The following is a 59,213-nucleotide window of genomic DNA, read 5'->3' on the forward strand; positions in this document are numbered from 1 at the left end:
AGAACATCAAATTGTTAAATTGAGGCTGAGACTGAGGCTATGAAAGACAGTGACCATGTGGCACCAGAACTTGAAAAACCCAGATACCGTTTATGCATCTACTACCAAAAAGATAAGACTTCTATTAAACTTTTTATCTCTCAATGACCTCTTGAATTAAAATATACACTTTTGAACAAGCAAAGAAATCAAACATACCTCCTAGTGCAGATGCAAGTATTTATGAGAACACAAAACTCTGGTGGGAAAGATGATTCCCAGGGAAGTCAGTGGGAATTTTAGTTGCAGTTCCTAGAAGAGCAGAATTAAATCAGTGTTAACTACTTTGGAACACTTGTGTATACATAGATCAGACAAATATTTTACCAAAACAAAACTGAACAGAAATTTCCAAATAAAACAACTACAGCAAGAACTCTTGATGTAAAATTACAGGATCACTGTAAAATGATTTACATAAAATGGCGAGCTACAATTAACTTTATAGATGCTATTCTGTCATTTTTTTCCTCCCCGTAAGACTTGTGCTTTGCCTCAAGTTGGATATTAAACAACACTAACAGTATAATCTTAGATTTACAGTCCCCATCTGCCTCTGTCGAATTATACATTGTCAACAGATGATGGCGCTAGAATTCAATCTGAAATCAACTATCTGATTTATTCAATAACTGACCTTTCTTCAAACAAATACCTGCAAACAAATCTACCAAAATTTAGCTACCAAAATTTAAACTGTATATTAAAAAAGGCATAAATTAACTAAAGCTTTGGATATGTCTTTTAAAGTAATCCATCATCTTTCCCACCTCTTCTTTCATGTCTCAGGCCTCAACCCTTAACCACGGAACAAAAAATTTGCCTTTCAAAGCGTGCACAACTAAATGAGACATTTTCAGCAAGAGATTCATTTTTGATGAATGCTATGGATCCATATTCACATTACCAGAGTCAGCATGCTTCCAGCTATTGGAAGCTGATCTTATGCTATGTACAGAAATGAGGATTCCCTCAACAGCAAATGCTAGCTGCAGGATCAGATGCAGCAGGGAGAATATGAAGCTCAAGCAGGTATCAATAGCAGGCTAGCTGTACTTCCAAACTGATAAATAACCAGGCTGTTGAAAATTGAAAATGTGCTTTTTAAAAACTACTCCCCACCAGTAGTACTCTGATAAGCTTCTTATTTCATCTTTGTGAAATTTTTTTGTTTAAATATTGTCAGTTTTGACTAGCATTTAAAAATTGCCTGTTACGTCAACATGCACAAACTACTTTAGCAGAAAGTCTGCTTTCATGGCTTCTCAATAAAACACTGTGTACAGACTTAAAGTAATAACAGCAGTAAAAATAACTTAAGATTTGGTACCCCAGTGAGCAGTAGTACTTCTAACGCAGATTATAGCTTAAAGGAAAAAAAGAGGAAGGTATTAAATCATCAGAAAGTACAAAAAAAATGAACACTTACGTGGTTAAACCTCTGCAAGGACTAAACAAGAGCAAGTTTTTAATGGAAACTATGTTGCTTAATCTACAAAGAATGTTTTTCCCTTACCATATGCTAGCAGAATTATCATTAAAACTGTAATTTATTATTGGAAAGAGCTTCAAAATATTATGCTGAGGCACCAAAATCATGTCCTGGAACCAATGGTTGGGTCAGCGTTTTGTTCACAGTAATAAGTTCTGATATGCCTCAAGCAAGACAAAGAGGTCCATTAATTTTGAAAGGCCAAAACCCCAAATACTGTACTTTCTAAAAGTGTAATTAGTAGGTTGAATTCTACAGTCCAGAATAATGCTAATGGTTGTTAGACAATTTTCCACAGACATTGGTCAGAATGCATTAATATTTTCACAACATATTTAAAAAACAAACAAACCAAAAATCAGAAACATTCTCACTCCCCAAATCTTTTTAACATCTAACACATTCATGCTGTTATTGTCAAAATGTGTGCATTGAAATTTGAAGCCTAAAACTAAATCTTCTATGTTGAGAAATCACTGTAAAGCCCATTTATTACTTCCAAACTCGTTTACTGATAGGACTCTCATTTTTTGACAGACAGTAATGAATGTATTAATAACTGTTTTACACTGCTTTGTACATATTATACACTTTTTGTCATTAAAGAACATTGACACATTTTAATACGACAATGTATTTTTTTATGCTTGATGCACAAGTAACATCTTTGTACTAGCCTGATTTTTTACTACCTGCTAAAAGATAGCAAAGATTTTTATTGTTACTGTACATTCTCTTCCTCTTACTTTTAAGTTATGACACAAAAAGACTTCCTAAGAAAAAAATCCTAATTAAATATCCAAATACGAGAGGTCTGTGAATTTTCTCACCATCCAAAACAAAACTGGGCTCAAAACATACTTTCATTCTTTACACAAACTATGTCGCAGGAACTTTTGGTAAAATGTATTATCTGGACTCCTCAACAAGGAATCTTTTTCTCTATCTGACTGCAATTTATGGGCATTTTGAATATTAAACTCTGCTTACATGGTTGGAAAATGCTGCACAAATTAAAATATTGGAACAAATATTAAGGAATTGATTTGCTTCTATATCTGCTAAAAGTACTATATGGTTTCTGTTTCACCTTATTGTCATTAAGAGCGAATTTTATAAAGATGCTTATCCTCCAGAATTTTGTATAAACCCATTAATATCCTTATTTTCTCTAGCCCCTCAGTACATTTTTTTCTTAAATAGGTATAGAAAGTATCAATATAAATCTGGGTTGAGCTTCTACATGCAGCTCTTGTGAAAGTAAACCCCGACAAGGGTTGGAACTAGAAGACTGAAGCTGCACGGTTAAAATAGTAGGAGGTTATCTCTTGGTCCCAAGAGATATCTAAAATTCTAGAGAGAGAGGGAAGAAGGAGAAAAAAAAAAAAAAAAAAAGGTAGATCCTAAGTAGACCAAAAAAGGGCCAGGACAGACTACATTTGATTTTGTTCAAATGGAATCTTTTACATCTCATCTCCGCACTACTGTTTTCCCACCACGAAACCACCAGAACAGCTACTGGAGCCTTATGTAGCACCAATTCCTGCCTCCAAGGACGAAGGCTCCATATGGACATGCATGTTATTTACCACTTTATCCCCAAAGCCACCCTTGACTGCTGAGAAAACAGTTTGCTGGCCTCACCTAGAGGCTCTAAGAGCAGATAGGAGACCCAGCCATCGCGGCCGCAGCCTCTCCTGCTGCTAAGTAGGCAACACTGCTAGTGTTGGAGGAGTATTGGTAGAGAGGAAGATAATACTGATTTGTGGGGATTAAGTTATTCTTTTGCTCCCTGCTTACTGAGGAAGGGAATTAAAATACATACAAACCTGATTTCCTACAAAAATTTAATTTGACCAGCAATACAGCATGCATCTTCTGCAGATTATATTCTTAATGACATCCCAGCTAATCTCATACTGTTAGTTTGAGAGTCGCATCTATCCTGTGATCCCTGTTGGCAACACAGGGCCGGGAAGATGCACCAGCTCGGCTTTAAACACAGAGCGGGGTTTTGCCAGGAATGCAGCCGTAGAAGCAGGAAGCTCACAGGAAGCCTTAACAGCTTCCTCCTTGGGCTCCCAGCCTGGACAGGTAGCTGGTGCCTGCTTTATCAACCGCTGCATCCAGGCATCTAACTCAGCTGCAAGGACAAGGCTGTCCTTAGACTGCAGCTGTACCAAGGTGGGCAGGACTGACTAAGCAGCAATCCCAATCCACCATGAGGTTCAGTAACACCTCCCATTCCTGCTAGGCTTTTACAGCAGGCAGCTCTTGGAAATGAATGAACCTTGAAACGGTTTCTTGCAGTCCTCTACAAAACATCGCTAATTCCTCCCCAGAAAACATCAGTAAAGGAGTCCAGCGCAGGGCCACAAGGATGATCAGGGGCCTGGAACATCTGCCCTACGAGGAGCGACTGAAAGAGCTGGGACTGTTCAGCCTGGAGAAGAGAAGGCTGAGAGGGGACTTGATCAGTGTCTAGAAGTACCTCAAGGGAGGGAGTGAGGAGGATGGTGCTGGTCTCTTTTCAGTGGTGGCCACTGACAGAACTAGAGGTAATGGCCACAAACTGAAGCACCAAAAGTTCCACAGGAACTTAAGGAAAATTTTTTTAACAGTGAGGGTGACAGAGCACTGGAACAGGCTGCCCAGAGAGGTTGTGGAGTCTCCTTCTCTGGAGATCTTCAAAACGCCCTTGGACGCAGTCCTGTGCCACGTGCTCTAGGTGACCCTGCGTGTGCAGGGGGTTGGACTGGATGATCTCTAGAGGTCCCTTCCAACCCTAAGCATTCTATGATTCTATGATTCCAGCTAATACAACAGTGTGAGAAGGGAAAATAGGAGGCGGTGCTTCTGTGTGTGGTAGTAAAAGACCCTAAAGTATAAGTGGAATGAGTTTCTCCACTTCCTGAACATTGGTCACTTCTGTGGGGAGAGTGAAGATGAAAACAAAAGGACAAGCTTCAAGAGGCCCTACCTTATTGGCCACGTAATACTAACTTCTTCTGCTTTAAAGGAATGCATGAAGATTATAATATGGCATTTTCTTTTCTTTAGTATTTTTTTTACTCAGCTTCATATTCAAGTCCACAATCGCATGTTTTGTTTTTCTGGGATAAATGTGTGTGCATGTATCTGTGTGTTTTAGCACTTTTTATATAAAAGTTAATCCAGGGGTGTGATGAGAAATGCACATTCCATTTAAATGAGCAGAGGGAATAACAAAGAAAACAGATGAGTCTCATTACAGGTGTCTGTGAGGAAGGGAATATGGATGTGAAGCTCCAGTTCGAGAATTTTAACAGCTGTCAACATTAAAATACCCAAAGGGGAATTACAAGAATACAAGTCTTGCAGGTTACTGATGTTCGGCCTCAGCATCCACAGAGGGTTGAAATTAACGGAGGAGGGTTTAAACTCAGCCAGTGTGGTATGGATAAGTCTGTGTTCTGGTGAATGTAGTCTTCATCATACAAAATGAGTTTGTCTTTTGCCAAGAAATACCTTTTATTGTATAAACAGAGTAAGATGCAGTATTTTTAACTTTCTGAAGGAAAAAAACAATACATGCAACCAGAGGTCTAAAAGCTCAGAATTACCATCTTACTCTGTTAAATGCAGTACAAGCTAGATTTACATTAAAAGCTATTTGAAAAAGCTTGTTCTTGTCTTATTTTTTGCCCCCTCACAATGCTAGAAAACCCAGCTAGGTTCAACACTGAAGTGGACAACATCTGTGTTTAATCATCTCTTTTCTGTTCATCAGAAAAAATGGGGGACCCTCTTGTAGAGTGTTATTTGTTCATATAAATTCTCCACACTACTGTGGAATAGATATTTTTGCACTAGGAATATTAGAAAAAGAGCAGTTGCATTTACAGTAGGATGGGCTCAGAGAGGGTCTCCTTTACTGATCACCCTCACCACTAAAAAGAGAAGAAATTGAGGGTGCAGAGCAGAGTGTGGCACACACCATTTCAGCTACAAGGCACTCAAGAATGAGGAAAGTAGAATAAGTGAATCGCCTCTCACCTAACAATCCTTCTTCAGAATCCAGTGTTCTACCTTTAAGAGACATACAGAACAATTTCAGGTCAATGATCTTACAAGTTAAGCAAAATAATGCTCTCTAGTAATAGAATAGAACACCAACCATATATGCATATGTTATCTGACTCATATAATTGTCATTGTGCATATGTTATCTGACCCCATAAGGGGTAGCACCTGATAGAATACAACAGCATAATATACAGTTGCCTTTTCATTGGTGTAAGTGTTGGGATCTCATATAACCAGGTTCACATAACTACTCTTTACTTTTAAGACTAGTCTTAGGGTGAGGCAGGGTCTTTTTTGTTTGGGATTGCTAAGTCCATACATGGGCATCACCAGGTATAGAAAGATATGAAAACTACAGGAAAGCCCAAAGGTACAGCAACCTATCACAATCTGGTTCATGGTCTATATACATCTCTATCCTTGACCAGTTCTTAATTCCAGCACAGTAAATAAGAACAGCTCCTAAATTTTAAGATTCAGGGATGCCTGAATAGGAATTTACCTCAACATGTGCATCCTTATTTAGATTTGATTTCTGAACTTCTACAAATGCTGGATAGAAACTCGAAGTCTGAACTATTTGCACTTCTCTCTGTGTTTTACTGTTAACAGAGAAGTAAATAAAAAGTTTCTTTCTAGTCATCTGCAGAAATTGATTAGGATATTCTGCTCTTCTACCCAGGTAATAATGAGCAGTAAAACAACTGAAGATCCCTAGAAGTATGGCTATACTAATTTCACATCTTCCTTTGTTTTTTCTTAAATAAAATCACCAGAAATAAAAGTCATAATATTAAAAAAACTAAACAACAAAAACAGAAGAAAACAATTAGGCCATTTTCAATCATTTATCATTTTACATATGTACAGATATATTTAGGTTAACTGGGTACCGGGTGGGAGATCTACAAAAATTTCCCATCACATTGCTGGAGTAGCTGGTGATAAGCAGAAACTCTTATAGTAGGAAATATCAGCTAAATGCTTTCATCAGAGACCCACTTTACACCTCTCATTGTTAGCATTGCTTGTGATTTAGAAACTAGTTTGTAGTAGCTCAACAAGGGTAATCTCTTTTCCTAGAGGCTGCCTGCTATGAATTCTGAACAATCATTAATTTTGTTTTTGCTTTTATAATAAAAAAATCTAACTATAACCCAACACAATAGCATTTATCTATCCAGGAGACAAACTGAAACCATACCTCTAGGGATCGTTAACCCTTGCTAGTAAATACAAGCTTTAAAATATTTTATTGTAGGCTAAGAGAAAAATAAAAAGGCAGCAGCTGGATTCTACCGGAGATCTAAAACAGATAAAGGACTGCTCTGCTTTTGTAAACGGGCCCAGCCAAGGGTGCAGTGGCTGGTGCTCAGGGAGCACATTCTCCTGTCTTAAATGCACCTGAAGGTTATGTGAAAGCTGGCTACACCTTGCAGCACTAGCTCAGCAACTGCCATGGGGAAACGTGCCCGAGTGGAGGCTGCAGGGCATGGGTCACAGTATGCACCTCCCAGAAAGCTGCTGGAGAAATGAGGCAGTTACCATCATGCTTGAGAAAAAGGACCTGACTGTAACTAAAGAATAAGTGTGCATTAAAGGCTTTTAAAATTTAATTTGGGTACCAAATTACATCTCAGTTCTCTTTCCTTAAGAAACAAACAACAAAAAAGGAGCTTCTGACCTAAAACTTTTTTAAAACTCAGCACAGCAGCTGTTATTCAGTCTTTATATCATACTATCACCCTGGAACAGCATCCTGCTGTGTCTTGTACCCATCCTACCACTACATGACACGATTCCAGCTCCAAAGAGTTTGCAGTTTCTATGTTATATTTATATGCAATTATAGCACAAATATAAACTCCAAACCCTCTTACAAGTGGCAAAACTCTCAAAACTCCAGATAATTACAACCCTAGCTCATCCTGATCTGGGAGCTATTTTTAGGACAGTATTGGGCTGATGTGCTCTGAGCTTTTTTATATTTGCATTAAGTCCTCTGTGATTCCTCTTCTGAAATGTGTGCATATGCCGAGTCCATGTGAGATGCTACCACTGGCGCTTGTCATAAGAATTAAATCCCTCTCAAGCTTGTTTACAGCTCAGCACTTGTCATACTGCTCCCCTGAGCTTCATGGCTGGTTAGGTTTTTTCCTCTCTCTCTGGCTCTGTGAAAGATTTAATTTCTTTTTTGTTTATGCGTGTACTTACACTTGCAGGTGCAGAAAAGAAAAAAATTGCTGCACCCAGATGTTTTGAAGCTGCAGTAGCATACATACAGCTCAGATTAAGGAGAAAAAAATGCATCAGATAAAACTGACCTTCTTCTGTAGCATTCTTTGGAATAGTTAATAAACCTATTGCATTTCATGGACAATAAGACTTGAAGTCATTTTTAGGAAGACTGGAATGTTTGAGATTTTTTTTTGAATAAGACTTTTAAAAGTCTGAAGGTGATTTAATTACTTCTATTTTCAATTTTACTAAATAACGTGCTACCATGATTACAGACTCAATCATTAATACAGCTACTGCATGTCAAGTTGTCTTAGTTTATTCCTGAATTGTTGAATCTTACAGAGTTAATCCAGATTCACACAATAGGTTAAGTATATTGTATTTTTACAAGAAATAACAACAACGCCACCCTTTTGCTTCAGTACTAATAGGAGGAAGGACTGACTCTGGTGGATGCAAAGCTGTACATCCCAGATCGTGTCTAGTTGAGTATGCCTGCATTCCAAAGCCGCAGCTGGTTAACCTTGCAATTCATTTACTCCACGACACACTCTAACAGTCCATACTAGAGTGCAAAGATTAATGAGCTATGGTTTCACAGGCAACTACTCTATCTGTCCATCTACACACACAGTAATGACTTTTCTGCCTCACCTTACCAGTATGTGCAGAGAAAGGCAGACTTACTGCAATCAGTAGAATGGCTACTTATTTCTTTCTTCAAGCTCAGCAAATAAATTAGGAACCTTTCCTTATATAGACATATTCCTCATCAAATCAATTTACCAGCACAGTTAGGCACAGAATAAGAATACTCTTTCCTTAGTTTTCTTTTATTAATTTTTGCCTTAAAACTTTCCCAGCAGTGCACAATCACATGCACAACTTGCATGGGAAGGGACAAGTAGGAATATAATCTTCCACAGCAGAATCCATTGGAATTTTAAAGGACACTATTGTGAATCCAGCTTGTTGTATCTAGCTTTTTTAGCTGCTTTCTATTTCAATAATTTCCTCTTGAGCTTCCAGAGGCACTGGTGCAGCATTGCAACATGACCTCTGTGGTCATGCTCACTCTTCTACTCGCATTAAAAAGTCACTGCAGGGAAGACAGATGACAGGTACATATATATATACACACACACACATATATATACACACAAAATAGATTGATTTGCACTCTCTCAAAACCAAAAGACAGCTCTGTGTGTATAACTATATAAATATATATGAAATATTATATACACACACACTCATCCTATACTCACTGATTTTCTATCTCAGCATTACTAACTTGACTGTGCACAGCTATATACAGTCAAAATGAGGGCCAAGCTACAATGATATCCTTGTGTAAAAGATACAGGAGAGAAAGTCCTTTTGCTGTGCTGGAAGAACATTAGGATAGTTAAACCAAAACAGTTGTTTACAGCATGTTCAAAATATGTGGTACAGCACAAGTACAAAGATAGTACTGACCTACCCCCAGTGATTAAATATGATCTGTGGTAAGCTTAAAAGTTTCCACTCTGTGCATGTTCTTTCGGCGCAGATGAGCAAGAAACATAAGTTGATAATATGGGTGTAGTGCACAAAGCACTTTTCACCTTCCCAGGGCCAGATATGGCAGTGAAATATATCTAGCTCAATGGCTAAGAATTATTACCTGAGTTTCAGCTGTGGGAGCCTTGCCAATTATTGATCTTTACCCAATTGGTGCAGAGGACACTCAAGACGCATTAAAATTATAGTGAGGTCAGATCTTTTTGTTGTGATGCCACCAACAGCAGACATTTTGGGTAGACAACGGCACAGAATCTAATGCTTCTTGATAGAGACTTTTACTCTTAATTAATGAAAAGACTAAAAGAAGAAGCATTCTGACTGTATATGCTTTATATTCCACTCACAGTAAAGTCCCTAGCTGCTACCACTTCTTATTGATCTTTTATTGCAGTGAGGCATCTTGACAATCCAATGACACTTGTAGTTTGTTGCTGTGCATTTTCCCTGGAGATACTGTTCAGCAGAATTCCTACCAGCCTATCACCTATAACAAACACAACATAGTGGTTAGAGTAAGATCAAAATTCATTGTCATAACCTCCTTTCTTTCTCCCCCCACCCCTAATTTCTTTTACTGAGTTGAAAGGTCACATACAAAATGATAGATGAGAGAGGTGATTGAGCAACTACCAAAAAAAGTGCAAATAGACTATAAGCTCTCAAATCAAATTTACTTTATTTATGTGGAAAAAGCAATAAATAAGGACTCTGTAAACACACCAAGTAAAGAACACATTAATATACACTACTTTTGATGCTAGAAGAGATTATAGATTCATAGAATCATTATGGTTGGAAAGGGCCTTCAAGATCAACAAGTCCAACCACAAACCCATTACCACCCGGTGCCTGCTAAGTCACATCATCAAGTGCCCCTTTCCACACATCTCAAACACTGCCAGGGACAGTGACTCCACTTCCCCGGGCAGCCTGTTCCAGTGCTTCACCACTCTTTCCTTACAGAACATTCTCCTAATTTGTAACCTGAACCTCCCCTAGCACAACTTGAGGCCACTCCTCTTGCCCTATCCATAGTTATTTTGGAGAAGAGACCAACCAACTATGAAATTGTAACACACCTTCATGTTACAATACAATATACATTAAACAGCTACCAATGTAACTGCTAACACCTAACTATTGCTATGCTTTTATTGATTTCAGTAGGAATACTTGAAAAGTAAGAGGGAATTCACCTTGAATCAAACAAGGCTACACGATTATTCATAATTTTGTTTTATATCATACTGTATATGACAAATGGCAAAGAAGGTAGCTTAAATGCCATGCAGATCTCTGTAAGCACAAGAGAGGACAAGAAGAAATACTGGACAGTCAATATCACCCAAGACCTGGTAAAATTATGCAGAACACCCTCATTGAAAGGATGTCCTTTGAATGAAAGGAACATTTCCTTGAAAGAGGAAACATCCTATTTCAAAGCACATGAAGAACAAGAAGGTGATTAGGAACAGACTATAAATTTACCAAGGTCAAACATTGCCTACCCAATCTTATTGTTTTCTATAATGAAACAACTAGCTCAGAAGTGCTCAAAAGGACAAGGGGGCAATAGTCATAAGTTGCAGTAAGAAATATTACAATTCAATACATAAAAAAATATATTTACCATGAGAGCAGTTAGAGTGCTAAAAACAAACCTGATTTAACTTTGAAGTGAGCTCTACTCTGAACAGGATGTTGGACTGGATGACTTCCACAAGTCCATTCCTGAAGAATTAAAAAAAAAAAAAAAATCCTCTAAAGAGCTTATTAGCCTATTTAGAAATATCCTTGGATCCCAAAAGAGTCAAAGAATATGGAAAAAAAAGAAATAAAAGTATACTTATGATCAATCTAATTCTTCCTGTAAGAATGAGTTAAAAGGTCACACCACAATTCATACTATAAAATCAGATATTAACAATTTTCATTCTACTTTTAAAAAGACCAGATCTGCTAACTTCTGAAAACAAACTGGGATTTTTGCAAAGTCATTTACATTTGTGGCATCTGTGCAGATTCACTTACACATTCCTAGCCACCATCTTCATCTGCAACAGAAGTAACAGTTGAGGCAAGAGAAAGAAACAAGGCAGGCACTTTGTGGCTTTGCACTTTTTCTTTCCTTTTCTTGGGTAGCAATCACACCTATTCTTCCTCTTCCCCTTACCAACAGAAAGTACTTGCAGTTTGACTCTCCAGGGTTCTATCAATTACAGCACTTCCCCTCCATAAAACAAGAAAACCCAATATATAATTCTGACAAAACAATACATTGGCCGAATCACTAGAAAGGCTTAAGCCAGAAGAACTACTGTGTGACCTTGAAAGGATGGAAAAGGGAAAAAGGCCTCTCTGCAAGAGTAAATTACTTGCATTTAGGCTCCAGGCTATTTTGGTCTGTTTATGCATGTTTAAGTTCTATTAGTTCCAATTCCAAACTATTTTTATGGCATAGGAGATTGAAGGATGATGAATTTTATGTATAGCAGGATTAATTGTTCCAATACAAAACAGCTCCAAATTTTAGGTTCTATTATATCATGTGTATATAAATATATAAATGCCCCATTAAAGTAGCATGAACAAAAAGGGTTTCAAAGCCAAAAACTGAATTTTGCCTGTTGCCTCCTGAGAAGCATGCAGCTCATTACATAAACAGGGGTCTGTTGCCATCTTTTGAAATCCTACCTCAGTCATAATCGACTAGATGTAAAGAAATAACTCCATAAATAACTGTTTGGTTGAACAAAACTTATCCTGGCTTTTTTCAACACAACTATGTTTGTTAAACATATTGTTAAGCATATTTATAGGAATAAATACAGAAATAAAAAAGCCTCACTCTGAAGGCTGCAATTTTACAAAAAGGCCTTGTAGGTAACTCACATTCTATCAAATATTGCCTTGATGCTAATAGCTTTATTAGGGGTCTAACTGAAAATCCTCACTAAACTACATTTCTTTTCCTATTTCTTAAATTAATGGCACCTTCTCCAGGTGTTTAAAGAATACATCTGTTTTAGGAAACAAAGTACAGGCCCATAGACAATCTAGCTACACTAGAGAGAAATGACAGTACCACTTACAACTACAGAGACGTAACTGCAAATGCAGGAAAGGATTTCATGCTTACCTCCCCAGTTAATGGAGTGCAGGGAATGAAGTCATTTGTCTTTCTGTTCACGAAACCAACATACTCCAGACACTAACTGCATCCCATGAGAAGCTATCAAATGGTAGCCACTGACCAGAGAAAGCTATAGAGCAGAAAAAAGGATAGCATTAAATATGCAAGTGTTTGTAATCCTTGATGGTCAACCTCAGTGTCTCAGATTCAACTTCCTTGATGTTACAAACAGGAGAATCTAATCACAGAAGTACAGTTCTTGTGCGTAGCTTGTCCTCATATCTCTTTTTCAGAAAAAAAACCCCACAATGCAATGGCAAGTTAAAAGGTCTATTATTTTAACAATCAGAATAGCTAACAGCCTATTTGAAAGAAAAAAAAAAGTTTTAAAAATGAGCATACTACTATCTACTAAGATTTAGAGTGACAATACAACTAATTGGAGCCAGGGAATATTTTAGACAGCAGTAAGGCAAATTCTGTTCTTTACTGGGAGTAAAACTGAAACAAAAAGGAGCAGCAGCTCACCAAAAAAAGCCACATGTACACAGGCCAATAATATTTAAATGAGAGAATGAAAAAACAGCCAACTGAATTGTTTTGCAAGAGAAATATTTAAAGACAGCAAAAGCATCCAGATTGCCTGCTGAGAAGCCCAAGTGAGAATGGTTTTCTTCTACTGCACAGAGGCAAGGTTTACAATATTAGACAAAAACACATTCCACTTCAGACATTTGTCTTACTCATTGAAATTGAATCAATATTAAGTTCCAAGGTGGTCTGTAAATAATGGCAGAGTAAAGCATTAAAGAGTATTAAACCCTCATGATGGGCTAAATAATAGAAACAGAGGGCAACACAGCCTGCCTTGACACTTTGCTGCTACAGTGCTTATTAACCTGCTAGCTCAAAGATCACTGAACAGTTACAAGCTATGATTTAATTGATGCTTATCTGGAAGTGTTGTCAAGACGCTCTTCAGAAACTGACGGAACTTCATTATTTAATACAGATTAATAAAATAGCGCTATTCAATACTAAGTCCCATCTTTATTAATATAAAACAGCATACATGACACGTTAACAGCTTCTCTTTGGTTCCAAAGATGACCATATGAGCATTTGTCTTCTCTACAAGAGGCTTTTCTGTGGTGTCACTATGCTACCTGGGAGAGAATGGAAAGTCATACAAACAGAAGGAAAGTGTCCACAGAAGGAATATGTTGCCTTGGGTTCCTTCTGATCTGACTCTAAAGCTCTATGTGCATTTTCAGCTCTATTAAAATCAGGAGAATCTGCAAAACTGCATTGGTCCCAAAAGCTGTAATTTAAGCAAATTGTAAAACTAAAGCAACAAACTGATGCTTTATCAGATAAGGCCGATTTTTTTTTTTTTTTTTCAGAACAAGCTGCCCTGGCATTTAGTACACTACTATTCACAAAAGCCCGAACTTCTGCTTCTCTGCAGAAGTGTCCTTCTTTCCATCTCTAGCTAACAAATTAAATGTTGATACACACCAACAGCCACAAGAACTAGGTATTTCAAGATATAAGGGCTTGTTAAAGGGAGAAAGAAGCTTAATAAATCCATTGCATTTCAGTAAATATCCCAGGAGAACTATACTATGTGCCATAAACTCGCTAGCTTGGAAAGGAAGTGATATCTTTGGATGCAGATTAAATAGAAAGACAGAATCCTCAACTTCAACTGAAGACCTGAGAAACTGCAACACAAAAATGCTCCGATTCCTGACTTATAACTTCCAATGTCTGAGTGCCTTCTGTCAGGGAAGTGTGAAGGAAAATGACTTAATACCTATTGCACTCCCCAAACTAACAGGAAAAAAACAGAAACAGAAAGCATGAACTTTATTATTGTCCTGCTTGTTCTAGGTTCCAGTTAAAAGAGCAGTCTTTCCTACGTTTGGATCTAGGTATTTGCTATGATTTCATCTGATTTTTCCCTCTCCTCAGTTTATTAATCCATTCCACCTAGGAAAACCTGAACCTTCTCCCAAAATTTCTTTCCTAGACTGCGCAAGGCAAGTTGAGAAGTTTGCTGTACCTCCAAGTTTGCTGAGAAGTTTGCTGAGAAGTTTGCTGATAGCCAAGTGACAGCATCATGACTGGCCATGAGCTGTTTTTTTCATTAAATACAAATAACGGAGACAGCATTAAACACATGCTATTTCTTTAAAAATGGAAGTTAAAACAAAAAATCCAAAATCATTATTCAAGCAAATATAGTGAATGTTTTAAGAACGGAAACGGATTCTGCTATGGATACTAAAAAATAACTATGAGTTTATGTTCTCAGTAAAGCAACAAAACCTTGAAGAAAAAATTCCTATGTACAAATAGGAACCTACTACAAAATAAGAACTACTGAAGATTGGATGGAAAAACTTACATGACTAGGAAATGAGCAAAAAACCTCCAACTACCACCTCCTCCCAGAGGAAAGGTTCAAATTACATTCAACATAACAGCATCTTCTGCAGCACTAGCAGGCAAAAGTACCAGTTTAACTCCTCTAGAAAACCTCTTAAATACACGATAAGAGATTTTCTTCCTAATTACTTAATACTTCTTTCAAACGGGGGGGGGGGGGGGGGGGAAGGGAGGGCACATATTTAATGAATTTTAGTTTACAAAGATAACATGTTGTTTTCGAGATACACTTGTCTATTTAAAGTAAAACTTTCCTTGATAATCTTGCTAGAACACCAGTTCTCTCATACTTCTTTTGAAAGGGCTGCTATGTCCAGATGTTAGCTATTCGGGCATCTGATACCTAACACTACCTTTTCTACAAATATTCCCTACATGGTTTGTAATAATATGATTCATATATTCACATTTATAGCTGAAGAATGTCTATATATTTTCTCCTAAATACTGAAGTTTTTCAGTCAGCTTTTTTCTCCAACTTTTCATGACAGTAAGCAGCCTTCAAACTGGTTTCTTCTATGAAAATTAATATTATTTGAAGAAATTTGAATTGCAAACATTTTTAAAAAATTTGCAATGAAACTGCATAATAAAGACAAATATGAAGAAATTAAACCAAATATTATGTTCAACTAGAAACAATTGTGGTCATCTTTTCCAAAAACACTACCAGAGTCTGATTCTAGATAAATCATCTGCACATATTAAAAACAAACTGCAGTACTGTACAAACTGTACTGGGTTTATACATGCGGGATATTTATATTGCAAATTCACTCAGGAACTCCTTCAGTAACATCTACACCAAGTCCACAGCTAATTTAGTCTTCTGAAGCCCTTGCAGGGATGTTGTATTCTATAATCACCTATCTGTACATTCTTGCATGAACAGACCTGTTGATCAGCGCTCTCCAGGATATGACACATTAAGAACTTCAAATAACACAACAAATGATAAAATTGCATTTTTCTTTTGTATATCTTGATGTTTACAAAAGGTAAGAAAATCGTTAACTTGAGGTATGATTGATTATGCAAACATTTTCACATTCATTATTAAAAGACTTTGAGTAACCTCAGCACGGATGAATATAAAGATGTAAATTAAAGGCTCAAAAATGGAAGAGACATAAAAGGAACTTAACATTACTTGCATTTTTGATTTTTTCAGTCATATATAATTCTCAGAGAAGCACAACTTAAGATGTTGATATTAATGTGGTCACTTAAGGCTCCAACAGTTAACTGGATGGTCTCTAAACTTCCTAATACTGTTCTTGATTAGACTCATTTAGCAGCTGAGCTTAGTTAACCTAGGAAAACAGAGGAGAATTCAGTTGATTGTTGATGGTCTAGAAAAATATACTCTAAAAAAGTTAGCACATCTTATCACAACATATAGCTACAAAAAATTTATGCATAGTCACTTGCCCATTTAATTCTAAAATCGCAGAGGTCTAAAGCACAAATTGAAAATAAAGCAGTATTGGGGAATTGTCACTAAGCCTTTTCAAAAAGACAGGAAGACTATTCCCAAAGCAACAAGCCATGTAATGAAATTATTCACAAAGACAATATTTTGTTGCAAATATTTACTCAAAAAGTGATAATTTACAGCAGTGCTTCAACAGCTGTTCAAAACAGTTAACATTCATTAAAACCAAAACTAAGTCAAAAGCACATTCTGAATGTTTCAAATGGAGCAGCAAAGTCATAAGAAAAAGCTACTGTTAATCATATGCATTCCTATCTCTAGTTGCTAACTATAAAGCAAAAAAAACCCCAAAACCTAAAAAATCCAGCAGCCATCTTTGATATAATTTAGAATACAAAACGTCCTGAAATTCAACTGTACAATTCTACTTCATATGCCTTTGTGTGATTTTTGTAACAGTTAGCAAGTAGCAGCTGCAAAATGGTAGAGTGCATGCCAGTAGGTGTTTCCAGTTTGGGGGTTCTTACCTCTTTTTGTTTAAAACAGGTTTTTCGTTTTATTTTACATTAAACCATACTTTGGCTTGACTTACAGACCATTTCCATGGGTCTACTACTAAGAATAATTAAAACGGTAAAAGTCTAACAGCTACAGTACTTTCAGCAGGTTGTCCTATTTTATATGACTATATCTGGTATTTCTGCACAGCTTGCACACATAAAACCCAACAAATATATACTTTTTATTGTAATAATTCCACTTTCACTGAAAGTTTATTAAGGTAAGCTTACAGCCTGGCAGGATTACACCTGTACAGAGGTGCATAGGTTCATATAATTCTGCTTACATGCTTTTACAGACAGGAATGTAACACCAAATCCAAAATGAGTTTTGGGTTTATCCAAGCTCTCAGTAGACCAATAACCATTGTTACAAGTGTGCTCAATTTCAGCATCAGAACCAAATTTATACTGAATTTTGCTGTTTAGGGATATTTGTGGAAAGATTTTAAAAAGTCTGTTCTTGACTAACAAATCACCAAATTCCAGGCAAGTTAAGCTTGAAAATTCCTCCTTTCAAGTACCAGTTTAGCAATATACACCTCAACCAAGGGACCAGAAGTTTATTCAGTTGTATATATATGTAAACACTATTTTCATATGTAAATTTCCCTTTTGTGTCTTTTTTTAATCATTAGCATCAATGAGCACACTCATGAGGAATGGTCCATGGTATTCTTAGCATTATCTATAATAAATGGAACAAAATATTAACATAATTTCAGCTTGCTTCATTTTCATCTGTCTTGTTTACAGTTGTTTCCATTCTGCTGGGACTGCTTTCTTTTGAAGTCTCATCTGTTTGTTCAGAGAGTAGTCCAGCTTTCTTTGATGAAGGTGCAACCTTACCTTTCTGCAGAATTTCAGTAGCTTCATGCTCTAGTACCTCTGACGGAGTCAAAGGCTCCAAATGAATACTGCCTTGCTCACTAATGTCTGAGCTAACGGATTCAGGTTCATCTCTTTTTCTCAAGAACTGCTCAAAACTAACATCTTCACCCAATGTTAGTTTTAAGTCCCTTGCTTTCAATGCTGACAATGAAGTTTCATCCAAACTACGTACTTCAGTCTGGTCATTCGAGACTGTATTGTCTGAACTTTGGCAAGTTTTCAACTCACTTTCATCATGAATACATTTTTGCTTCTCTTCTACTAATTGTTTGTTATCATCTGAATCACAAGATTTGCCTTTCTCATCCAAGACATTCCTAGAGCTGCTGTCATTGCTGTCAAGTTCCAAATTGGGAACATTCTCTGTATTTGATGAACTTTCTTCACTCTTTTCAACTGATGCAATCTGGTTAGTTTGATTTCTGTTGTGTTCTTTTGTTTCCTCTGAAGAGTCATATTCTTGTTTGCTGAAAAAAGAAACACACAAATAAGTTATTTTTATAGCAGGTAAAACAAAACAATGTAGTTGTATTCTGAAAGATGATACTCCAAGTGGTTTAACAATTTCTCCTTTCAATCTTTCTCAAGTTTTCAAAGCAAGATGAACTGAATTTACATTTTTCTTACCTGTTACAAATTAAACTATTTAACAGTTGCTTAGCATTTTTTAATTCCTGCATTTCATCACTAGAAATGAATATTTTGAGGGTCAAATTGTCCCCTTTTTATGACAGGTATGGTTTTTCAAAATACAACATTAGTAGTACTCTCTAACTGCACAGCCTTTTTGACACTGATACAACTGTATGCAGGACAACTCTCTTAAATTCTGATGATATACAAAGCAAAAGAATCTAATCCATAACTTTATATTGTCGATTTCTCTCTGCATTATTAACAGGAGTTAGAAGAAGCTAGCAGCTAGAAACCTATATTCACTGAAATTGAGAAGTTAAATGAGTAGCTAGAAATCTGAATTCACTGAAAAAAGGGAACCTGAAGTAACATTTTTATACTCACTTTTCAGAGTAAAAGCAAATGTCGGTCAAAAGGCAATACCAAATTACGCAAGTAAAATTTTTTATTATATAGCAAATATCTAATACACAGTATACAAACTCTATACACAAAATAACTGATTAAACCATGTTACTTCAATAAAGCTACACGCAGGGCTCTAAAAAGACCAGACAAAAATAGAATGCTGTGCAGACTGAACTGTATACTTCATCTGCCACCTGTAACTACAGAAATTTAAAACAGTCTATTCACATAACACATGCAATGTGCATTTATTCCAGTAGTCAAAAATCCTAAATAGTAGCTTCTAATATTTCTCCTCATTTGTGATAGGAACAGCTACTTTCCCCACCCCTGCAGTAACAGAACTCAAATTTTCTTTGCAGGTTGTGATTTGATAAAAAGCTGAAAATCATTTCTAATCTATTCTACTTTCTTCAGAATGAAAAGACAGAACTACTTACAGAAATAAATTCCATATAAGAAGTTAAATTAGGAACTAGCAAGTCCCATAACTTTTAAATCTAAAAGAAAAATATCTTAACAGTAACATGCAGCTAAAAAAGTGAGAAGAGATCATACGAAATTTATAAAAATGACTTTCTATCCTTTAAAATTAGAATTGCTTCAAGTTTAGTTTTTAATTATTTGTTAAAAAAGTTAAAAAAATAATTTCTTGAGTAGTGTAACTGTAGGAAATTACTTCCTGTTAAAATCATCCTTAACATGGGGTTTCAAATCTCTTCAGGAGAAGATTCAAACAGAGTGGTGCCACATGTCTAGACAAGTAAGAGTTCAGCACATAACTGTTACCCTGAAGCAACAGACAAACAGTACTGATTTCCTGCTATTAGGCCTCTTACAGTGTATTTGCAAGCTGGGTGTCTCACTGTTACTTTACTGATAACAGCAATTAAAAAAATCCACTATGCTAAATGAATTTTACAGAAAACAGTTGCAGTTATTCTAGTGCAGCTGCTACTTTCTACCAATATTCAGAAAAATGTTTTTAATTTCTACTTTTATGGAAAGAAGCTAATTCAAGAATTTTCCATACCCTGCTTTAAAACAGAAAATATTTTGAGCAGGAAGAGACAGAGATTCTCGAAAGGTGAAATCTTATCAGTCACTGAGGTAGCAGTCTCCTTACTCAGTCACAACCTGTATTTTCTAACTACTGCCAGGCCACAAGGGGTTTTGCATTTATTAAGCTTTTCTGAATTTCCTATTATGCTATCAAAACCAATACAGAATATTCTCCCAAACTCAAAATTTCTACCCAAATTACTCTCTTCCTGCTCAAAGAGTACCAAATTGCTCTTCCCTCTTTCCTAGAAAAGCGGAAAAAAACAGGCCAATCTGATGGACTAGATAGGATTAAATTCCAGCACAAAAAGCTGTCTCCACCCAGAATCACCTGCCAGCTGTGACTTATATAACTGATCCTGCTGTAACTACTAATTACTTCACCTCTTGTACAGAAGCATTAGGAAAAGCTGTACCTCATGTAATGAGTCTTAAGCTAGAGAGTGTTACAGACTCTAGTAAGTAATTAGAATTTTTTCACATGAAAGCCAGCCATTTGTCACAAACAGTCACTGTTTATGAAACAGTGTATGTATGTGTGCTTTAGCTCGTACTTTTCAGCAAGCATGCATGAGGACGGGATACTATTACAAAGTGAGCAATTTTGTACAAAGGTATATGAAAAATGGGTGTAGATAGATTATTAGTGCTTCATTAGTACACACTCAGAGAGAAGTGTTTCCAGGCTGGAAATCCTAAACAAATTTTTAACATGTACTTATACACATACACGCTGTACATATACACAAACATGTGAACACACACACACAATGTTCGCAAGGAAAACTCCTCCAAGCAGATACCTGCCTTGAACATATGGAGGGAATCCACCAATCTCCCTCACAGCTCTAGTCATCAAAATCCAATCTTTGCCCAAGCCCTAAACTCATTCCCACACATTTGGTGAGATAGCAGAACTTAAAATTCAGCAGAAGTTAAGAGGATGTGAAAAATTCTACAGAAAAAAAAAAATCATACACCTTTAGAAAGGCTGTATTAAAGATAATTTTATGTTCACTTGCACTGTAGTTGCAAAGGTGTGTGCATACACACATTCACTCAGTGAAAAGAGTATTTCCAGGAACAAAACCCATATTAAAGCTGCATTCACATTAACACAACAGTGTGGTTTTGAGGAAAACGCCTTCATTGTTCTCACTTAGCACTTACTGGTTGTGTTTGCAGAAGAGTTCTAGTACATGCACACTTTTTGAACAAAACCCAGCTATAAGATCTGCTGCAGAAGTCCAAACAGGCTGCATCCCCTAAGGAAGCTGCATGCGCAAAAGCCCAACAACAGTCCACATTTTGGCACCAAAGTCTGGTTCAAAGAAAATCCTCTGAATCACAACACAGCAAAGATGCAGCTCTTCAGAATGAACTGTTCTGATCTGCTCCTGCAGCACTGAATTCAACATTGCATGTTACCATAGCTGCTTTGGCTTAAAAGGAGAATGAAAGGTGAAGGGGAAAAAAAATGTTTGAGGACTGAAAAGCTCTAGTGCAAGAGCTGTACGTTCTAGTCATTTCTGCCTTGAAGCCACTGAAATGTTAAGACTGCATGAAGAGAGAAAGAAAAAAGAAGATATTACCTCCTATTTAGCTTCTCTCTCTAATGGAGATTTTGGTCTTTAACCTAGTGTATAACAAATTTAACATTCAATGTTTTCAAATACTGTATGTATAAAATAGATAAGGATGAAGACAGCTACAGTAAGAAAATAATTTGATAATCTGAAATCAATTTCTGAAGTTGTTACTTAGAGCTTCAATGCACTTCAGAGTTCCAGAAGAGAATTACAGAATTCTTAAATGTTTTATTGGGCTACTTTCCTGGGGGCAGAGGCAGGGGCAGAAGAAGGCTTAAAATGGCTAGCAGCATTTTTCTACTAGTGCTTCCTATAATTCTATAGGAAGAATAGATCAATCCTCTCCTCATTACCATGGCCTTACAAATCATAGGCCCTATGAATCATAACTGAAACAAAGTATAGTTCAGTACAGTATTGGAAGTCTGAAATTAATCTGTCATGATGTACACTGCAGGGCAAAAAGCTGCATGATGCCTAACGAAAACATGATGGAAAGAAAACAAAAAGATTTGGTTTTACTCTAGATTTCAAACATCTAGTATAACCCAACTACCCAGAAAAAAGAGTTGTAGTTTACCTCACAGCAACTATACTGACCTCCAGCTCCTATTTGGAGGAGATACTTCCTTGAAAATACCTTCAAACACAGTCCATACATTAGATTAGCTATAAATTATTTAAATTCCTTAACTTCTAAAACCACATTAATTAAACAGCTTATCACAACATCACTAAAATTGATTTTTCGTGTTTAAGAAAATGCTATAAGAGATAGCAGGAAGCCTGTCTCCTACAAAACCTTCCTAGGTCATCACTTTAACAAAATCTAACCTTTCAAAGGTTTCCTGCATTAAAAACAAAAATCCACCAACCTGAACAAAAAACTCAAAATTGCTTATGTCTGTATCTTCTTTGTTGATCCTGCATTAAAGCCAAGTTTAATCTGCTGAAGTATGATGCTCCCTCTGTTACATTTAAATAATGCCATTAATCATAAGTTAAATGATTCACGACTTCAGTGAGCCTTAGTGGCTTTCTACAAGGTACAGAATACTTGCAACAGAACAGTTTTTATCAACTTAAACTTTATGAAGAATGCACAGCTAATACTTGGTCTGATATCTACCGTATTTACCTTCCTAAATTAAGACAATAAAAAGCAGCATTTCAAGAGAACCTTTTCAATACCTTTAACACACTGGTACTCCATACACCACATAAACAGTGATGTCCTAGCAGGCAAGCAAAAACTGGTACTGCAGTATAAACCTCCATATATGATTTTAATTATTACATCTTAATTCACAAAAAAATGGCAAAAATAAGAAACAAGAAATTGGTTTACAGGAGCATTCCTGTGTTAGCTCTGTAAAAATGTGCATCTAATTAACAGTAAGAAAACCATTAAAGTAAATCAAACGACATTTTTCAGGTCAGGGACTTGGAATACTCTGAAGTATTTAATCATTGAGTAGCAACACCAGTAAAAGATGAACCAGCACCTAACATTTAGCTTAGCTTAACTGCTTTAATGATGAAGAGTTTCAGTTTCAAAGAATAGAATAATTTAGACACAAATAAATCAGACAGTGGATAGCCAACAACATGCTTAGCGGTCTTCTCCAAGCAAATGAGAAGCGAGTCACCAGAATACATGGGTACTGTATTGGATGCAGAGCTATACATGGTTTACTACATTTTTATTTTACTTGATCCCATTTTGCTGGACTTTTTTGGGCAACACATTTCAATAGCTTATAAGACAAAACTGATACATTCACATTATTTTTGAAATGAATATATTAACATTTTTGATAACCACATCTTTGTTAATAAGTTTAGTTTGGATTACTGATCTGTTCCTATATATATTAAAGGTTGAGAAAGTCTTTTAGAAGACACTTCCTTCTTTTTAACATATAATTAACAGAAGCGTCGTAAATGGACATTACGATACAGCTCACCCTGTAATGTTCCCAGCAATTCTATATGGCAAGTCTTAAATCTTTCTGAAGGGCTTCATCTCCTACAGCTCCCAAACAGCAACCCAAGGCCAGGTACTTTCCAGCTCCAGAGGAGCTATAGGTACTATAGCTCCAGAGGTACTATAGCTCCAGAGGTATAACAGTGCACCATGAAAATCAACAAAGATGGTGATCATCTCTGGTAAGGACAGCCAGTTAACCCACGCCTATAGAGTAAATTCAAGATTGCTACAGAATTCACCAAATATTTGGCTTTCTATATAAAAATAACCTTCTCTTGAAGAACCATGAAAAGCGACCAACCAAAAGAAGCAAAAACAAACCAAAGGAAGACACATTCCCCCACTCAAAAACCAAGCAAGGATACTGCTCATAATAACAAAAGAAAAGCTCATAATAAATATGGACAACTTGATGGATAAACTTGCCATAGATAAGCTAGACCTATGGATGAAGGTGGAAGCAGTGGAATCAAAAGCAGCAGATATCTCAAGCACCTTAAGTTGAACATTCTTGAAGATGAAGGATGATACCAAAGAACAAAGAATGAATGAAAGCAGTTTCTCAACCTTCAGAGTCAAAGTTCAAATATATCTGATTCCTTCATATACTTTCCTCCTACTGGATCTAGGAATCTGGAAACTTTTCTACCAGAGTCAACAGCTGAAAATTTCCTTTGGCCAAGATTCAGTTTATACAGTTACATGTTGGAAAAGATATCCAAAGCATATTTTGCTACTGTATACTGTAAAGCCTTAACAGGCAAAAAACACAACTTACTTGAATATTCAACAGATCAGGACATGCATATTTTAAGTGAATACCCAGAGAGAATGACAAAGCCCTTTACTTTCAGAAGTTAGGGCAAACCTCAGAACAAAATAGGCTGTGGTCTTAAACCCACATCCTTGCGCGTATGCTACTCTAACTTGGGATGATACTGATAGATTTGAGGAGCAAATGAGCAGAGAAGAAACAATGCATCACATAAATGAAACTCCCTTCAAAGGAGCATATCCCCAAAAGCTGTACATTAATGCTGCGAAGCAGAGAACAATACCACAGAATTCCCTTTGCCGAACTACAGGGTTGGAAGAAAAGACCAGACCTGCTGCCTGCAAGATGCAAGAGAACACCACAGCTCCAATGCATGAAGAAAAAGGAAGGATCTGGTATGGATGCTTGTTCGCTTACATACCAAAATAATCCCAAGCTGGACTGGGTTCACTTTTCTGCTCCACAATGATGTATCAGTGAGCCAAGACTGTATAGGATACCTGCTCACTTTCAACTCCCCTGCAATAAAAATGTCTACTGTCAGTTCATTTAAAAAACATGTTAACTGTTTAACTGTTGTGTAAAATGGAGTTGAGCATTAGAAGAGTATTGGCACGGTTACTAAGCTCTATTCCCTCAGCACAAGATGGATCACTGAACAACAAACAGTGCACATTGATGCCCAGGAACAATTTAGAAATAAGTTCCTGCTGGAAAGTGTCAGAATTTCAGCCTAAAGACAGTCCCACTAACAATATACAAAGCCTGTAACACTGAGTTGGTCATTTGCAATAAAGATGAGTTCTACAACATGTGCAGCCTGATGTATATTAGAAGAAAACAGTAAAAGATCCGAGAAACACAAGAACCAACAGAAATGTTCATTTCAAGAGCGTAGTGTTCACTGTGTCCAACAATGAAGTTATTCTCAAGAGCCTTGCAAAGAAGTCTAATCTTAATCAAATTATAGGTCAAAGAATGGGGAAAAAAGCTCACATATCACAGAGAAACTATATGGCAGAAGTTCTCCATATTGCCTGAGAGTTCCTGTTCTTCCAAAGCTAATCAGAGAACACTACAAATCACCTATGCACACATTTGATCTCGTATATATCCTGTACTGCAAATAACAGATACAAAAATTGGGCAATGCTACACAGGTATGTTCACGCTGTCTTTGGCTCAGAAACGCTCTTGTCCAAAGTAACAGAAAGTTTGAATACAGAACAGGACAAGACTTACTGAAGTTAATGAAGTCTATAAACATGACAATTCAAAAATATCATTATATATATCAACTCAAGGAGTCACAATTTTATACCATCAGCAGAACTCTCAAGCATAATCATTATCTGTCCTACACTAATAGCTCACGAAAACAAGCCCAAACATTCTTGACTCTCAATCTCCTTGCTGCTCACCCACCTTTTTCTGAATAATACACACCTTGGATATCCAACATTTTTACGACATCTCCGTAAGTGTATCCAAGGCAGCAAAATCCTTGTGCACTAATGATAAAAGATTGCTTCTTCCTCAATTATTTTATGCATTTTTTAATATATATATAATTCAGCATGTAATACCACCCAAAGGCTAATGCCGGTTTTTACTAGAAAACTTAAGTTTGTCACACTGCTCAATACAGTTTTCCTGCATTTTTGTCTCACTGTTTTACAAACTGGAAAGGGTACAAGCAACCCTGTGTTAACAAGACAAATGTAACACCCTCATAACCCATCCTTTCCAGTGTTTTGTACGGCTTGAATATTCTGTGCTCCAAAATAATGAATTTCATTTTTAACAGCTTTTTGCAATGGTTTCCTGAATTAACTTTTTTTCCTGTTCTTTCTTGACAGAACATTAATTTAATGTCTATTAGTCTTCCCACCAGATCACCAGTTTCATCAAATTATATCTTAAACTACAGAAACTCATAATCAGAGGCTCAAAATTCATAGCATATATTCCTCACAGCCAGAGAGGGGCATTTGCATGGTTAGATCTTAAGAGATATTTCAGTATCTACTTTTCCTAGTTACTACACGGAAACTTGAAAGAAAATGTATCACACTTATCAAATAATTTGCCCACTGAAGATGCTTCTCTCCAACACTCAGTGAAGACTGACCTATACTCAGATCCTAAGAACTTTTCTCCCCTTTGGAAATCTTCTCATCCAATATATTGTGGCTGTTATAATTACTCAGGATTACCTTATCCCTTTTTTAATGTAGTTATTGAAACCTTGTTGTTAAACATGGGTTAAATTATTTTCTTTCCTCCTTAAAAAATCCATTGCAATTTATAAAAAAAAATTCTGAGTTTTTTGTATTTCAGTTAACATCACATTTTTTGTATTTGTATTAAAATAAAGAAGAGGAAATATTAATTTGATTAGTATTCAAAACAAGTTGAAGTAACACTCTTCTCTAGGTCAAGACTTAAGCTCACGACTGAGAGGTGCTAACACTGCAAGAACTATTCACATGTCATGTGTCTTTGGCTAAAGAGTAAAAAATCCTGATAGTAGTTTTGGCTACATTAGGTAATCACTTACAACCCCCACTCCTGTACCTCCATGCCAAGAGCAAAACACTAAGTAAATTATGTACAACTTTACATTTTAAATTCCAAGAAGTTCAAGAACCACCCAAATGCGAAGTGCAATTTTTGACCATTTGTCACTAACTTAATGGAAATAAAAAAAACATTAAGTGTTGAAACAAAACTTACTCAGATACTTGTTCAGCAGTTGGGAACTCTACAGAAACTGGAAAAAAGAAGATTTAATTAAAGATATTTTTCAATATGGAAACACACATGTACTTTCAAGCATATAGGCACAAAACCAATGTAAACACAACCAAAAAAGGACTGTAGTAACAGACACATACCATGTGTAAATATTTATGTACACTATGTGAAAAAGACACCATACACACTCACCTTTTTCTATAACAACTTGACAAGTATGAGTATTGTTTTCACTCAGATGTGTGGCCATGTTATCTAAGCCAGAAACATCAGTCAGGAAATCACAATTAAGACATACTACAGTCAAACCTCTAGAGAAGGAGAAAGTAAAAGAAAGCATAAATACTACATGCTTATGAAAAGATTTTACTTGATTCACAGCAACTGAACAGTTTATACAAGAAACACTCACACAACATTGGATAAATTGTGTCATAAAAATATTGTCTATATGCCTAGAAATCCCAGGACATTTCTGTGAAATGCCATATGAATCAAGAATGGCACTTCAGACTAATTTATGGCACTTCAGACTAATTTATCTGCAGAAGTGCAAAAACATTTCTTCATTTGGCACAATATGAATATTTGGAAAATAAAGGGAACTCTCTGATTTGACCAAGTAATTAAGAGCTGCAGATAAACAACAAGTATTTGCCTCTGAAGAGAACACTGTCAATCTTAGAGCTAAGGTTTCTATTTTCCTGCTCTTTCTAAACTATGAAAGGCTAGAAATTCAAGAGGTTCTTACCTCATTTAACCAATCAGCTCACAGTAAAAATACCCTTACTTGTAACTCAAAGGAAATTACCTTAGCTCTTCTGAATGCTTCTTATAGATCCAAAATCTTTTACTCGGACGAGCACTATGAAAACTGAATAGAAGAAAGCATTAACACTTAAACTGATCTTCAGTATATTTTTTCCATATATCCCCTATACTGTTAAGTGGTAAAGCATGAAAATGAACCTGCATTACTGTAAAAAGATTTCTGAAGACCTACAGGTCTGTTAATCTCATTTATAACTCAAAATTCTAAAGTTAAAACTGGCAATGTGACTTCTAGTTATTTCAGCTTAAAAAGGAAAATAAAGTCTGTTCAGAAAACAAACAAAAAAAGAAAAACTCCGAACACCTGATGCAGCTTCTGCTGCTGAATTAGCATCAAGGAGACATGAAAGAGAAAGGACTGGCTGTTCTGCTGCATGGTTTAGTATGAGATCATCCAGTGCAGGGGCAAGAGGAAAAGCTCTCCTTAGATTCACCTTTCCCATTCTGGAGTAAGCTTTTTTTGAACTAAGCTAAGCAGATTTTTTTCCTAAATACATAACCCAAAACTTATATTTTTTAAAAGCATGGAAACCATTTCAAGCGATAACTTTTATGAACACTGATATTATGAATAAGACAAGAATTGAACAGTTCCAAAATTCCAGAACACTATGTACTTGTATGTATTTAAATATACACTTTCATGCTGTTTCTTTCTGCAAGACTTCCGACTGGCTCAAGGCACAGGATTAACAAGCAGGTTTTCAAAACTGCTGTAGGATCTATGTCTAATTTATTGCATAGTATATTCCTGTTGCTTCGAAAACATACAGATTTGTTTTCTTAATAGTTTTTCAATAGCTGTCATCAGTAGTAACCTGCATTGCTTTAATCAGCAAGAAATCCCTTGCAAGATGAGATGGTATTTTACAGCTGATGACAAGAAAGTTTAAGAAAAAGTATCCATTTGAGTATGTTGAGACATCCATTACATGGTATTCCAAGCACAGATTTCACTAGCAATAGCTGTAGCTTTACATGTTTAACACTTCAGATTAGTTTTTAAGTCTGAAACTCAGAAAATAATCAACAAGCAATTAGTAATTACTTGTAAAGCCTGGTTGAAATGACTGGGACAAGTTCCATGGAGATCCTGGAGCAAAGACAGAAAATACCTCAAGTGTAGGATTTTCAAGGCAGAATGAGGCCCTCAATACAAAGTGAAAACTCAAGTTTACATATTTCCATGCAAGTCCCATGACCCAGATCAAAAACTCAACACAAACACTTAAAATAATTTATATGAATGTAAACAGTATTTTATATATATTTTATGTGATAAATTTGCAGTGGAGTCCTTACCTCATCATGTGATTCACATAGGCTTTGCTACAACTAGTGTTGTATCTGCATAAGCTACAATGGACATAAGCAGGGAAGTGGCTTGCAAAATCTTTTATTTCTGAGAAACACTCAATACATTTGTGAGATCCCAAACGATACCTAGCAGTTATACAAAAATAGGTTAATAATTAACAGTAACACTTTAAGATGACATAATTACTTCAAATTTTTACTTAAAAATCTGTAACAAGGCTGTTTTTTCTTTAGTTATATCACCATAATCTTAATCATAAAACAATATATAATCTAAGCATCTGTTTGCCACTGCTTGTCATACCACTTGGAAACAAGATATGACCCTAGATGAGCAACTCTGATCATAGTTGCTGCTTCTGTCTTTATATTCTTTAAACTGATTTCCAAAGAGGTGTTTCATATATTATGATGTGTAGAGAAGCCTGTGGTTTTCTTGTCCCTACCACTTCTGATATTCCCCACAAGTTTTGAAACGTCAACAAATCAAAAACGCAAAGTCTGCCATTCCCAATTTTGCAGACTGTTTTCAGGTTTCTCAAAGATGTGTGTGCATGCGTGCAGATACACACACGTATACCTAAAATGTATGCATACACACACACACGAGTGTTAACATCTTACTGAAAAGGCAGCATCTATCATCTTTAACAAAGACAACTACGAACTTAGGTTATCAAATGCCATTATATTCTAGTCTATAAAACACCCGCTAAGTTATCAAAGTAAGAATAGTGTACAACCCATAGCTTCTCACCTCGATTTTTTTAGTAGCTGTCCAAATCAAAGTGCCTCCTAGAGGCAAACTTAATTTAAGTATTCTAGTAAAACTCCTACTTTGAAGGAAGAAAATTACCTTTCCCTTCAAGAGGAAGCTTAAAAAGAACACCTGGGCAAATGTATTCCCCTATACAGATAACTTTCAGGTATAAATTTGTCTGACAAGTTAGTATTTCAATAGTCTGTGGCTTTTGATGTATAGGAAAAACTAAATTTAGAATACAGAATTTTCCACAGCATCTGTTCATCCATCCTATTTATCTGCCACAGAAGTTAAGAGGAAAGCATATTCAGAATCATAACCATAGTACCACTATGCGAGAAGTTTCTTTATGAGTATTCTTCCCACAAAAGCCATGTCAAATTTTCTATACTGTAGTATTGAAAATCATTTAAAAATAATGAGCAGTTATTTATACTCAAGAGTACATGAAAAATATATATTTTACCTCAGATTATATAATGCTGTATTTGCAACTTTATTTTTTTTTTTGCTGCTACTGTTGGTCCACGCATTTTGTCTCTTGGATACAGTTGATGGCTTTGATCTTCCTTTTGACTTATTTGCATTAGATTTTCTACTGCTTGTATTTTTAGCTTTAGGTGATAACTGAAATGTTGATGTGCTCGTACTAACAGAAGATGAAGCAGATGATCCTGATTGAAGAGCTCCAACAGATGCTCGAATTGTAACCTAGAAGTATGAAATTAAAAATTGTTCTCTTTAGATTTATTTTTTTTTTCAATTCTCATCTCCATTTGCACTGAAGTTTGAGCCATCTTAAGATAAAAATAAGTATGTTTTACACAGTGTAAAAAACTCCAGGTGATAAAGCAGGTTTTGAAAAATATGAAACAATGTGTACAGACACAAATTTAAACTAAGTCATTAAGCCAGGCTTAAACAACCTCCTGGCAAGGCCTGTGGCCCGAGCAGCCTGGGCCTCGCAGCTCGCCCCAAGCAGGCATCTCCAAGCAAGGCAGCTCTGAAAGAGCTGCTTCCCCCTGGCTTCTTCACACATCTGGTGTACCAGGGGAGAAAACAATCACAGGTTAAGGTGTATAAGGTGGTCTCAGGCAAACACAGACCTTGGGGAAGGGCTGCAAAGACGGAGCCATTTTGTGTTTTATCTGCACTCAAGCAAAATATGCACTTAAAATTATGCTACATGTGGCGAGCAGAGCACAGGGAGGCTGAGTGCAATGGGGATAAGGAGGAGCAGTCATTGTGGAGCGGGGAGGGTGGGACTGTTTCAGTGCTGGTTTATGCAGCCAAAAGTGATATTGACATGTGTATTGACATATGAGTTAGCCTTGCACCAGGTTAGAAAAAATGAATAGAGGCTTCTAAGTTGCATAAAATTAATTATAGAGGGTATTCCAGAGAGGTTACAGAAACTCCTTCTTTGGAGATATTCAAAACCTGTCTGGATGTGACCCTGTGCCCCGTGCTCTAGGTGTCCCTGCTGGAGCAGGAGGGTTGGACTAGATCTCTAGAGGTCCCTTCCAACCTCAATCATTCTGTGATTCTGTGTGATTCTGTAAGGAATCTATTTCCAGGAAAGAGAACTTTAAGCAGCCCATAGACCACCTTGACAAAACACACCACTCTCATCAGCTCTGCTACTGACTGCAAACTGTTTTCTTAAAGAAAAAAAGCAAAGCAAAAAACCATCTCTCAAAGCCCCCACCTCACTGAGAAAATACAGGAGGGTGAACTAGCTCCACAAGGAAAATCTCATCAGTTTTCTGATTAAATAAAACCACTGTTGTCTTATCGTCTCCTGACCAGCAAATCTACTTACTACACATATTTTTGACCTTCATTCTAGCCCCTACCCCATGCTGTGAAAGGCGAATTCTGATTCTAACCTCTTGTCTAACTTTTCTCTCTCTTGCCTTGTCCTTTGGCTATCCAGCTTTCACTAACAGCACGACTTAAATTCTACTTCTTGCCTCAGCTGTTTTAATGGTTCCAAACTTTCAAGCATTATCAAGGTCCTGTCAGAGTCTACCATCAAAAATTTAAAATAAAACTAAGCTTTCCTTACAGCTCAAAGCCTCTTAAATCTTTAGAAAAACTGAAACATTATCACAGAACACAGAATCAGTGCTTCACATGGTCATGCAACTATCAACATCAATGATTTTCCTTTCAAAGCAAAACAGCACTCCGACAGGAAATGAAGTATGAGGAGTTGATCAACATGTTCCTTCACTTTTTAATTTCAACTGAAAGAAAATAATCTTCACACTTTATTAAAAAACTGTAGAAAAAAATCCTGAAATCTACAGGAAAATTCTAATCTAATTTGTTGCTCCTCAAGAAACAGAAGAAAAACTTAAAGACAGCCTAAGTATTCTCAAGCGACCCTGATTTTCTTCACAATACATACAGCAAATTGTTTGCTGTACTACTTCGTAGCGCTGAGGCTAAGTAGCCCTGGGGCACTCAGTGCTAACTAGGATCACCTATACGGAGGAGCCTACTCTACATGATTTGTGGCACTGCATGCCACAGGTTGACAATGTTTCACGGGAAGTGACACACATCCCTGAGACCACCAGCTAGACTACATGATCTGCTCCTAGTGCAAGAGAAGATAAAACGAGAAAGGGACAAAATAATCCATAGCTCAAGAAACCAGCAGTCACGGTTGGACTATTTTCAGTTACATAAAATGACAACTATATAACCTATATATTCATATGGATGTGAGTGTGTGTACATACATATGAGTTCAATATACATGCATGGAAAAGACAACAAACAAAATGACCAGTAGAAAATCACAACCAGCATAATGGGGAAGAAATTAAGCTGTTTTGGAGGTGGCAAAAATTTCACTGCTTTGAAAAGAAAGGGGGAAAAGTACTTTCTTCCCCAGCAAAGTATGTATTTTCCTTGTGCCCCTTTTATAGAGTGCGTGTGTGTGTATGTGTGTGTCTTACCTTTGTTCCAGGAGGCAAACCTTCTAACTGCTTAGGTTTCCTAAACGTTCGATGATGCTGGGTCTTGTGATCCATTTTTTCCTTGCATGTCAAAAACTGCAGCCTGCATTTAGTGCAACGGTATATTCCTTTTTTCTTTTAAAGAAGAAAGAAAATTTGTAGCAAACATACATAATACTAAACAGAACTCCAACCCAATTCTGTCTCAAACAATAACCATGAAGTTTTTTCAAAATCGACCTGAAAAACTCATAATATTGTAAAAGCCAAAAGGGTGTAGTAATTAAAGAGAACATTTACACATTTTAAAAGTGCAAGGCATACTATTGCTGAGAAGAGGAGTAGTCAGGTTACAACATTCAAAGAACACACTACTTAAACCTAAAGATTATTACTACTGTTAAAAGCTGAACACTACAATGCCAAGAACGAGAACAGAGAAGACACCCTCTCAAGTGCATGCACGGGTTAAGCAGAGATCTGCTCTCATACAGCATACTTGGAAATATGAAAAAAACCTAACAATTTATTTAAGATTCTTTCAAAAGAAAGAGTCAGGTTTTCCGTACTGTATCTTAAGTATTCTTACTAATAACCATACAAGTTAATCCACTTTTTTTAGAGCAACACATGTGGAAATTATATAAAATTTTCTAGCATTAGAAAATGAGAAGAACTGCTTACCTGATGCCTCATGTAGTGATGCATGTATGGTGCTCCAATTTTTATTACTTTGAGACAAAATGGGCACAACAAATGTTTTGTATTTTCATGAACTGTTCGGAAATGTGTTTCTACATCTGAAAAAGCTGAGGATCGATAATTGCATACCTAAAAACAGAAGTTTTACTTTCTTGTTAAAAGTTTATTGATGGGAAAAGCAGACCAGGGAGTGGGGAACGTAATCTAAAAACAAAACCAATCACACTGAGATACCTGGCAAACATATGGCATTTCACCTGGCTTGTGATTGTCCTTCATATGTTGCAAAAGAACTTGCTCTGTTTCAAAGGATAATTCACAGATTTTACAAATAGCTAGAAAAATTAAAAAAAAAAGTTAGTTCTGGGGCAAAATTGGGTAAATGGTAATATTTTTGTATGCATAAATTGTATTAATTATCATGTTAACACAATTCAAGCATTATTCTGTTCTTGAAATTCCCTGAACAACTTCAGGAAGCCCCAGGTCCAAGCCCCTTAATTAACAAGAATTCTTGCAATCAAGGTTTATTTAGAAAAGAGAGGAAGAGACAAAAACACTCTGGAAGTTTTTTTTTTCAGAAACTTTCCTCCAAAGCTGAAGAACTGCACAGCTCCTATGTTAAATCTCAAAGCAACTGCTTTTAAAGTATATCTGTTCACTACAGCTTTATTCTTAAATTACGACTTGTCAAGAAAAAGCCAGAAAATACCTAAAAAGTTTTAGGACCACAAGAAGATTGAAAGTGCTACAGTCTGACTTACTAGATGACTCATAAGGCGTGTGTGTGCTTTCAATGTGGCACTGCAGCTGGAAGGGGGTGGGAAACTGGCGGTAGCAGTGCTGGCAGGTGGTGTGGCTTTCCCAACTTTCACTGCTCTGCTTCTCGAGCTCTAAGTGATGTTTCATATGGTTCATAAACCTTTAAAAGACAGGGAACAGGTGCAAAAAGCTACATTTTAACAAATGTTATATATGAGAATGTCACATGTAGGATGAAGAAAAATTTTTAGAAACCTTGTAAGCACTTAATTTCTAAGTATTATTAGAGCAGGCATTCATTACAGTTAAGCAAGCTGACTAGGCCAGAGCTAATCTTTCAAAATTTCAAAACGAAATATTGACTACTATTAGAAACACAAAACTTACCTGAAACACATTCTAAGAAGGAAGCATTTTATTATATTTTTCATTTCATTTTATTTTTCAGGTTTGCTGGGTCAGGTGTCTTGCCATGAAGCACAGGGAAATTAGCAACAAAACATACAAACTGTTCACTTTTTAAACTTCTCTGTGAATGTTTCAATACCACATTATTAAATAAGGATCATTCTGGCTCTGCTGTAAGCTATTAAGCAGCAAGACATTACCCACAGTGAGGACATGCACACCCGAATCTACCTCTTTTCAGGGTTCCAACAGATTTCCTTGCATAAAACACTTAGGATAGAAGAATTATGAAGCACAGTTAAACGATGCCAGGATGCAGATGGTAATCCAAATAGTATCGCAAACCTGGCAGTATGATGTCAGCTACATCAGAAAAATCAAATACTCAAGGACAGGCAAGACAACAGAACACAAGCAAGGTAAGAACATCTCAGTACTAAAAGTTATCGCCTTTCCTTTGTTAAGGCATGCCCACCTTTCTGTAGGAAAACCTATCTTAGCACACATGTCCTGCTCATGACTAGAAATTGGCAGGTGACAGCTCCTTGTGGAGCAGTAAGTTGTGACAAGGACAGGTTAGTTGCACAGACTACTACAGTTCACTCAACCATCTTGTTTTGTATAGGCTTCATTTCAGTACAGCCAGAGGAACCGGTAAATACATATCATGCTCCCAGAAGAAATGTATTTCTCAACATGGTAACCTTGGAATTTAAAAACAGCATGGTCTCTTACTCTGATAAGGAGAATATTCGTTACACCTCAAGCTTCCAGGATCAGAAGAGAAAAAAAAAAAAAAAAAAAAACACACACACACACACTCTAACTGAAGATATAAGTCGGCATACTTCAGCAAAAGAAAGGAACTGATACTATTATCGCATTAATGCTTTGATAGACCACTACTTCAATGTTGTGTTCAATACTAACTCTTTTAAACGGGATGAGAAATAAAGATGTAAATTTTCTGAATTAAGGCCCAGAAAACTTTCATTAGAGGTAAAGACAAATGACTTTTTTGATACAAAAACAGTTAAAATAATAAATCTTGGAAGAAAAAAATGAGTTTAGGTACAGATCTACTGCAAGATTAATATGTATGAACGCGGATTCTATAGAAATCCGAACAGAATTGACACAGTCATTGTAGCAGCTTGCTCTGAAATGTACAGTGATGATAAAAAACAAAGACTCCTACACAATGCCAAGAAGAAAATATTGCAAGAAAAATTATCAGAAAGAAACTCAAATATTCTTAAAAAACCCAACCCACAACCTTATGCAGCAGCAGATTTTATAGAAATGGCAAGTCCATTTTCATGCATTTTGCACACTTTCTAATATAATCAAGATTTAAGATAAATTTGGTCACCCAAGTAATTGACAAAGTTGCTATCCTTTCCAACTCCAAAGTCTATTAAATAGCCTTATTAAAGCTATACTATTTCTATTAGAAACTATTAAAATTAGTACTTTAATCTGTAAAAAGTTTAAGCTACAGACATTATCTTATAGCTATTAGCAATCATAAGAGACTTCAAATACCTTATGTTATTTTTAAGAACTTTCAGGCAACTGAAGCACTTAAAAGTTGTATGAGTCTTCTGCTCCTGTTGTACCTGCTGGATATCACCTTCATGTTTCCCATAATAGAAGTCATTAACTAGCATAATCAGTTTTCCTTTCTCAGATTCAGCAATTTTGCTTGTTGTGCTTGAACATTCAGTTTTGTCCACTCCCGGGAAAAAGTTATTTATCATATCTGGACAACAATACTGGGTGGAATGGGGAGGAGGAGAGAGAGGGAAAGAAGGATGAGTCTCTCTTATCAAAATGCACCAATAATGACAATGTTTTGAAAATTGGCTAAGCAAGGCTACATGTAAAGCTCCATTCCAATTAGTCTGACACAATCTGACTTGATCCCTATTCTCATGCATCTTTTGAACTATAACTGATCTTTAGCGGTGTTTAGGCAATAAACACTACATATTTTTTTTTAACGCTGGAAAGGCATTATCCTCATAATCCAAGTTTAAGCCACAAATCAGAAAACCATTGTTGCTAAGTGGTGCCTTACTGATTAGAAAAAATGTATACTTGATTTAAATTTAATAATGAGGAAGAAACATAGCTTTTCTACATGTATATTGCTCGTAGGTTAGATTCACTGAGAACTTCTTGAGAAGTTTTATCTTATTCCTTTGGGAAGGACATTCATTGTAGACTGCAGAAGTTTCTTCCAGCATTGGAAAAGAAATCTGCAATTTAAAGTCACACAAGACATGTTGTTCAACTCTTACCTGAAAGTTTATATAATGCTTATAAATCTAATTGCTATAACATGGAAAACACTTAAAAAGTATCAAGAAACTCATGTAGAGAATGAAATTCCCTGAAATGGAAGACATACACCTGAGAATTGCATTAATCTTTGCCAAGCAATTAAAATATTTTTTGAGCCTAGAAACAAAAACAAGTAATTCCATAAGCAGAACACGTAATACTTAGCTTCTGAAAGCTTTGCTTCTCACAATGCTTGACGAATGAACTACCTTTTTTTTTTTCTGCTGAGTAACCTTCTCTAGCTACCAAATGACCTACCAAGGAACAGAAATAAGTTTACAGTGAGGTCTTTGCCTGAATAGCAATCAAAAACGTGGATTGTCTATTACACTTGAACCAGTAAGCATTACACCTTCACCAAATACACCTGAAACTGGCCAAAGGTTCTAGAACTAACTGCTGTGTTAGAGATAAATCATGTATATTCAGCAATTATGCCCCAATTCATTTAAAAAATAATGCCAAAGTCATGTAAAAAACATACTTCCTCTCTGTGACTGTAGAGAGGTTTAGCATTTGGACCCTGGGTGATGATAGCCAAAAGGCAAACTTTGAGACAGGGCACTTTTTCACAATGAGAAGTTCATCAAACTTTGTCATTATGTTTATCAGCACTCAAACATTTTACCTTCATATGATTTTTTAAAGGATCCATAAGATTGAAGTGAATATTGCACTTTGGACAAGCTCGTGGAAAAGGTCCTCCATTTTTCATGTTGCTTGATGCAGTATTTGTACCTGTAAAAAAATAGAACAAATTAAGCTTCAGAAGTCACAAGCAGAATAATAACTGATTTATTTGTATTTACTATTCTAATAAAACATACTATTTAAAATGAGAACCATGATGACGCATGGTAGAGGTAGACAAACAATTTTACAACTATTTTCTAGCTAATCTTATTTTTTTCAAGTTCAAGTTCATCCCTTTTGCCTATAAAAAGGCAAATGCCTATAAACAAAACTTTCACAAAGTTTTAGAATCAAAAGAGAAAAAATGTGAGGCGGTAAAAGAAACATGTCAGACAAATATAAAGCATTAGTTCTGCCCTCCCCTTGTTCCCCCAGCATAGGCCAGATCTGGCGATTTTAAAGAGCTTCAGTTCTCACAGGAACATGCAAAAGTTCCTCCATGACATGAACTGATGATCATCACAATAGGGTTCACAATAACTGGTTTTGGAAAGGAATTTCACTGTATGGTTCTCAATAATGAGAATATCTCTGGGCAGGAGCTGAAACTTACGACTGTCCAGTTAAACATTCCTGTTGAACAAAGCTATCTTTGGAAAACCTCTAAATAATTATCCCCATTGATGAAAGGAAATAATATTTTTCTTAGCAACAGAAGATGATTAATATCTATGGAAAGGGAAAAAAAAAATAAAAGGACACCAAATTTGCATTAGCTCAAACTTTAATAAATAGACTCAGGTTTCTAGTTTTCTCTAAGTGCCTTTCCTTCTCCTCACTCCTTTGCTGCCCTCCCCACCCCATCTCCAAAAAAAAATAAAGAAAAGTATGAGAAAAAGAGATACTTTTGCTTATGAAATTCTCTTGCATTTAAGTCATCCACAAATCTGCAGGACTTCAGGCTAGGTAAGATTAAACACAGGAAGAGCAGAATAACATCTCAACCAACCACAGGGTCAACTGTACACTGTCACATTATGAAAAAAATGTAATAAAGAAATATACAAACACATCTGCTTTGTAACAAGTGGATAAATAAGCATAGGCATGAAAAGATGACCATGTTACAACCTCAAATTTTGTCATTAAAAAAAAAAATCTTATGTAGTCCATGAGGTAGACATGGATCAGGCAGCATTTTTTCTTAAGGATAATATTATTGCCAAGAATTATGATCAAGCAAAAAGCCTCTCACAAGTGGATGACCATGCAAAAGAGATCTCACAACAGTGCTCAAGTCTTTACTATCACACTTCATAAAACATTTTGGCAAATTACAGCTAAGGGAAACCTAAGTTTGAAGAAAACAGGTTCTGCCTCAAGATCTGTTCTGTGAGGCCTTAGTGATGGATTCTAAGTTTTGTATGTTAGCAATGGGACCACTTGGGAAAACTCATTAAATCAAATTCTCAGTGAATATCATCTATTCCTTTGTTACCAAAACATTCTGGCTATTGTTTGTCTATTACAGGCTGCAACATAAGACCTATATTGTCCAACACAGCCTGAAGTCAATTTTCTTGATGCAAGACTGAATGCTTTACCTCCTGCTTTCTGGTTGCTAAGGGAGAGCCTAGTGGGAGAAGAGCTGCAGTCAAGAAATTCAACACTCCACAGGTAACTTCTTATTTCAATATTAATGTGGTAGGTTAGAAAGTAGCTGGAAATGTCCAGGAGACTACCTATCCTGTAGAAGAAATACCTTCAGAGCCTCCTGAATCTCAAACTTCTCTCTTCCCTTTCCATCGCTATTTTAAACCAATTCAGAAACACTACTGGGGAGGGAAAAAAAAAAAAAAACAACAAAACACACTTTGCCATACTTGTTTCAGGGACAGAATCACAGAATAATTTAGGTTGGAAGGGGCCTGTGGAGATGTTCCTGACCAACTTCCCACACAAAGCAAGCCCAACTTGACCAGAATACTCAATACTTTGCCCAGTCAACTTCTGCATATCTACAAGGAGCCCATTCTGGGCTCCTGTTCTTATGTCCCCATTCCTAATTTTTTTTTCCTATTATCTCAGAGTAGTCAATAAATTCTGCAGTCTCAGAATTCTTGCAATGCTGTTTTTTTCTTAGTTTTTTTTTAAAGCATCAACTCTCTACTCAATTCTTTGATACATAAAGTCTGAACTAAAAATGATCATTTCTTGCATGCATGTACATTCACAGCTTCTAAACAAGTTAACTACTGCTTTATAGCATTGCACACAACGAAAAAACACAGGTCTTAAGTCTGCATATACAAAACTGCTAGGCATTTTAATTTGTAAAGCTATATATATTCCTGCATACACTTTTTTATTTTAATGCATAATAAAAAGCAGATTTATTAATTTATACTGTCTTTATAGCATTAATAATTCTGACCAACTTAAACATTATAATGACTGCTAGCTTTTTCCATAAAACAGTTACATAGATTGATAACAAGACCATTTGATCCAATTTTTGGAGATGAATCTTTGATGGAGTTACTGTTGGAGAGCTAACTGCACACAAAACAGTGAAATTGCTTCCAGCACCCACCTCATCAGGCACCAACCTTGGCCTTTTTTGGAGTTAGAGTTGCTGTTAGAAGTAGCAGGACACTTAGATACAAAAACAACCCACTAAACCTCTGTAGGGCAGAATGAAAAAGAACCTCATTCCCTCCCCCAAAGTATATTATGAAAACCTTAATGATACCTGTACTTTAAAGGATGGCCAAGTCTTAATAAGTTAAGCTCTAAATGGTCTATTACATGAGGGAGAAGTTGAGAAAACTATAGCCAACTCAGGTATGCTAAGGTATTCAGGTATTCTAAGGTGAGTAGAATAGAAAAAGGTAAGAGACTCCCCCCACTAGCCACTCATTATACTAGGACTATCTGAAAACTTTCTACAATTTTTGGCCTACTTATATTTTGGCCCATACTTACCTCAGAGAAGATTATTGCACAGTAAAGTTAAGCAGCTGTTTTCTTCAATGCCCACTTTTCGGATCTACCGCTGTCTTTCTGCTGAAAAGTTCTCCTTTTTTGGTCTTAATTCTCATTCTCTTTTAGCCTATTTTTATTTAACAAACATCTGAGACTTTAGGGGTATGTAAAACATACCAAATGAAAATAGGACTGTGATTTGTAATGACCTATTACAGCATATGGACTTACTCTTCTCTGAAAGGGAATGAATTCACTTATTGTTTGTAGTTTTTTATTTTTAAGGGAAATATTTAAAAACTGAAATTTCACCCTGGTTCAGTACCTGATAAAACATGCCTAACCAGATTTTGCTTCATCTTGTCCTGAAACCAACATCTCTTGTCACTGTAAGATTACTCTTGCAGTAGAGAATCTTGTAGCAATATATCTCAATCAAGATCAATCTTCATGTAAATCAGAGATCAGAGCTGCATGCCAATAAGTCTTAAATGCCAGCACATGCCTTGTAAGTTTCTTATAATCACAGATAAAAATATAACAAGGCCAGAGTAAACTTTGGTGACTCTTGGAAGATTATTTCCAGACAGAAAGATATGACCTAAGGACAGCCTTCTACATTCTCCCTCAACCATCTACCTGTTCAATGGCTTCCTTGAGTGCAATGAAGAACTTAACTGTTCTTAGTCTTACCTGCAAAAGTCTCACCAACAATGAGAGAGAATGTGTCACACAGAAGTGCTCCTAGTTCGCTTAGGATGGAGAAACCAAAACCAGTGACAAAGGCACCTGCCCCATGGTTGTTTTCACCCAGTAATACCCATAACCTAGCAAACAGGCCAGATACAGGGTCCGCCCCCACCCACCACGCACCTTTCAGTCCACAAAGGCAAAGAAAACACAGCATGCCTTATATATGTAGAAGTATTAGGGAAAATATTTTATAAAGGTGTGTACATATTTACGTTATTTACATATTTCAGCACATAGAGCTAACTTTCTAGTAAGTTTGCTCTTCCAGAAGTTATCCTGATAGTAGCACAGCATACACACATTTGCATTTGAATTCTGTTGCTTGTTCAAAAAATAGCATTTGAATACATGCCCTGATAAAAAATGAAAATAATTTCAGATATTATTTAATACCTAGTTGATATACAACATTTCTACATCTCACAGCCAAGGAATTCTAGCAAGACAAAAGCCATCATACATATGCCTGGATTTTTCAGGTATATATACTTGTAAACACACATGTATACACATGTATATAAACACACACATATACTTAGTGGGTTATCATATTTACGAAATTTAAAGAAATTAATCATTTGTTTGCAAATCCAGCTGAAGGGAACTATGATCCTCAAGGCTGGCAATGAACTAAGCACAAGGGCATGAAGAGGGCATTCAAAGTGCTCTCTTGAACCTGAAGTTGTAATTACCTAGCCATTTGCAAAGTTTGAAATACCTTGTCTAAAACAATGATTATTAGTTACGCCAGTAACAAATGAATTAATTGGTGTGTCATCCACTGTGATCTCTATTTCAATTGAATATTTTTGTTTGCTCTTTTTATTTGCTTGTTTCTGTTCAAAGTCAGTTTGCATTGCCTCCACTGGCTAAAATGAATCATTTTAGATTTGTGCCAACATAAAATATGAATTAAGAACACAGATTTCATTCTGAATTATGTATTATTAATGAAAATGCTAACATGGTTAAATCAGTCAATTGCAAATACAAGAATTTTTCATTAGATGTCCTTTTAAGTAACATAAATACCTTAACACATAAACTATTTCCATTTACAACACATTGTTCTGTTATATAAATGCATGTTCTTAGAATTTTTAACAGAAAGTATTTAGCTCAGTAAATGTGCTTGAAATTTTTTCAATTGGTTAACAAAAAGATGTGTTAAAAAACCTGGAAAAATCTGTCTTAGGTTAAAAGACATTTTACAGTATTATAGGTTACACCTTTGTGAGCAACTTTAACATCACGAGATTATTAAATTTTATTATTAGCATGAAGATTCTCTCTATTAGAAAACACTCCCAGATCAGGATGATTTATAACTTCTTGGGGTTTTGACATTCTGAAGTTTCCAACAGAAACTTAAATACTCAATATTTCAGTATCAAATATTCAGTGTGCTGCTGTCACCTGTTTCAAATTTAATTCCAATTTTTCCTTCGGAACTGCTCAAATTCCTACATGATCCTAGCTTTGCCAAAGAAATCTTCTGGACAAAGATGCAGGAAAGCACAGTCAGGTTCCCACTGATGCATCTCTACAAAATGTTTCTCTAGGTTGATGCCTGGACACAAAAATTCTCAGACCTCTGATGTTTCAGAATATCTCCCCAGCAAGCTGGACAACTGAAATGATCAGGAATGCCAGGTACTCAAGGACTCTGGGCAAAGCAGCAATCAAAAACTGTTGTTTAGTGTCATATCACAGTGCCAGCAACTCCCACGAATCTAGTACTATGAATGCACATATACATTATATTCACCTCTGAACAACACAGAGTTCTTCACAGCACTACCTGGTTCATCCAAATTGCAGAAGTCTATGGGACAGCAACCCTAAAACATTCTCAGAAAGCACACAGGAATTTCACACACATCCTCCAGTGCTCATAAAAACGGAATTACCCATGTTTAACTTCTTACTGACGTTTAAGAACCTAACAAAATGCTTGGCTAATGCCAATCATTTTCTAGTTCTTAGACCTAGGGAAATGTCCAGCCATCAAGACTGACGCTGTGAAGCACTAACTTTTTTTTTTTAAAATGACTTCAACTACAGAAGTGAATTGTCTTGCAGAGTATTGCAAGCCAGTTCCCCAACACTTCTGCTTTAATGAGCACATTCCACACCCTCTTGAGCTCACAGTGCTGCATGGGAGTTAAAAGCAGAACACTACTGCAAGTAGGCACTGGAACATACAAACCACTGAACCTAAGTGGCTTACACAACATAATCATGCAAGCCAAGTCATGCAGATACTTACTGCAGTGTAATGAAATAGTGCCTGACTTCTGTTTCAGAGAACTACAAGACACTTCTGTTTGAACCTTCAATTTTAAACTTTTTTATTCATTTCCAAATCCAATAGCTATCTTACCAACACAGATGGAGGCTAAATAGAGCATACTTACGACATCTTGAATTACAATCTTGATGCTTTTAATTTTTGCGGAAATGTGTTTTTGTGGAAAAGGACAGGCATCTAAAGTTCACTTTTAGAGTAAGAGTTCTAATATTAGTCCTTCTAACTTGAAAAAAATAAATAAATACCAGTGCTTTGAAGAATTAGGTCTGGACTACTGAGCCATCTGCAATAAATCAAACCTTTATTTACTTTTCAGAAAGCTATTTATTCAAATAAGATAGTATTTGGATCATAAAATAGTTGGACATATATGGAAATACATGACCAACCCTTTATTAATCAGAAGATGGAGGGAATGCCTGACCTTTAGACTTGAAATAACCACATCAGTGATTATTTTATTTATATAACCTGTTAGTATGGCCTGTTACCTCACAAAATAAGAATAATGAAATGATTCTAGTCGCTTGTTAGTAACGTGTAATCCTTCACAAAGGATACAGGAAGTTTCAAGTTATAACCTGCTTAGAATATACTGCATGCTTTAAATGTTATCTACTTCATCTGCTATGATCAGGATTTTTTTTTGCCTCCTTTTTTTTTTTTTTTTTTTTTTAAGTAGGTTAAATAGTTTCTGCTGAAGTCCAATCTACCTAATCAGAAAACAAACTAAGAGAACAACAAAAAAATATTTCAATGGCTGTCAAACAACAGTATTCTTGTCCCTTCCCTCTTTCTCAGACAGGATCATTTCCATCCCATCTACTCCAACTGCTATCTATACAGCAGTTAGGAAGCTATGGTGACCATCACAGGGAATCCACTCTGCAGATTCAGGAAGCTCTTCTGGTGCTGTTCTCTCACCAACAGAGAAATTCCCATTCACTGGAATGTACCAGAGTAGTGGATATACTGAAAATAAGCCTTTGTTTGTCAAAAGGGTTACAGTGGATTCGACATTATTTTTTCCATCAAAGTAAATATTACAAAAAGATATCTGCTGATATTAGTCCATCTAAATGCTGAAGACCCAAGTCCAACAACGCAAGGCTCTAAAGTTTATCTTCTTAAATGTTAAACAGTTACATACAGCGTGTGTGGGGAAGTAGTTATACTATGTTCTAGAGATCCTATTAAAAATTGTAACCCAAGGATCTACACTACAGTTAAATGACATTACACTGTTTCTTTCTCTTAACAGATTCAACCACTATAGTTATACCCACCTGTCACATTCACTGCTGGCCCAGTCTCGTACTGTGGAACTCCCGAGTTCTGTCTCACACCGAACAGTATACCAGATGTATCATCTGGTGCAGCTGGTGGAGAATCCATAATATAATCCTAATAAGATATTTTCAAGAGGGAAAAGAGATTTGAGGTTTAACATTTCTTACTTGTTGGCTTCAAAGGGTTTATTTTTAAAACATTGTATGCTTGCTTAAAAGTATTCACAAGTACTTCTCTGTAGATAAGTAAGCTATAGCCTCCCCCAAATATATAGTTTCTTTTGACAATTTAAGAAGTTTGTAATTCTTATCAGTGGTTGTTAATTTAGTCACAGCTGTATGTCAGAAAAGTGAGAACACCCACAGGACCCCTGAACTGAAAAAGTTCATTTATGAAATTATTAAACCTTTTGAACCACTGATTTTAATTATTTCTGTTCAAAACAGTGATGCTTCTTCAAATTATACATGGATCATTTTTCAAAAACAATTGTAATACTTTCCTCCTTCAACCTCATCTCAGGCACTCACCTGCCACTCTTGTGCAACAGCTAACTGTGTCTAAAAGGATGAGAAAGCAAAACTCCAAACAAAAGTAGCATAAACTTGACAGAAGCAGAAGCTTCTCAAAGTATGAAACTAGACCAATCAAATTCTAGTCAAGCATAAACATAACTTTTAATAGTACATTGACTGGGAATGGTACTTGCATTTGTGATGTCACTGTTTTTTCCCCTCTTAGTATAGAATCCGAGAATAATTACAAAGGACTTCTGGAAATTACACAACCCAACTCCCTTCTTAAGGCACAGCTAACTTCAGTCAGTACAAGATACGCGAAGCCTGCTGGGCGATGCCTTAAGCATCTTCGAGGACAGGCAACTCATTCGCTTTCAATTGCTCTTCTAGTACTACTTGTAAGGGGTGGGGGGCAGGTGAAAGAGTCCATGTTTCCTGGCTACAATACTCAATTTTTAGAACCACACCCTTTCATTATCGATCACTCAATAGGTCATACTTGGAGAAAAAAGAAAAAGAAGTTGGAATCACGTCTCTTTACAGATATTTGAAGATGGGGCATGGAGTAAGGGAAACCCTTTCCAAGATGCAGCAGTACTGCTTACATTTCAAGTGGCCATCCCTTCTAACAAAAACAATCTGGAACATGAAATATCGTCACCAGCAGCAATAATTAGCTGAGGAAAATATGATAACCATGTTCTATTTTTAACATTAAGGTATGATATGTAAAATGTTGGCACATGGCTTTTATACTGCAAAATAGTCTAATTGCTTTTTCCTCATAAAGCTGTACTGTGAAATGAAAAGCTAGATTAAAAGTAACTCCACTTTCTTACAAGAAATGTGTCACTCAAAACACACACTTTGTCATTCATCTATCACTGAAACAAAGCCCAAAAACCTTTTGCTGTAAAGATCAATCTCTTCCCATTCATAATTTTGCCAACTCACTTGAAAACATTGCCATGAAAATTATTACATTTTAACTGCTACATTGACTGACTTTGCTGGAAAAAGTCTAAAATGTGCACAAAACAAATACAGCTGTGATGATCTGACTCAGTGCCAAAAAAATGAACAAGTTAAGATGCCTCTTCCCATCCCCTCTTTTTGTCATAAATCTCTTCAATTGACACCCTGTAAGGCCTTAAACATGTTGAAGAATCTTAACACCATGAAGGACCATTCTTTCCTCTGGTGAATGATCTAATCCAGACTCACCAAATTAAATAGATCTGTTCAAGCACAGTTGAGAGAAAAAAATATAACATGAAAAACATTACTAACAGTCAATTATTTCTTTGCTCATATTAGGCTAATGCTGAGCATCCTTAGATTTTCCAATTGTGGAAACTAAAGTGGTAATCAGTGATTCACATTGTCCATCAAATCCACTCACAGAGGAATTAGGACAATGCACAGCATTGGATGTAGGCACTCCCAAAACAGCTACATAGAACAGGATGCTGAAGTTTGGCCAACTTGAGCGAGTAGCTTTAAGGCAGGGACAGAGAGGGAAGAAGACAACAGAGGAGTGTTCTGAGTCCTGATGTATAGAAAATATTTTCTCTGAGAACTAATGTGTGAATAAGAGGATGGCCCTATGCTACTGCATACAACAGCAGTTGCTCTCAATAAGGACTCATATATACAGTACCACCAAAGTCAAATTCAGCTCAGGTTTTGGAACTGAGTTAGTCTGCAACAAGCAGACAACAAGCACACAAAAATTAGACTTATACCAGGTCAATCAATCCAGACTGTGATAGGCAAGGTGTATTTCACAGATAAAACTGGAATACAAAGCATTGACAAGAGATAAACTACAGACATACACATTACGAAATAGAGGAAATATCCTTTTCGACCAAGTTGGTGATCCAAAGAAATGAGTTCCCAGAAAAAAACACTTTCGCATCCTAGGATTAGAAAAAAAATAATAAAAAATAAAAAACCACCCACCATACTAAGAATGTAAGGAGGTTTGAGCAGAAAGTTGGACTAGGTGATCCCCAGAAATCCCTTCCAACCTCAGCTGTTCTGTGATTCTGTGATCATTACATCACAAAAAAAATTAAAAATAAGTTTCAACCTGGGGAAATTTGAAGGGATATCAAACATTTCTATATTTCTCTGAAAATCTGATTTGAAGCCTTTGCCTTTGACAGCAATCAGGTTGGGAAGAAACAAAAAGGTGTACAAAATAAAACACGTGACAGAAAGGCTACAGCAGAAACACACCGATACAAAACAGGAAGAAAAACAAAGGGTCTAAGGAGTTCTAAAGCAATAAAGTGACCCAAAACAATGCTAGCATACATGTAATACAAACAGTAAATGAGGTAAAAATCAAACATCATTTTAAAAAAAATGCATATGCACAAAACTCAGCCCAAGAAGCTGAACTATCCTATCTTATCCTGATTTTAAAAAAAACAAACACCCACACATGCACCAGGGATGAAACAAACACCTTTGCTCACAAAAAGTCTAACACTGTCAAGAAGCAAGTGGCCGAAACAATACAAAAACAACAGCAAAAAGCAAGTTATTATAGATAAGAATGAAATCAGAAACACGATTCTGAATCATGAAAGACTCAATTGAAGAAATGAAACATTTAAGTGTTTTAGGGAAGAAAACAAACAAAAATCTTCCTAAATGAAATCAAGCCTTCTTGATTATGTCAAGAATGAAATCTAAAGCCCATATTCAGGAGAATTCAAAAACTGAAAAGCTCATGAAAGTCACATCAATATGTTAACACTGTAAAGAAACACGTAGTATGACAATTCCATTTGTGAAAGGTTTTATGAGGCCAGAGAACATGGCTGCAGCAGAACTCCCAGGAAAGGATGCCAGCTGGTGTAACCTAGAATAAAGCCAGAGACACACAAAACTGAAAAGTGATTAAAGAGCCCCCTCCCCCCCCCTTTTTTTTTGATTTTGTTAAGGCTCTGCCCCTTAACAGCCATATTTCAGGCTGCAACAACTTCAAGTAGCTCCACTCAGCCAAAAAACATAAACAAGAAGAGCCCACAAGCTCAGCAAACAAACAAAAACAGAAAAACTATAAAACCTGATCAACTCTTATTTGTGACATTCCTGCTGAAAATAAACTTGATGAATGAGAAAAAGCCTCAAAAATCAGCAATGTTTTTACTGTCTTTAACCTTCCAAGAAAGATTACTGTCTTGATGAGTTACATCCAAGCTGCATAGACTGAAGGCAGTTGAATTCCCCCAAAAAGTATAATTAAGTCTATAACGTTTTCCTAGATGATCAACGAAAAGGCCACTAACAACTTGATCTATCCCAACAAAAACGGAATGTACACACAAGAGAAGTAAGCCAGGAATAAGGGAGGCTATTTCTGTAGCAAAGACTCCGCAAGACATCCTAGCACTGTTTTGGAGGATCTCCTTTTAGCATCAAGGATTTAATAAAGCATATTAAGTCATGAGTAAAAATTTAAAGATAAAAATTCAAACTTTAAATATACATATACACTGTGGTATAACAGGTCTTTCGCTATCACTTGGCCTGTTTTATAACAGTAGATTACAAGAGGACTCAACAGGCAGTCTGAATATCCTAGTGATGTCTAGCATTTTGACTATATCATTATTCTAGGCCTTTTAACTATAGTGAACAAAACACTGATTTAGCTAACCCACTTTACCAGACATATCCCAAATTTGTCTTTGTAAGTCACTTAAGCACCTATTGAAGATTCAAAACTGGAAAGTATGAGTTCTTCCTGATGAATCGGACAGTGATTCAACTTTGCAGTCCTTAGACACTTGTTTCATGCAAGTAAAATTATCTTCTTTCTTTCTCTAAAATACCCATAGCAAGGACAAGAAAAGCTGTACTCTAGCTGAAAGTTATGATTCTGTGATTTGCTAGTTCTCCATGAACGCCTATGACCCACGATCTACATGCACATTTCCCTTGGACTGTCCAAAGAAAATAAATATGCTATAGAAGTGTTTAATTTACTAACTCTGCAAGTTTTAATTCCTCCTTATCTGTTTCACTACAACTGCCAAGCAAACCAAAAAGCTAAAATAGCTAAGTAGCTACCACTATAACATTCCCTAAAGCCAAAACAAAACAGAACCACCACACACAAGAAAGTCACTGTAAGAGTCAGACAGAAAAAAAATGAAAAATTACTTAAAAGGCAAAATGCAAACTATAGTTTTTCCACCATTTTTCTTTGAGCAAAAACAAAAATCTGTGAAATTTAATCTGCTCCTAAGCAAAATAAAGATTTGAATGTTTGTGGAGAATTTTGTTAAGATTTCTTATGTGTAAGAGTTTCATTTAATATAATTCCTGATACTAAACAAAGTTATCCTCCTTGAATCTGTGACATTTTAGATCTAGTATAAATATGTAAATAAATATTTTCAAATGTATTTTTAACTCAGTGCAAGTTTATGGTGCTAGAACCCCTACAGTTTATGTAAAACTGGTTTATATTCTAGTCCAGCTCTTCAAACTAAGCAAGCCAGTATGTTCCTTTTTAATTTATTCAAAAGTAATAGCTACTGTGTGTTTTAACAGAATAAGGGAATAAGAGTTTACCTGATCTAATATTCCAGGCTGTGCTGTTACAGTGATCACTGGCCTTGGTATCGGTTGAGCCACTACAGGAATGGTAATATTTCTTGATACTGGCTGTGTCGTCACTGGAATGGTTACAGGTCTGCTGACAGATTGCGGGATTCCAGAACTTGACCGGGGCAGCTGCTGTGTTGATAAACATCCAGCAATTGGCCTCTGCAATGTCTGTGAAGTTCCTGAGACATTCACTGCTCTAGACAAGGGTTGAACTGCTACAGAACTACTTGTAGATCTAGATACGGCCTGAAAAACTGATGAAACAGGCATGGCACTGGGGCTGGAGGCAGGTGTCGCATAATGGTGACTGTCAGGCTTGAATGTAGTAACTGTACCTGTTACAAAGGATTCCAAAGTTATTTTTATACAATATTGCAATCAGACATTTTTTTATAAGAGTTTTTTTTTTATTACCATATTAGGACAACATAGTACCTCTACTGGTTGCACCATTCTGTATTCCCCTTCGTGATGAGCTGAGGTTGACTCTGTTCAATATATCTGTCAAAAGTTACATTTGTCTTAATTGCAGATAATTAATTGCTTTGCAAATTAAAAGCACCATTTATATCCACAAATTAATCCAATTAGGATTTGACATATATTAGAAGATGATTTCTAAAATAAATACCTGGCAAAACAAAACATCAGTTGCACAGATTAAGATATAGTCTTCCCCTCTCCTCCCCCCAAGTAAACGAATTCACCAAAGTCTTAGTTTTTATTTTGTTGGAAGCAAGGTAACACATAAAAGAAACAAATAAGAACATCCAAAATATTCAGCCCTGAGGATTACAAAATATAAAGAGATACATTTGCTCACTTCAGCTTGTCATATCTATAACAAGAATTTCCCCAGATACAAAAACTTATCTACAGGACAGGAAGTACTTCCTCTAAATCAATAACCAAGTACTCCTGCATTACGGGAAAATGAAGGATGGTACCCATTTACAGTCTTGTTTTTATGCTCTAACTTCCAGTAAGAAAGGAAGTCAAAGTGGTGATATTGGAGCTGCATTACAAGTGGGACAGTTTTGTTTTATATCCAGTATGGTAGTCTAGAGTAACAGCTTCAGAAAGGTATTGAATTTCTGGAGATTTGATGCTCCCTCCCTAACCTCTACAACAAAACCAGTATTTGCCAAGTAATTCAACTACTGTAACTTTAAGTTTCTGCTCATTTCAGAACATTGAAATAATATTCAAATCAAAATTCTCTTTTACCAGCAGGTTCTCAGCTAATATAGCTATAAAGTTTCTTGCACAGACATGTGAAAATATGCATATGAAATGAGAACCTCCAATATCTATCCAATAAGACTTAAGTAACTCCTCAGACCTCGGCCGAATAACATCAGGCAAGAGGTCATAGATCACCTACACTTGTTAAGAACAATATGTAAGTCTGGTTCCAGAGGTAATGGCTCACGAGTATGCAGTATTCATGTTAATTAAAAAAAAAAAATCTAAGAGGAAGAAAACAAAAAAAAAAACCCACAGCTCTCAGCCTGTAACCTGCATTTTGATCATACCAACCATTTTTGTGATTTGCTCATGAAAAGGCAGCTGCAACCAACAGATCCAGACAGGTCTGCATGTTTCTAAGATACAAGGAAATTTTCTTCTGTAATAGTAATGATACTCTAGTTTAATATGACCCTATACATGAGTAAGGATTCACTTCTGCAGTTCTACCTGAACATGTATTTGTACACATGTAGCTTTTTTAATGCTTGCTAATAAATCTATATCCCACATTGGAAATCTAGAGCAAAATGAAGTTAAAGCAACTAAAGCCTTCCTTCACTTGTAAGGAAGAGTTACAGCTAACAAAGCATACTCACCTTCAGGCAAGTATTATTTGTCATGTCTTAGGTAAAACTGCACTGAACTATAAGAAATCTGACAAAGAAGAGTATTTTTAAACAGGGACAACTTACAGCTATATATGATTGTGAAGAAGCAAGGTCGGTAAATGGATAAAACTACACAAAGTGAACAAAGCATTATTTACTTATCATCCCACTCAAACTAACCCTCCAGTACAGAAGGAAGAGACACTTAAGTGTTGACAGTGTTGTACATAACACTGTCAGCCTGTACAATTTGGGCATTCTTCATTTTTCCTTCAATTTTCCACACAAGGCTGCATAGAAGTGATTATTGCATTGTCAAAAGACAGTTAAAAAAGACTGCTGTATATTGAAAATAAACTATTTCATGGAAAACGTAAAGAGCTACATGAAAGCATTCATTTGTCATCTGATCAGAGATTCTCAAGTAACAAATAAGTAAGAGTGATAAGCCAGGGTGAATTCACTGTGGCTTGTCTGCTACCAGCAGGGATGATTCTGCAGACTACTGCCAGAAAATACTACTTACAAGCCAGAGAAGAACTGATGTCATTCTTCCATAGCTGTTTTTGACAGTCAAGCAGGAGATTAAATAGAAAAGTTAAGGAAATTAAAAGAAGAAAGATAAAGTTATACCGTAACTGACTCGGGTAAGGACTGGATGTAGACAGCACTATGACACATACACTGTAAGCCTGTATTTTTTGCAGAAGTTCTTAAAGTTGGTAAATTATATTAGAAAGATAGCTTTCACTTGAAACATATATTTGTCTTTTATGATCAAAATAAACAAAAAGAATTTTGAAGCTAAAAGAAATGCAAGGAAGCCTGGCATATTTGTTGCTCCAATTTATGCCTAACACCCTTTACCTTTGTTTATTCCATTACCTGTTCTTAACATGACCAACACCAATCCACAAGTCTCTGGACTTCCAGAAAACAGCAAGGCTTTCTGTTTCTTTGTTTTGGGGTGGGGGGTGAGGGGGTGGGGGGGATAGTGGTGATGATTTTCTTTTTGAGAGGGGTTGGGGGATTTAGTTTTTTTTTTTTTTTTTTTTTTAAAAAAAAAAAGAGAGAAGTTTATATCTCTGCAGAAACTTATTTTCAAATATTTTTCAGGTATTGAAAAGGACAATCTATTTTAAAGCATTTTAAAAATATTTAAGGAGATATACCCGTAGAAGAACTACTCCTAAGTGAGACAACTTTTAACAACTTCCATACTACTTTAATATTTAACATGTCATGTATTTTTAAACTAGTGCAAGACTTACAATCCCAGGAAGAGTCAAGGTAAATCACTACTGAGAAACAAACCATGCTGCTATGAACTATAGGCCTAAAGATCTAGTAAGCAGCTTCAAAGTCTCTGCAGTAAAGTGTGACAGAAACCCTTACCTAGCATTTTGCCTGAAGGTGCAGGACTGCAAACTGTAAACATTTTTATGAATCTCAGATACCAGTGTAGCAGGGATGAAGCAGAAAGAGAAAGCTAATAATTTCTGCAGGCAGTCTTGTGCATTGAATAATCAGAGAACTCTGAAATCAAACCTCAATAATCAACTACAAGATAGCTGCATATGGAGTTTTAAAAATCTCATTACTAAAGTTAAGTAATAAAAATAATTTTCTCCTTTACTTACCTGTCAAAGGCAAAGTTCAGGACACACATGGAATCCTGACACAGCTGCTGATATCCCAACCACCTAACTCACTCCCTGCACTGCCTGCATTAGGAGAAAACTACAGAGCTTGATGAAACAAAACTCTTATTTTACAGGTGATGGATGAATTAATACAAATCTCTTACTTGACAGAGAGCCTCCTACAATTTTCACATTAATAACTTTTCCTGATTATGCCCTTACTACATGCTCTTGAACTTGGCATTGTCAGAATGACACCTAGTCATTCATACTGCCTACCAACACATTAAATGTGGGGTGCAGAAAAGTGAGCATCTTCACATGGCAACTTAAATTCATGTAGACTACTTCAATAGGGAGACACATGTATCCACCTGGGTGGTAACCATCCCGAGAACAAACACATGTTTCAGTGTTTGTATATAGGGGACTTGAGCCATGCCATTCTAGCTAAAGTATTCAAGGGCCCTGGTTTTGACTTCAGAGATTTAAGTTTGGCAAGAACACACAGCTTATAAGAAACCTGGGCCTTCAGAAGGACAATTTCCTAAGAATGCCAATTTTCTGTATATGACATAGGAATAAACATTAAAACTTAAAATTCCTTAAAACTTACAGTTAAAAATTTCATATTTTCAAGTAATTCTAAAGTTCTCCACCCTAAAATAACATTTTGTAACATTTTCTGTAATTTAAAAAGGATAAATTAATATCTTACATGTACTAGGCGGCTTTGAGCTTGAGATTTCCCCAACAAAGATAGGCTCATCATCATCATCATCCTCCTCCACTTCTTTCACTCTCTTTTGCCATGGTTCTAGCTCCTCTTCTTCACATTCCATAAACAATTCTGCCATCTCGAGACTAGAGCAATAAAAAAACAAAAACAACGCATTACTGCACTTGAAAATAGTATTCCCACTGACAACCTACTTATCTCTGTTTCATACAGCTTGAACCTCATCCAATCTAAAAGACCTTTAAAGACTGACAATACATCACTTTCCTGATAATTTACTCCAAAACACATTTTCTCACTAAGGCGGAAGGGAGAGAAGGGGTAAACTATGCAAACAAAAAAGGAAAACCTAAAAATCATCACATCACTTAAATCTTTTTTGGTAAAACCCACCAGTCATCACTCAAAATCAATAAAACAGTAAAAAAAAAAAGTATCTCTTTAAACATACTTCTATATCAGGTTAGTGATTCAAAGACTGATGAAGAATGTAATGTATCTAGCACAAGCGGGCCACTTAAACACTAGTTAAAGCTCTGCTCTCTTGAAATATTATAATAAAAAAATATATAAGTGAATAGAAAAAATACACTACCACCCTCCCACAAATTTTATAAAGTTTTGCCACGACTTTACATATAAGATTTTCTTAAAACTTTAAAAACACTGTGTAATATCCCCATAATCAATATGAACAGGGTAAGTTTTGTATAGACTTTCATAAGGTTGGGTCCCTAATGCTTGGTGATTGGCTCCTACTGTAGTGGTGGAGGAAGGCTTGTTTGAAGAGAGTAACAAAAAATATTATGTGACCCTGGGGAATTAAACAAAATATAAGCAACATTTGTCACAACTGTTTCTGTTTTTAACTGTGACAACCAATGACATTTTCCCTTTTCTATTCACATCCTCCAAAACGATCTTGAAAACATTTCTGAGCAATAAAGGAGTATAAAACTACTGCTATTCTTTAAAAAAAAAAATGCTACCATCAGTCTAATGTGTAATGAGACAAGAGCAACTTTGCAGATTAGTATTTTCATAAAAACACCAGCTCATCTCAGTGAGAACTAGGACCAGGGGCCCATGGAAGTTTCAAAAGCTTTTGAGCCAAAACTATCACCAGAAACCTTGATTTATTTGATGCCTCTATTTTTCAGTAAAGGATGTGGGATGGGAGAAGAAACAAGATAATTTTGGGTGAAAATCCCAAAATTAATTCCATATAAGAGATTAAATCCTTGAAACTAATTGGCAATTTTCTTAAACACACGAACATCCAATTCAGCACTGGACTACTGCAGATAAACAAAGCAAACAAAGAAATTTAGCAGAGCAAGACTAGAACTACTCTTCAATTGATGGTCAGATATAACAGGTCACCGCTTAAAACATGAAAAAAAGCACTGCTACTTCTCACATTCTTGTGCTGATGCAGCACTTAGTTGACAAAGCAAACTGGTTAAGACAGAGTGAAAATAATTCACATAGAATGAGAGCTCTCTGACAGATTAGCTCTCTAAATCTGACCCCCACTCTCCACCCAGCCTTTCAGACCAGCACTAATGTCAATGCAAGAAAGGCAGAAGAAACTGATCTTCCTTTTCTCAGGAGCAACAGAGATAAACCAACTTATTTATATTGTAATGAACATAAAATGCTGAAGATGTTAAGATAATGTTAAAAGAGAATTCAAAAATTGGCCCAGCTTTAAAAATGGAATTGTCAGAATATTACAGATCTTGTTTTTAAAAAAACTCCAATCCTATGACCATTGTGTTTCCACCAATAATTTTTTCTGGCAACAAACACTGTCTAAGGAGTTCCTGCCCTCCTGTATTGCTCCCCAAATTGTGCTAGTACAACTTTCCATCAGAGCCTGAAGTGAACCAACACAGGTTAAAAATAACTTGGCCTACAAACAATTGTCCCAGAATAGCTGACAGCTCTAAAAACTAGTAGCCTAAGGAATCATAACTGTGGAAGGGGGATAGAGTTGACAAGAGATACACAGGATTTGCTCAGAATGCCTTTGCTGCCAAAAGAAACGTCTACATACATTTTTAGAGCACAATTAGCTTCCAAGTTTTCAGTTTTTTAGCTAAAGTGGATCATGCATTCCAGGAATCCCGCTAGTGGTCAGCCTCAACGCCAGCAACAACATTCAACTCCCTCCCACCCCTCACAAATATTTTCCAGAAGAGGTACAGACTCCAGTATAACAAACATAAACCTACCAACAATAGACTTTCCTTTGAAATGCATATATATACCTACTTCCCTTGAAAACTGTAAGTATAGAAATATAAATACACACATACACATTTTTCTTGAAAGTAGTCCACAAATTTCAGATCCAAAACTTCAATAAAACACCATGTATACAATCAAAGAAAGCAATTAAGCCACAGTTCCAGCTTAAGTGAGAGAACCGTGACCAAATTCTTCAAAATATCTTAAAATATCTTAATATCTTAAAATAAAAACAAACAGAACACAGAGCTACTGCTTAAAAGGTAAGAAAAGTTAGGAGGGGAAAAAAATATGGCCAATGCTTCTACACCCCTGCCCAGCAAGAACTAAGGCTAGATATGAAAGTTCATGAGGGACACAGATAACCAAAATCCTGTAAAACATGAGTTCATGGAATCCCATTCCAGTGCTACATATAAGACAAGTTCTGAACTAAAAACTGATAGAAGACAAAGAAAATGAGCGTGCTGTGCAAAACGAGAGAAGCTAAAAATTCTGGAGAAAATAACAGTACTTAGAAGAGCACTAACTTGGACCTCTTTACTTCATAGGGCAATTATGCTCAAAGATAACTATTTTTACTCAGTTGCATTTATATGCGTTTTTTAGTGTTCATGTTAACAGAAACAATGAAAAACCCACAAATATTGACGAATAACAAGAGTATAAGAGCAGTAGTGAAAACAGGGGAAAGTGTTCAGTAAAAGTGTACTTTGAGGATGTGCAGAAACTAGCAATATAAAAGTCATGACAAATACAGCAACAGTAGGACCTTCAGCTAGTGAAAGAGCATTTATTTACTACTACAATTGCAATTCACCTGTTCCTCTCAAGGTCAAGCAATGTTTCCAACACAGTACTTCCTTGGGTTAACTTAAAAAAAAAAATAGCCAAAACACTAGCAAAAGATTGAGAAGTATGCTTAAAGTGTAAGGGCATCCACTAACAAAAAAGTTTGCAGACTAGCCTTATCACTTTTCCATAACAGTGTTACTACACAGTAATAGCATACTGCAGTATTTTAACACTTTTATTTCCCCAGCTTCAAAAGACCAGCGATGTTATTTGCAGTGAAACACCACAGGGTGAACATCCACTTCACGCTTCAGTCCCTTTCACGTAGGGGCACATAACTTTGCACTGTGTCAGCTGAAGAGCAGCATTGCAGCTTTTTGCTCCATCTGTGCTATTAGCGGCGCTGCATTTGTTTCAGCAGCGAAGCAACGATGATAAAGCAGAAATTGAACCCTGAAGTTTTAAAAAGCCGAAGCATAAACCAACTGCCCCTAAGAGGCAAAACACCACAAAACGCGCCAGCCCCTGCGCGCCGCGGTTGGCGCAGGCTCCGCCTCGACAAGGGCGCAGCTGCCTTCGCCAACGAGGCAGCAGTTCACACCCGCCTGGTGCGAGGCCGCCAAAGCCCCAGGGCCGCCGCGCCGCCCTCGGCGCCGCTTTCCCTGCAGCGGCCTCGCCGCCGCCCTCGGCGCCGGGGTCAGGGCGAGGCCGCGGCAGGAGGCCGCGGGAGGCAGCAGGCCCGCCGCCGCCAGCAGCTGCGGGGAGGGCGCGGGGCCCGGCGCGGCTGCAGGGCGGAGCGAGCCGCGCCTGGGCCGCCCCCGCGGCCAGCTCCGCAGCTCCCGGCGGGGCTGGGGAAGCCACGGGGCCCGGGCTCCCACCCCGGAGAGGCGGAGGAGGTGGCCGCGAGGCCGCGCTCCGACCCAAAATGGCGCCGGCCTCACAGGCGACGCTCCCCCCGCGGGCCGCGCGGTTCCCTGGGCGCGGGGAGGCCCAGGCGCGGCGGGGCCGCCTTACCGTGCTGCGCGTCTGCAGGGGCGGCGGGCGGGCGCTTCCCGCGCTTCCTCCCAAGCCGCCAAGGGGAGGGAAGGAAAGGGGAGGGGAGAGGTGAGGCGAAGAGAGGAGGCCGCGGCGCTGGCGGAGCCGCCTCACATCGCCGGGCCGCGGCGCCCCAGCCCGGCCCAGGCGCCGCCGGGGGAGGGAGGGAGCGGTGGCGGCGGGCAGGCCGCGCGCTGCCTGATGGGTAGAGCGCGGGTCAGCCCCACGGCGGCGCCGGCGAGACGGGGCGGGGCTGCGCGCGGGGCGGTGCCTGCGCCATGTGCCGCTCCTCACACCCCGCGGCCGTGACGCGGTGGCCGTTAAAGGGCGGCCGTTAAAAGGCGGCCGTTAAAAGGCGTCTGTCGAGGGCCGCGCCCGCCTCCTCGGCCTTTATAGCACCCAGGCCGCGCGACGTGTCTTGTGCTGCCTTGGGAAGAGTACATAGTCTGAGGTGGTACCATAGCTTTGTATTTAGCTGCACCTGGGCTGTTCTTCAGCAGCATGATGCCCTGAGCTGTGTTACTGTGGCAGTGCCCTTGTAAGTAAGTCTAGCGCGTGGAGCTAGCAAGTGCGTTCTCT

At 36.9% G+C, this 59,213-nt stretch overlaps 1 protein-coding gene across 3 annotated transcripts; it reads right to left on the reverse strand.

Annotated features, from left to right (window-relative positions):
• Window positions 1-17,595: 17,595 nt before the first annotated feature.
• ZNF280D (zinc finger protein 280D) lies at window positions 17,596-58,641 on the reverse strand. Of its 3 annotated transcripts, none has more exons than XM_088519673.1 (17): window positions 58,614-58,641; window positions 54,531-54,676; window positions 50,746-50,811; window positions 50,275-50,645; window positions 45,157-45,274; window positions 37,817-37,926; window positions 36,388-36,617; window positions 34,437-34,594; window positions 33,907-34,007; window positions 33,655-33,801; window positions 32,971-33,105; window positions 30,468-30,712; window positions 29,224-29,364; window positions 27,902-27,964; window positions 27,283-27,401; window positions 27,070-27,106; window positions 17,596-18,340 (listed from the first exon to the last, which is right to left on the reverse strand). In XM_088519673.1, the coding sequence occupies exons 2-17, from the start codon at window positions 54,667-54,669 to the stop codon at window positions 17,704-17,706; spliced, it is 2,817 nt and encodes a 938-aa protein (XP_088375799.1). In that variant the 5' UTR covers window positions 54,670-54,676; window positions 58,614-58,641; the 3' UTR covers window positions 17,596-17,703. The 3 variants fall into 3 exon arrangements, with proteins under 3 accessions (XP_088375799.1, XP_088375803.1, XP_088375809.1); XM_088519677.1 differs by lacking the exon at window positions 58,614-58,641 and adding an exon at window positions 52,696-52,729 and having other exon boundaries at window positions 54,531-54,696; XM_088519683.1 differs by lacking the exons at window positions 50,746-50,811; window positions 58,614-58,641 and having other exon boundaries at window positions 54,531-54,696.
• Window positions 58,642-59,213: the final 572 nt, after the last annotated feature.

Source organism: Tinamus guttatus, unplaced genomic scaffold (genome assembly GCF_059628265.1).
Source record: "Tinamus guttatus ecotype Peru unplaced genomic scaffold, ASM5962826v1 Tinamus_guttatus_pri_ptg000004l, whole genome shotgun sequence".
Classification (NCBI taxonomy): domain Eukaryota; kingdom Metazoa; phylum Chordata; class Aves; order Tinamiformes; family Tinamidae; genus Tinamus; species Tinamus guttatus.

Bases quoted from the DNA above. Each gene is read 5' to 3' on its own strand.
- ZNF280D (XM_088519673.1), bottom strand. From the start codon at position 54,669: ATGGCAGAATTGTTTATGGAATGTGAAGAAGAGGAGCTAGAACCATGG. The intron at 27,402-27,901 runs GTAATTTCCTTT...CTCCTTCTCTAG, and splicing joins AAGCATTCAGAAGAGCTAAG to AGGTTTGACTGTAGTATGTC. The intron at 18,341-27,069 runs GTAAGTTTTGTT...TTCTTTTTTCAG, and splicing joins ACTGCTGAACAAGTATCTGA to CAAACAAGAATATGACTCTT.